At 35.2% G+C, this 72,089-nt stretch overlaps 3 protein-coding genes across 5 annotated transcripts in view; 2 read left to right on the top strand and 1 right to left on the bottom strand.

The window, feature by feature from the left end:
- The window catches only part of tent2 (terminal nucleotidyltransferase 2), a 10,459-nt gene extending 9,347 nt beyond the window's left edge, over window positions 1-1,112 (bottom strand). Inside the window, exons 1-4 of one of the 2 annotated variants that reach the window (XM_051109831.1) lie at window positions 1,020-1,112; window positions 420-576; window positions 236-349; window positions 1-108 (exon numbers count right to left, since the gene is read on the bottom strand). The exon at window positions 1-108 is cut by the window's left edge and continues 151 nt beyond it. In XM_051109831.1, the coding sequence (XP_050965788.1) occupies window positions 1-108; window positions 236-349; window positions 420-541 (344 nt within the window). In that variant the 5' untranslated portion in view covers window positions 542-576; window positions 1,020-1,112. Of the gene's footprint in view, window positions 109-235; window positions 350-419; window positions 613-1,019 lie in introns of both variants that reach the window. The other variant, XM_051109832.1, reaches the window with a different exon arrangement.
- A 3,646-nt stretch (window positions 1,113-4,758) lies between these two features.
- On the top strand, window positions 4,759-42,425 carry homer1b (homer scaffold protein 1b). Of its 2 annotated transcripts, XM_051110632.1 has the most exons (9): window positions 4,759-5,118; window positions 13,793-13,949; window positions 27,679-27,810; window positions 30,511-30,603; window positions 30,912-31,069; window positions 39,896-40,052; window positions 40,393-40,503; window positions 40,587-40,667; window positions 41,468-42,425. In XM_051110632.1, the coding sequence occupies exons 1-9, from the start codon at window positions 5,114-5,116 to the stop codon at window positions 41,654-41,656; spliced, it is 1,083 nt and encodes a 360-aa protein (XP_050966589.1). In that variant the 5' UTR covers window positions 4,759-5,113; the 3' UTR covers window positions 41,657-42,425. The 2 variants fall into 2 exon arrangements, with proteins under 2 accessions (XP_050966589.1, XP_050966588.1); XM_051110631.1 differs by lacking the exon at window positions 4,759-5,118 and having other exon boundaries at window positions 13,547-13,949.
- Window positions 42,426-48,696: 6,271 nt separating this feature from the next.
- lhfpl2b (LHFPL tetraspan subfamily member 2b) lies at window positions 48,697-56,239 on the top strand. The gene is made up of 3 exons (XM_051108683.1): window positions 48,697-48,994; window positions 51,833-52,435; window positions 55,960-56,239. Exons 2-3 carry the CDS (start codon window positions 52,027-52,029, stop codon window positions 56,214-56,216), a joined length of 666 nt encoding a protein of 221 aa, XP_050964640.1. The 5' UTR covers window positions 48,697-48,994; window positions 51,833-52,026; the 3' UTR covers window positions 56,217-56,239.
- The last annotated feature ends 15,850 nt before the right edge of the window (window positions 56,240-72,089 follow it).

The raw sequence follows: 72,089 nt of genomic DNA on the forward strand, positions 1-72,089 counted from the left end.
GCCGGTTGGGAGGTAAAGTTTGCATTTCTATAAGGCTGGTTGTGAGGACCCGGAGAACCGAAACGTTGTCTCTTCAGGTCATTCTGACTGTGATTGTTTCTCCTTCTCCTGGCACAATAAAAGACACGCTGTTTGAGGCAGAGAACTAAACACGTCCCATTAATTAAAATGCAGATTAGCAAAAGAATTCCAGTGGTTTGTGGTCACGTGTTATAGATGCCAGAGCGCTGCTTACTTCCTGTTGCTTTCTTTTACTCCATTTGGAATGAAAGAAACATCTGGCTGTTCCACTGGTTTCCACTGATAAGTTGGAAGCAAATGAGGAACAATCATCGGTGGACCAATGGAGCTACAGAGACAGACACTGAGTTAATCAAATGAATTCACAGAACATATTGCAAAAGTTAATATCCACTCACTTTGTTACATTCAGATGGGCTTCAGTCCTTCGTTGATGAGACAGTGTGTGAGGTAAAATGTGTTGGAATAAATGCTGAGCTTGCCCATCTTTATGGGTAAAGACATAAGTTCCAGGGAACATCCTCCTGAACGAGAGCAAACATCTACCGCCTGCAGCTTTACAAACAGAACAGGCAGTTCGGAGACAACAGTCTGAAAACAGATTACTTTTAAATATTTTATTCTAACCATTTCTGTGATTTTTGTTGTCACTTTTAACTTTAACCATTTTAACAGGCAGAATAAAAACAATAAAGGTTCACTACAAAGTGACAAACCCACTCGAATTCCAAACAAATTATACCGGGAAATCGCATCATGATAAAAAAAAATCGTTTCGTCATAAAATTTAAATTGAAAGTTTCTGATGTCATTCAAATATTATATGAATTAAAAAATCTGAAAACAAAACATGCTGCTGAATAGCCGACGATCGCCAAAACACCACAGCAGTTTACTAATTTACAGCAGAATAATTGTTTATGACCAGATGTTAAAAATATATATACAATAATTGCCTTAGATTGCTCTATGTAACAAGTCAAGAAGGAAGAACTCACCAGTGGAGCTGGCAGGTTTGCTAAGTGAGAGAACACACGCGTGTGTAAAAATATCAAAACACCAAACCCTCTGTTTCCGGGTTATTGCGTACGCTCGCCGCTGATTTCAAAATAAAAGTCCCATACCACAGAACATGGGATGGTAGAAAAATTATCCGCTCTGATATATAATCCATGAAATCATTTATATGGAAAAAAATGAGTGGAGCCACTTGGTAGACGAACACGGAAAGCTGCTCTTTGTTCCTTTGGGAATTTTTTTTTTTTTTTTTAATTCATGAGTAAAAAGGGCCTGTGGTAAACATTACTTCCCTCGTGAAAAAAACAGCATATCCTTGACCAGCAACATGACCAGCAAAGGACCAGCTTAAACCAGCATCAAAACCTACCTAACAAGCATCCCAGCATCAAAACATACCTACCAGCATATGCAGTTTTTTTCACCAGGGAATTGACACTTCGCCGCTCTGTTTTACAGCATAAACTACAAATGGTCATATCTCAAACGTTCACATTTTGAAGCAAACTGTATTTTCTTTTTTTTTCTTTCTTCCGTATTATGTATTCACCTTTTTCTTCCTGTAAGAGTGGGTACGGCCATCTGTAAATTTTATGGGTCTTGCTTCCGGTCTCACCTGGTGTCCAGCTGTTTTTAGCTGTACAAAACAGCTTGTTTTGCTGCATGATATTGCAAATTGGTCTTACCATATTATTAAAATGTTTTATCTTAATTATGAGCACACTGGTTTGTAGTGCAAACCGTTTTACCGTTTACTGCACTTACCGTTATTCTTCTCATTATTTCCATGTAGACCAATTATCGGTTTGTAAACATTCGGGATGCTTGAGCATCATGGTTGCCTTTACGGCTAGAGAAATACATGGATATGGTACAAAATAGTTAAATTTAAAAAGATTATAGATTATATTGATTAGATGCCATTTTTAAAATGTTCTCCGCACATTACAAGAGCTTGTCACTTAGCAGCAAGTACTGTTGTTCAACGAAATTGATGTTAGTGGGATAGTCTTACAGATCTGAAACAGGGATGACGTTTTTTGTGGGTGGAGGCTATCTGGTGACAGAAAAATAACGATGGCAGTCTATGGAGCTATGGAATAAAAGAACTAAAAAAAGGTAAATTGAATTTTTTATTTCAAAATTCTGACCTTATTCTTGCAATTCAACAACTCGTCATTCTCTCTTTTCCCCTTGGCTCAGAATAGTTTATATCCCACACATCTGGCTTTTTCCCCCTTAGAATCGACAAACTCACTATTTTTGAGTTAAATTAGTTATAATGTTTCAGTTAGGACATATAAACTTGCATTAGCAAGAAAAAAAGTCAGAATTGTGAGATAAAATAAATGTTATGGAAAAATGTTAATACTAATAGGTTTAAATAATATGTCATGCTGTAATTGTAGGGCTAATACAATACGTCTCCTATAAATAGCATGTGTGAATATTATGTAGACCTATTGTTTAAATCAAATTTATGCTTTAAAAGTAGATCATAGCAGTTTCATCCATAGTATGTACGTTTAAACGTTTGTGTTTAGTTTTGTATTGCATAAAAATTATTTGCAATTCAATTTTGACATCAAAAGGCACAAAAATGTTTTTTCTTTCTCTCTTATTTCATGGATTTTACCTGTATACCTTCACTTGTTACCAGTGTTTTTCTGCTGCAAGTGACGTAACTGTGACATCTACTCCAAATTGGTCTATAGCAGCCAATGAACCGGAAGTCTCATCCATAGATAGAGTGCAGAGTGGAAGTGCGATGGATTTGCCTGGAGCAAGGAGTGGGTTTCCTGAAAGTTGGAGCATCTGAGTGGGTTTCTCTCACTAGTGGAGAATAAAAAAAGGATATAAGTGAGTACATAATGTGTTGTGCAGGTATGGAAAATCTCTCTTGCTCCACTTCACTTATATATGCTTTCCAGACCAACTTTCAGTCTGTGTGTTTCTTGATGACACGCAAAGCTTGATGCTTTTGCTTCTTTAGAACATTTTTCTGAGAAAATGATAAAAAACAGCCATTTTTTTGGTCTGAAACAATAATGTTTATTGAACTGTTGTTTATAAGCAGTATCACCCCTGCAGTCATGCTGTTGTACTGGATATCAGCATGACTGTGGTTGCCTATGGCTGTGATAATTCACTGTAACAGCTAATTTGCTCCTATTGAAATTGGAAAAAACACACACAAACACAAAAAGGTGAGCACGGCAGAGATAAAAAGTGAAATGTCATGAACCAAGAACACCAATTAAAGGGACAGTTCACACACAAGTGAAAATTCTATCATTAATTACTCACCCTCATGTTGTTCCAAACCCGTAAGACCTTTGTACATCTTCGGAACACAAAAGAAGATAATTTTGATGAAATCTGAGAGCTTTCTGACCTTCCTCATAGACAGCAAAGGTTCTACCACATTCAAGGCCCAGAAAGGTACCAAGAGCGTCGACAAAATAGTCTAGGGTGACCACCTGGTAACAGGGCTGTTGCAGGACATAGATGTGATTTTGCGGGACACGTATGAGACTGATACATTTTTTACTGTTACGCTATGTAAATACTGATTACATCCGTTGTCATATGCGCTAATCTGTGTTTCTAAACCACTCGACTATTTCCGTCGGTGGTTCTAGATCACTTGATGCGCAGAAACTATGCCGCAAAAAGAATAAACAAAAAGCTATTTTAAAAAGGCAAAAGAACGCATGGATGTTTTCTTAATATGATCGTTAAAAGCCAACAGACTGATTAAAATGCGGGACATTTTCTCAATATGCGACGTGCGGGACAAGGGGTGGAAATGCTGTGCGGTACAACGCAAAGCGGGACAGGTGGTCACCGTAGTGACATCAGGGGTTCAACTAATTTCTAGCACTTTCAAATGAGTAATCACAATTAATTGCATCCAAAATAAAAGTTTTTGCTTACATAATGTATATCTGTATACTGTGTATATTTATTATGTATATATAAACACACTCACATACAGTTTTCCCCCCAAATTCATCTTCCGGGAGTTACCATCTTCCACCATTACTGAGAGTAATACTCTCTATAATGGCGGAAGACAGTAACACACAGGAGAAGAACTGTTGAATAAAGTCATTATTTTTGTTTTTTTGCACAAAAAATATTCTCGTAGCTTTATAAATGTAACATTGAGCCACTGATGTCACATGGACTATTTTGTTGATGTCCTTGCTACCTTTCTAGGCCTTGAACATTTTAGTTGCGTTGCTGGGTCAGAAAGCTATTGGATTTCATCAAAAATATCTTAATTTGTGTTCGAAAGATGAACAAAGGTCTTACGGGTTTGGAACGACGTGAGGGTGAGAAATTACTGACAGAATTTTCATTTTTGGGTGAACTATCCCTTTAAGATGTATAAATACACTTGGAGTACACAAGAAATGTTAAAGGTTTAGAGACAAAAGGTTAACTCTTCATTTCTTATAGCTTACACTAAGTTAAACGAATAGGCCTACTGAAAACCAGTAATTAGGATTGAGTTTTTTATTTACATTTTCATAAAACGATGACAATGACTAATTATTGTTACTAACGTGAATTATGATGATGATTGTCGTAAAATCCTACGATGAAAAAGTGGCAGGTGTTTTTAATGGTAGAAGAGCGTGCCAGGGGGCGTTGTTGTGGGATATTGTGTGGTATGTGTTATGACCATCGACTGACAGTAGATTCATCTTCAGAGCCACACGCCCACTGAGAGAGAGGCAGCGGCTCTTTATTCACCCCAGCGCCACCGTTACCTCGCGCTCTTCAAAATTACCATATAGGCGCATTTTCGACTTGCGGAGATGCGAGGTGAGCCCATCGTGTGCCAAACTAGCTGAAATTGGGTAGTATTAGTGGGCAATTCGCCGTGGGATTCATTCAGTGCATCTGACAGCCTACATAGAGAGCGCGTAATGAGAGACGCAGAATGCCGCTGCTCATAATGTGACTGACCGCGCTCACCGCATCCAAAGCCGCTACATTCAGCTGGAAGAAGAAACTCGCTGATCAACAAATCGCATCTCGTCTCAGGAGGAAAAAAAACGGCAACATGGGGTAAGTTGCTTGTAAATAGCGAAACGTACCGTAGGAATTGGCAGCTCACAGCCTGATCGTTTTATCACCGGTCTTATGAGGACAGGGCAGAATGTAAGGGCAGTTATTCATGTTCATGAACGCCTTTAGTGCCCTTTTTAGTATGCATAGGAATGTATGAATTAGAATACTACTATTTTATAACGCTTAGTTATGGCATGAATATATTTATGTGCATTATGTATTAAAATATCAAACTGAAATGTAGGCTATTGCACACGTACACACACAAATGTAGCACTTATATGTAACATATATCTTCATTCCTAATTCACTGTGATAACCATTTTTGACCACTGAGAGTGAAGTCTGTTGGTCAGCTGTGTATGATCTGTGGTATTATTTTGTAGTAAATGATAACAAGCATGTACTCTGAATGAGAATGAACATTAGCTAATTTCATATATTGATGTGCTGCAGTGCCAAAGGCCTTTAATCTCGTCATGCTTATGTAATCTACATTTCAGCAGAGCATCGCTGAATGGCACAGCCTCATCAATACAATTTTGGAGCCAATATTGGCAGTGACATCTGATATCTGTACATGGAATTTCCGATCTCGTAATCTCGGCCCTAGACTGAACTGAAATATAGATTTTAAATAAAGGTGACCCTATACATGGAAATTCAAACTTGGGTGCTTGAAGGATCTAAAATCTTTTCATTGGTAGCTGTATATATTTTCCCAGGAGAGTCTTTGATCAGTGTCTGGAAGTTTGAGTGATCATGTTTTCATTTTAAATGTTTTATTACATTAAGATTGATCTTTTTTGTGGTGGGAAAGCATTTTCTTTTATTAAATAATAATAAAAAAAACTTTAATTGCTTTAAGGCCCCTCTTCATTCTTAATTAAATTATCACCTTTGAAAGATTCAAGCTCTGTTCAGGGAGTGTATTACTCTGGAGGAAATTATTCCCACTTCCTACTCAATTCAGCGGTACACAATTCAATTTGCTACATGCTATAAACTGTTTGATTGTTATGTAGTATGCTTGCTAACATTACTGAACAGCCATTGTTAAGGCAGTAGTGGGGGTAATAGAGTGCAACCGCGGAGTCCTGGAAGTAAAAACTTCATTTATTTTCTCCATAAGGAAACTGTTTTTTAACAATAACTTATAAACCTTTAAAGACAGACCTACTGTGAGCAATGATTTTGTTAATAGATGGTATTTCATGGTGATTTATGATGAAAAACTACATTACCCATAATGCTATACAGAATATTCCACCAATCAGAGAGTCGCAGCCTGTAAATCACACCAAAAGAGAGCTGAGCTCCGCCCACTCCCATGAAACACCGCAAATGAAGCAATCGAGTCTTCCTACGCTCTTAAAACACTTAAAATTTTCTATATATATGCATATTTTGCAATAAACTAAAAATATATTATTAATAGATATAATCAACAACTTAAACTGAATAGGCTATTAGATTGTACACTGTAGTTCTTTCCCTCACTAAAGTCGTTGAGCAATCTTTTTGTCCAATTCTGAAAATTTTACTTCAAATAAAAAATTGTAATTTTGTGATTCAACTCATAGCTGGTTGGCTTGGTTTATTAGCTCCAGAAAAAGTGGACGGCACTAAAGAAAATGGCCCCGATATAGGGGCTATAGGGGCTTTTCACAGATCTGCCCCTCTGCTAAACACAGTGTTAAATTAAAGTGATGGAAAATATAAACAGTGCTTCAGAGATAAATACTGTAAAATTGAAAGTGATCTATTTTGCTTATTTTTTTCTGAAACGGATGGCGCTTTTTCAAAGTCAAAATTGATCATGCTACCAGCAAGGTTATGTAACTGACAAAATAAATTCTTATCCGTCCACTACCTTGTACACACTATTTAAGATCACTCAAGCTTGAAGTGTAGCAGAAGTTTCATTTTCAGAAATACAGATGTTCATTTAGAGATGGATGAAATAGACTGCTAGCTCTGGATGGTGGTGGGTTGTAGAAGGTGGGTGGTGTGCAATCATTTCCCTTGTGTACTGCTGTTAATATAGAGCAGAGTTGGCTACGTTTGATTGCTTATATAATTGACTATATATCACTTACATTTAACATTGTGCAGTCTTAGCTTTGTGATACATTTGACTGTTGAATCCAGTGGATTGCATGATCAGTTTGTTCAAACTAAACAAAGAATTGTTTAATAATTGCATTTTAAGTGATCCATATGTTCTTATGTTGCTCTGAGGGTTTGCGTTTTCAGAAACATTTAAGAGACAACTAGAAAGAAATCTAGTTTTCATTCTCCTTTATACGTTCAGACTGTTCTGCCATCCTGTTTTTCTGTGTGGGTGGTTGACATTTAACCATGAATTGATGAAACATGAAATAGAAAGTCTTAGCAAACAAAATATGAAAATCACATAGTTTGTACTGTTGACTACCAAGTAAAAAATTGTTACTTGGGTAGTTTGTGTTTTAACCTAATTTTGTCATATATTTGTCATTGAAGATGTCATGTGTGACAGATTACATACTAGTTAAATACATATAAATCTAAAAATAAATTTTCGCTTCAGTCAGTAAAGCATTATTTAATGCACATCAATTTTTGTTGTGCTATATAATACTATAACAATTTTAAGCATTTTTTGGTACTTTTATTAATATATTTGGTTATATTTTATGAATGACACCAAGTATGCTTGTCACACCATAAGATATTTATAATAAAATAAAAAATATTTTATAAAAATTGGTATCCAAACACGTTAACAAGCATGTACACTACTAGTCAAAAGTTTTTGAACAGTAAGATTTTTAATGTTTTTTAAAGAAATCTCTTCTGCTCATCAAGCCTGCATTTATTTGATCCAAAGAACAGCAATTTTTGCTATTTAATATTTTTCTAATATTTTTATTTGCTGCTCAAAAAACATTTATTATTATTATTATTATTATTATATATAATTATTATTATTATTAAATCCTACTGTTTAAAAACTTTTGACTGGTAGTGTACATTTATAAACATCCATGCTAATTTTATTTAATTTTCACTAATGTGGCAATAATCTGTTTATTTACAGTCTATCTACTGTTTCATTCTTTCCTCAAGGATGCCTTTATTTTGTGTCCTGTACTTGTTCTCTTGGCATTTGGATATGAGAACATGAGTAAACAGAGTAAAATATGTTTGGGGCATTTGTACATTCACAATATAACCATATATTTTAAGTTACTACATTTTAGGACCCTATGGACAAAAAAAGCATGTGATGTCATGTGAACCACCCATGTGTGGTGACTGCAACTGAATTTTAATCGAATTTAAATGCTAATTATGCAACAAGCCTTTGATGCTCTTCAGAGATCTTCCGCCTCCACGCTGCAGCGTAAGCACTTCTCCATACTCCGCAGCTCTATCTCTCTCTCCTTCACCTTAACTAAGCTATCCCTGCTTCTCTTCCTTCGTCTTCCTTGTCTTTTTCTTTCATTCCTGCACATCAGCCCAGCAGCCGCTGATTAGAAGCACGCTAATGTAATTGAATATGGTGATTAATTATCCTGGGAGTAGAAGCAACAAACCGTCTGTATCTGTGCTTGGGATATTACCCCCTTCCCCCATTCTATACTTCCCACTTCTGATCCTATATTTTAATAAGCAGGAAGGAATATATTGGGATTGATTGTGAATCTTTCTGGGATTTGAAGGGTGTTATCTGTGGAATTGGGTCAGAGGGGTGTAGGGTACAGGAATGGTATGGAAAAGCTTCATCTGCTGATGAGTATACAGTAGTCAAGACAGATGCCCTTTGACATTGATTTGAGGCCAGTTGCTTTAGCTGGGAAAGGGCCAGCGAGTAGGATATACTGTAGTGGGTTTCCCTCAGAGTTTGGATTTGGATTTTAAAAAGAACCTTTAAGTGAACACTTCTTAAAAGAACCCTTTTTTTTCTTACTGTAAAGAGCATTTAGATAAAAATCTATAAAGGTTCTTTGGAGTTTAAAAGAAAAAAATTATTTGCAACGCCCACATCTCAACATCCAATCAACAAACGATGGATAGAACCAAGTCCCTGACCAATATTTTTTATTTTTCATTAATCCATGAAACAAAAATATGTCACAATACATAAGAAAACATCTGTCGCTACTATTGTTATTGCGACTTTATAGCGTAAGAGCGGATATGCCCTTTTTATACTTCTACGAGGCTTCTAGTGTCGTCTGCTTCAAGTTATTTTAGCTGTACAAAAACTGATTGATGTTGCAAACTGGTATTTGTTATATTATTTAAATTTAGTATTGTAATCATAAGCCCCTTTCACATATACAGTCTTTACTGGTGAATTAGCTGTACATTACCGTTAAGAGATCATTTGTAAACAGAACCTTTAAAAAAAAAGGCAGTATATGTGAGAAGTTATAACATTACTGGTAATTAACGGTAATGTGCTCTTTGTTAAAGCAAAATGAGTTTACTGGTATGAGCACGTACGAATTGAGAACACACCAACATAAGACGTCTACTCTGAGCTAATCATAACATTCTGACGCAGATGACTCATTTGCTCTGCGCAGTTTACGGAAGTCAAAGAATTGTCTAAAGTTGTCTAATACGACATCTCTGGGCCAAAAGCAGCTGCATGAATGGGAATGTTTGACAAAAAAAAGAAAAACCAACAAAAACACTGACATCGTATACACCTACATGTTAACAAACACAACACCGAGAGGCGCAGCTGCTTAGAAGTAATTTCTGGTTAATGATGTCACAGAATTTACCGGTATTTTGATAGTGATGTGTGAATGGTGCTTTACCGGTAAAACACGGAATAACGTTACCTGTGTGAGCAGCGCATTTATGTATTTAGTATTTACCGGTAAATTCATTCCGGTAATTTTACAGTAATTAGCTGTGAAAGGGGCTATAAACACTAGTTTGTAGCGCTAATACTTTTAAAGTTTACTGCACGTCTTAAAGTTATTTACCCATAGCAGCACATTTACAAGAAACTTCAGCGTTGAAAAATAAGGTGAATAAATGAACTAAATATATACTACAACTCAGGTGTGGTGCTAGGGATGGGCTAAGGGGGCTGAAGCCCCAAATGGTTCCAGTAAAGCCCTGAATGTTTTTATTACCATGTCTTTTGCGCATCAAGATTTGAGTTTTCATGTGCATTAAAATGATTTCTTTTAAACCAGCACTTAAACAGCAAAATGCAGCTGCTTCAGGTAGGCTTTAATTTACTGTAACATAAATTCATAATACTGTTTTGCAACAAATATAGATTTTTATTCATGGTATTATATGCGTAGACTTTCTAGGACACACATATGCATTTTTGGTTAGCATTTAGCATGGTCTGTGGCAGACTTTACTAAGTGTCAGGGCTACAAAATTCAATAAATAAGAAGTTATTATTAAGTGATTTAAATTGTAGAGAAAATATTGTTTTTTGCCCTTATTCGAGAAAACGGCCATTGTGCATCTCTGCACACTGCTGTTTTGTTACTGTATAAATTAGACTTTTTTGAACGTCTTGAATCAGTGATTCACTGACCAATTCATAAAATCAGTTTTGTTTTTTTACCTCATTTCTGAATGAATCAGCCCTTTTGAACAAATTGATTGAATAAATGATTAACAACGCCACCTACTGGTAACTTTAGTCTCATTTTTAAAAGTATCACTCAATTTTTTTTTCCATTATTTAATTTTTCTGTGTTTTAAATTTTAGATTTAAAATATTAATTTCATAATATTATTTATCCAATTTGTAAGTGCAAATTATTATTAATTATACTTGTCTTTAAAATATAAATTTAAATAAATAAAAAATCAAGCCACTTAGCCAATGTAACCTAAGACAAGATGTTGTTAGGTTTATGTATATCGCAGTCACTGCACTAGCCATTATTTTTAATCAGAGGAGACTTAGACATGTATCTTTAGCGAAGCGGCGTAGAAAGCCGCTTCTGGGGCTGCTTCTGAAACATGTATAACTGGTATAAACACAAGCATTGACTAGAGTGGTCACGATCAGCTCCAGTGGCTGTGTCTGAGCCATAATGCGCTGCCGACTTGTGCAGTGTAAATAAGGGGTTATTCAAGCGTTAATGGCAAGAAAAAGCCTTTACACTTGAGAGCGCCCACGTATGAGGTGTTTCTTAGAGGTTACAGTACATTAAAGAATGATCATGTGACTTTTACATATGCCAGGTGACCTGTAAATGCGATAAAAACTGTTTGCATTGCAGTTTTGCAGTTTTGATATATTCCTTTTTCGAATTGCCTAAAAACCACCTCATGCAAAATTGACATGTTTCCATTAGGTGTATTTTTAATGTGCAATTTCAGTTTGTGCATTTTGAAGGGTAATGGAAACGCGGCTACTGTCAGCTTACCAAAATAAATCAGACTATGGCAAGAACACTTTTGTTCGTGATTTATCATATACTTGCTCAGCCTCAATTTTAAACATTTTTCAGATTTTCTGTAGTGCAGCTTTAACTGATAATACTAAATGCTGTAAAAATGGTTGTTCTTTGTTCATTTATGGTACCTCATGCATTAACCAATATTAATGATTTGAACCTTACTGAAAAAGTGTCTCCATTCAGCGTTGACTGTGTGAATGCTAATTGCTCATGAATTACTGATGACATGTATGTATCACTTGGAAAGAGGATAAATGTGTAATTGTGTTGAGAATGATGAGAAAAGTTCAGAATGAGGCAGCTCATCTGACTGGGACTCTGGTGTTCTTTTGTTCTCTTCCGCGATGATTGCCTATTATTCTAGAGAGTGATTATTCCGTCCTGCTTGTGGTCCACATGCTTTTCTGTTTTTTGTTGCCAAAGGTGATGATAATGTTCACCAAAAAATAATTTTCACTGTGCATTGCCTCCAAGATGACTAATTTCTTAAAGGGATAGTTCACCCAAAAATGAAATTGTATTAAAATTAGGGCTGTTAGTTTAACGCGTTAACTTAATTAATTAGTTATGAAAAAATAGCGTGATTTAAATATTAAACGCTGTTAACGCACTGGCTCCGCCCCCAGACCTGTACATTATCTTATATTTCATACAGTTGACTGTTAAAAAATATGATGCAGGGCAACAACTCCATAAATGCAGTTATGCCCTAAAATTCAAGATATCAGTGCAAAAAATGCCCGTGTATGTGTTTTGTCTCATATTTATATGCATCACATATCACGCGATATCACACGGGCAGCAAGTGCTGATTTTGTCCCGATCTATCACAAGCTTAAATGTGATTTTATACAACAGTTCAGTAAATAAGAAGTTGATATTGTTATATTTTAAACACACTATTATGTGTTTTTGCTCATATATTACCTTTGAAGCCAGAGCAGAATTGTTGCGTGTCTCCGAGCAATACAGCAGTGTTTAGTTTCTGAATGAGACCGTGTTTTAAATGAATCATGTGAATCAATTATGTAAAAGCCCATTCATAAAGAGAGCCATTTACTTCATTCCCGAATAAATAAGCCATTTTAATTAATCGAATCGAATGAGTGAATGACTCATAAAGATATTTACTGTCACCTGCTGGCAGATTTAGTTTCTTATTAGAGTATCATTTCATTAAATAATAATAATAATAATAATAACAAGCTACAATTTGTAATGTTTACTTGATACTTTCTCATTTGACACAAAAATAGCTTTAAATAATCTTTTGTGGATATTTTCACAGTCAAATTTATTTTGCGATTAATTAGGTTACTTAATCCACACATCATGTAATTAATTAGATTACAATTTTTAATCAACTGACAGCCCTAATTAAAATGTACTCACCCTAATGTTGTTCCAAACCTGCATGAATTTATTGCCTATGTTGAAGACAAAAGAAGATATACTGAGAAGTGTCTTGTTTGTTGTTGTTCATACAATGAAAGTAAAAGGTGTCCGATGTTGTTTTGGACCCCATTGACTGCCATTGTGTTTAGAAAAAGAGCTGAAACGTTTTCCAAAATAACTTCTTTTGTGTTACACAAAAGAAATAAAGTCATACAGGGTGAGTAAACAAAACAGAATTTTCATTTTTCCATAAACTATCCTTACGCAGAGTGTATTGTTGACTTCTGCATTGTTAACACAACCTTGAAATGCAGCATTGTAAAACTTGGCTTAGATTGTTTATGAAATCCTCTCATGCTCTTAAGAAGCAATGCGCATTAGTTTATCTAGTATTTATGTTACCTTCATCTATGTGCGATTATCAGAGCTAGGCTGTCTGGGAAATGAGCCCTGATATGCTCTTAGTGTGGTCCAACGTGCGCGAACGTACTTCCAACAGTAAAGAGCAGGTCAATAGGGGTGGGACTGCACAGATTACTGCGTCCCTGACTATATTTAGTGTCCATCCCACTTGGCCCCAGCCAAACAGCTGGCATTTCCATATCGGCAGGGCGTTGAATGGCTGCCTTGCACTAGTAGCAGGACACCAATGTGTCTGACCGGTTAGGACAGACCCAGGTTTCCACCTGGGTTCAAACAGTGGTGATCAGCAGCAAGATGGAGGCTGAGGAAATGGTGATCCGTCTACCGGGACGTTCCAACGCGCCCGGCGGAATTGGAGAGACGACGGTGCTCAGGCACAAAGAGGTTCACCACTTTTTCTTCCTACCTTTCAGGGAGCAGCCCATCTACAGCACCCGGGCACACGTCTTCCAGATAGACCCCAACACTAAGAAGAACTGGATGCCCACCAGCAAGCATGCGGTCACTGTATCGTACTTCTATGACAGCACCAGGAACGTGTACAGGATCATCAGCTTGGACGGATCAAAGGTAATGTGGTGTTTTCCGTTTCCATGTCTATTGGTATTACACTCCTAAAAATAAAGTTCTTTATTAGAATCTATTCTTCTATGAAGAACTCTTAACATTTACGGAAACGTTCCATTTCACAAAAGGTTGAACCCAACATTGTTCTTCATTGGCATCACTGCGAAACCCCTTTTTAAGTGTGTACTAGGACTGCAAAGGTCCGTGTTCGGTAGAGATTAAAGGATCGTCTTTGGTCCAAGAAAAGCATTTGATAATGCTGTCCAAATCTCAAAAATATAATGTGAGTTTGATGCATCAGTTGAATTTGCAGGAGCTGTTTGTGCTTGAGAGATTGGAGTGTGCGCAGGACTGACCTGCTAGAGATTGCGATCAAACATATTCCCTTGGATAGAAGTGGATTAGTTCACTTTCCCTGTGGAGAGCAGCATGCACTTGAATTGGTCACTGCTGTGCAGTCTTATGCAGTGCATGTAACGGTCCAATAATCCAGGAAACATCAATAGACAGTAGAAGGGATTCACATCCGCTAGAGTAAGTCCATCCATCTTGTTTACTCTAAAGCTTTCATAGTTTTACCCTTTTATTTTGATGTAGATTGTGTAATTATCCACACTACTTGGAATCAGACCACTGCAGACCATGTACCTCCACCACCTTCCTGAAAAATGTTTGTTGATATCAGCCAAATGGTTTTGTATGCCAAATCACAAAACCTTGGATGCAATTAGCGTATAATTCGCAAGCATTTCTCCTGCAGGAGTGGACACACTACAAACTATTGCTTTTAACCACTATACTAAAATCTCAGAAACATTTTATGATTTGAAAGCCATTCACGTGGAATGTTTCATGTGCAGTCATAACCATATCCTTACGGTTTCTAAGCTTCAGCACAGGAGGATTTAAAATAGCTCCCGCAGTGTGTCTGAATGTGCTTGTGAGTTGGGATGCTCAACCCTCCCCTTAGCTTTTGGTTTCAGAGACAGAAATAACATGTGAACCAGTGCACTTTGCACTGTGACTGTTGACACCTACACAAGCCAGCGCACACTGTTTATCAGCAGTTGATCCTTAAGCAGACCTTAAACATACCATAGGGTCAACAACATGACGCCCATGTCATTTTTTGTGTAGATCTATCAGTTTATTAAAAAATACATTGAAGGAGTTCACTTCCAAAAAATGTACAGATGTACCCCCTTGTCATCCAAGATGTTCATGTCTTTCTTTCTTCAGTCGTAAAGAAATTATGTGTTTTGAGGAAAACATTTCAGGATTTCTCTCCATGTAATGGACTTCTATGGTGCCCCTGAGTTTGAACTTCCAAAATGCAGTTTAAATGCAACTTCAAAGGGCTCTGTACATTTTTGTTCTGGAAGTGAACTACTCCTTTAAAATGCAGTTTATAGGTACAATGACTTGAATGCACCTCTTCTGTGATGAGCATGTTTTTAATTTCTAAATAAGATTCTTTTTTTTCATTGCACAAATAAAGTAAAAAATGCAGAAAGCTTTAATAAAAGAATGGCATTGACTGGATCCCTGTTGACACTGTGTGTCACAATCAATAAGTCTCTTAAAATATCAGATAATTTGACCTTTTTATGACAATCAGTGTAACCATATCCCTACAATTCCTCTTTTTTATAATGTTATATGGTATTTTTAATAGGGAAAAATGCTTTTTTTTAAATGCTTTTGAAAAATTATGCTTTTATTTTTTGACACCACATGCATTATGATTTTTCATGTTTTTAAAGAAGGCTCTTCTGCTCACCAAGCCTGCATTTATTTGATCCAAAGTACAGCAAAAATGTTGAAATATTGTTTAAATGACTGCTTCCTATTTGAAAACATTTTAAAATGTCATTTATTCCTGTGACTTGCTGATTTTTTAGCATCATTACTTCAGTCACATGATCCTTCAGAAATCATTCTAATATTATGATTTGCTGCTCAATTTATTTTGCTTTCATTACATTGAAAACAGCTGAGTAGAATTTTTTCAGGTTTCTTTGATGAATAGAAAGTTCAGAAGAACAGCATTTATCTGAAATAGAAATCTTTTGTAACATTATAAATGTCTTCATCATCAATTAAAGCATCCTTGCTAAATAAAAGTATTAATTTCTATCATTTCTATCATCCCCCCCAAAAAAGCTGATTTCAAGTTTTTGAATGGTATAGTGTATAATGTTACAAAAACTTTTTATTTCCGATAAATGCTGATTTTTGGATCTTTCTATTCATCAAAGAATCCTGAAAAAAATGTACTCAACTGTTTTAAATATTGATAATAATAATAATAATAAATGTTTTTTGAACAGCAAATCAGCATATTAGAATGATTTCTGAAGGATCATGTGACACTGAAGACTGGAGTAATGATGCTGACAATGTAGCTTTGATCAGAGGAATAAATTACATTTTAAACTATATTCAAATAGAAAACACTTATTTGAAATAGTAAAAATATTTCACATTTTTTCAGTTTTTGCTGTACTTTGAATCAAATAAAAGCAGGCCTGGTGAGCAGAAGAGACCTCCAGGGCATCAGCAGGGGTTCAGTGCTCATGAACCCTCCGAGAGCAGCCTTACCTCAGCCAGATCTTCTGGAATTTGCCGCTGGCTCTGAAGTCTCAATAGGAGTTAGACATGAGATATAATTTGTTTTGGGTAAATCTAAATGGCAGTCTTTGGTCTCATTAATCTATTAATTGTTTCAGAACAGATAGTTTTGGCTGAGCGTAAAATGCCATCGTGTCATCATGTCACACTCCTCTCAGCCAATCAGATTTGAGGACCAGAAAGAACTGTTGTATAAATGTGTAACATGCATGCTAACAAGCAACTGGTTAATAGCAAGAAATGGGTCCTTAAAATAAAGTGTTAACTAGGCAATATCAACCAAAAAGTACCAAAAATACCATGGTCATTTCATGGTGTCATTTAAAATACTTTGGCGTATCATCAAAATACCAGGGTACATAAATATGGTAACCATTTAGTAACATCAAAGTGCTATGTTTAATCTTTTGATTTCTGTCCCATGATACCTCCACCATATTTTTTGCAAAGACATTAGTGGTATTACAAAATATTGAGATCCACAGTTGCATGCAGAATTATAATGCCTTTAAATGTTACTGTTCCTCATAAGACTGGGACAGGGAATGGGGTCAGCGCAGCAGCTGTAATTAGAGTCCGATCTTAAGTCAAGTCTGAGCCCTGCAGGGAATTTCAGTTACGGCTCACAGTGGCTGAAGGTATTAGCAGGATGCTACATTGATTGAAGAGCTCATGCAAAGCCTGACATGATATTTAAGCTCCGTCCATGTCTGTGTTTTCTCCCTGTACCCCTATGCAATTTATTCTGCCCTTACTTTTGTATGGCACAGCCTGATTGTGGTCCTGTCACTCTGAATGACAGGGACTTGTCACTAAAGCCTTGTCCTTATCTGAACCACTATTGACCTATAATAGGCAGTAGCACAGCCAGCAGTAAGGTCTCTATCCGCTGAGAGCTATTCACTTTATCTTGAATATAACTTCACTGGACAGTATTTGATCAAATGCAGTTTCAGTTTAGTTTGAACTTTTCTTTGAGGCCTTTTCTTTCTCATATTTTGGCCGATTTATTAATAGAGACTGAAAGCAGAATCACTACTAGTTTTTCAGAACTAAATTTTTCAGTAGCATGCTATTACATAGCTTGTTCGCTGTGAAAATAGTGAAGCTTTTCCAGTTACATGCTGCATTTTCTAAGCAGTAATGTTGTAGCATTATCACTATTCACATTTCATTACTGTTTCTGAATGCATTTTCCTAGCCCATTTATTAGTGAATCAGTTTGTTTGAATGTTTCATATAAAATAACAGGTTGAAAACGATTTACTGATTCATCCAGCAAATCCCAGCACGACGTTATTGGTTCATCATGACAGCATATGTGTGCCTCTTGTACACCCTAATTTATGTAAATTAGCAAATAAAGTTGATGCAACTTTGGGAGGTTTAACTGCCTGCGCTGAAAATCCTTTACCTGCTGTAATTTGAAGTTTCTGATCAAAAAATGAAACCAGGAAATCTGTCACTATGCTATATTATTACCAAATCTTGAATTTAATTTTTTTGTATTCTTTCAGTTAGTACTTTTTAGTCGTTAGTCATGGAGCTCATTGATTTGAGCTTATGCTCCTCAATTTTTTGAGTGAAAAAAAGCATTATAATTGCATAAGCTAAAATCAGTGAGACCTACGACCAACCAGTGCTAACTGAAAGAAAACAAGATGATAAAAAGATTGAACCCAATAATATATCCCAATGATAATAAGGCAAATATTATAATAGTATTGCAAAATGGCAGATTTAGTAAGCAATTTGTTATAGCCCGGTCATTTTTCACCAGGAACACTGCAAGAGTAACAAGGTTGTGTAAAAAAATTTTTTTAAAAAGTTGTTATACCCTGTGTGAGCAAAGCTAGTACATTCTGTTTCAGAATGACAAACAAACTAGCATTTTTTGGAAGAAGAAAACCTTCTCTGGGTCAAAATGACCACAACACAACATGAGGATATATTTAAAATGACATTTAAGGATCTTAAATTTTGTAGATTTTGTCTACTTTTTTAAAAAAGAAAATACGTGGAAATAGGGATGCCCTGACAGACATTTTCAACCTGAAAACACTACACTACGCAATGTGTAATTCCAAATACAGGTAAAACACCTGTTAAAAATCAATATACAAAATTCCTCTATATTAAAGTGAACGCCCGGTATTAATACTTGTATGGCGTAAAATAACGTAAATGATGACTCTTACTGAAATATGCAGTAGAAAGACTTACAGGTCATTTTATAATTGTGGGTACATCTCATGTTCGTGAAGTATACTTTTATAGATTTTCATCAGTATAAATCCCGATGGTTAATATTCCAGTACACAATTATATTTTTCCCAATCACACTACTACATGCTGAAAAAGCCATATCTTTTGTTCAAAAAAGATGTTTGTGTCATATGAACCCTGGTATTCAGCTGTCCGATTTTGTAAAGTTGCTCATTCTACTCTGCATTGCAGCATGAAAATGACCTCAAATATAATTTAATTTCATAGTTTTGCCTTCAGTAAATTAGGTTATTATTAAGACATTTGGGTGTGCGCTTCAAAAATAATGTGTTTATTTTGTGTTTATTAATGTGTTTATTTAATAAATAAAGTCTTTATTGTGATATAACTTGTTTTATTTGTGTCCGAAAAACCATTGTTAACTAAGGTACCCACTAGAAAACCACCATTCTCGCATAATTTGCACAGTATGATGATATTTCCTCTGGAAGCACGTAGATGAAACACTAGAAGTTATGTTCTCTTTCCACTAATATTGGTTAAACTAGCAAACCTGTGTCAAGAGTGGATTAATTGACTGTCAACAGTGTTACACAAGTATTGTTGCTGCAAATTTTAACAGGACAATTTAACTAAAACTTGTTTTGTTTCTGAAAATATATTTCTAAACATACTATATGCTCAGTAGTTCTAGGCTTCCATGTTGAGTATAGACCCAAAACACTAAAAATGTCAAGTTATCTGTCAACTGTGTTACCCAGTAAAGGTAACATAGTGGACAGTAGCAAACATAGATGGTATTCCTACAGATCACCTGTGTTTATTTATATAGCACTTCATACAATATAGATTGTTTCAAAGCAGCTATGTAAGATCATGTTTGGGTTTTTGGGAAACAGGAAAACTGTTTTCTTCACATTGTCAAATTCTAAATGTACCCCTAATTATAGAATGACTCTTACGTTATTTTTATCCACTTCATTTTATACATATTTTGGACTATATTGGAAGCCATTATTTCAATGACACGTTGCTGTTTTTACCACAACACAACTCAAATGAAATACTGATACGACACCACATTGTGTGCCTTTTGGTTGTAATTTTCATTAAGGGTTACAAAAGAAGTGATGTAAGTCTTCACTGCTTTCCTAGCGATAAGAAGAGGAGAAAAGAATAGGAAGATGCCTGTGGACAAATAAAACTTATAAAAATAAACATAATAAACATAAAAAACCTAAAGACCCACGTTTTTGTTCTCACCACTTTATCCCTGATGCCTTTGAAGCTTTTAGTAGACCACAGCTATTGAAAAAGCTTACAAATGGCAGACAAGAAATGCTAGATGCCATCCTAGCATGATGTATACGTGCCTTTTCCATCCTTGTCATGACGCCACAGCCACAGGAGTTTCTCAGCATAGACTTCACTCGATCTCACGTGTTTAGACTCCTTGTGGGGAAAAATCAATGGTACAGCATTTGATTTAAGCCTATGCTTATATCCGTCGCCACCTGCAAGCTCTTTCTGTAGCTGTGGTCATCGTATCAGTATTTTATTTTCCGAGTTGTGTATTCTGAGTTATGTTGCGGTAAAAATAGCAACAGGTAGCACCAGTAGCTTGCTGAGTGAAACCATTTCACATCATAATGGCGCCCCCCATAGTCCAAAATATGTGTAAAACTTTGTGGATTTTTTAAATAACATAAGTCTTGCATAGGTTTTCTATTACATAAAAATTTCAAAAAAGGTCTACACCAGATTTTATTCAGTGTATGAGTGTCTTGTTTAGGAGGTGACATGAAAAGGTCAGAAAAGTGCAAATGCAATGCTCTGGCCACAAACTGGTGTTGCTAACCGCTAGGCCATGATTACGACACCCTGTCCTATTTTAACCCCTGACAGATTGTGAAAAAAGTGGCATGAAACGGACAGCTTCTTCCACCAACAGAGACGTTAGTCTTAGCACTATTCTTTTCTGCTGTCCACCCACTGCACAGCTTTCAGCTGTTCTCATGCAATTACAAGCCTGAAGTGAGTGATTATACAGCAGGCTGCGTGGACTCTGATTAGAGCTCTCGCCGAGCCGTCTGCATCTGAAAATAAAGACAAATACCAGCTTCAACGTTCATAGCATTCTGCTCACTGGGCAGCACATACTGTACACGAGAGCATGGAAAAGGCTCAGACCGGACTACCACTCATGCACATGCTTATCACTTCATTAGGTTTACCCCACTTAATGTGTACATTAAGCACAATGCAAACGTCAGTCATGCTGATACAGATTAGCAAACACTAATATGGATTTGTTAGAAAACCTTTAGTATCTTAATAATTTGGTTATGATATTTGTACATTTTGCCCATGTAAAATGTGTTGCTATTATACTAGGGTGTTGTGTTTGGTTGCTTTCCCGTTACTAGTGTGTTCTGGTTATTTTTAGTGTGTTGCTCTGATTGCTATGCCTAAATTCTAGGTGCTATAATATTTGAAAGTTCTGTTGATTTATCTCAGTTTCACCACTGATTATGTGCCTTGAGAGATCCACTTGGATGGAGGTGTCTGCATAGAGCGCATTGGTGATTCAGGAGTGTTTGTCCCATTCATTTTCTCCATAGGCAATTAAAAAACATCCTGAATAAAGAGTTCTTGGAGGAAACCCAACCAGCTCCAATGTCAGTCACAACAATACATCAGTTGTTTCTAAGCAAAATAAACTATTTGAAAAGATAAAGGTACTTTTCTGTTAAATAAGGGAATGAACTACTCATCCCTTTGTTAGTATTAATTTAAAAATTGATCATAAATACAGTAAAACAGTAATATTGTAAAATAATGTTACAAACCTATCTTCTATTATAGTACAATTTAAAATGTCAATTATTCCTGTGAAGGAAAAGCTAAATTTTCAGCAGCCTTCACTCTAGTCTTCAGTTTCACGTGATCATTCAGAAATCATTCTAATATGCTTCATTTATTCATGTGATAATTTAATTCCAGTCTTAACTGTCATCTCTACATGGAGTAATTGAGTCTAAAGTAATTTTGAGACTCTTTTCAATCACACAGTTTTACAGGTAATGAGCTAGGGGTGGGCAATATGACCAAAACCTTATATCTTTTGTTTTCTTTCTCGGTGAAAGTATATATTACCATATAGTAGGGCTGGTCATTATGACCTAAAATCAAAATATTGATTAAGTGAATGTTTTACCTCAATTTTGATTAATGAACGATTATTTTATTTATTTATTTATTTATTTTTGCCATCATAGTTATAGATGTGATCTTTCTTTCAATGATCTTGTCCTGTCACTCTATATGTGCAGTTATTTATGCTACATTCTAACTGGTCATTCACTCAAAACACGTCTTTGTGTTGACATGAAGGGCAAAATTAGCTATATAGACCAAAACCACTTTTTGAACCAGGCTGTAAACATATTTTTTTTCTGCTGTAAAGTTGGGCATTTTAACAAGTCTATGGGACTGACTCCCTTTTGCAGCCAGTCTCTAGCGGCCAGTTGATGAATTGCAGTTCTAGTCACTTCCATGTTGGCTTCAAGAGGGAGGCCCATAGAAACAGTCACTAATTGGGCATCTGTTTAACATATCTATGAGCTGCGCTGCGTATGAAAGTTTCAATTCTGTTAACTTGACATGGTGTCACGTGCGAAATGCTGCAAAAGACGTGACCGGCCGCAACGGTCATACATGTCTAATGCTGACTAGACACGCGCAAGTGTGTTTTTAATCTGAAACTATTAACAGGATTAGAAAACAGAAAAAAACTATATGGGAAAATTATGTTGGTTAGAATTTCTGAATTTCAGGTTTCGATTACTTTTTGGTTAATCGTCCAGCCCTCCCATATAGTTATTTTTGGTTTAAATAAGGTCTTTATGACCTATCATAATGTTTGATACCATGGAAAATGTACAATTCTTGTCACCAGTGTCAATATCACCAAAAACCAATTCTAGTCTAAATTATAAAAAAAAAATAACTCAAGTTCACTGAAGACAAGTAAACAGCAATTAAATAAGAATAAGAAACTAATTACAAGCAATAGGACAAAAAACTACAGTAAAACAAATAAATGCTACATACATTGTATAAAGTAATCAAATGTGTAAAACCACTGCATATTCTTCACTGTGTAAACTATTTAGATCTTCTTATTAAAGTTACGAAAGTGATCTAGTCAAGAGCAGTGGCAGATTTTCTGTCTTTTGTTGTTTGGTTAACATGAATGACAGACAGCAGGAATGTTAGACTGCTGTCACTTTAAGAGCTGCCCGGATCCAATATATTTGCAAAGACAGGCATTTTGACACATACAAATGTTTGTACTTAAAGGAAAAGTTCACTTCCAGAACAAAAATTTACAGATAATGTACTCACCCCCTTGTCATCCAAGATATTCATGTCTTTCTTTTTTTCAGTCGTAAACATTCGGAAAACATTTCAGGATTTTTTTCCCATATAGTGGACATCCATGGTGCTCATGAGTTTGAACTTCCAAATTGCAGTTTAAATGCAGCTTCAAGGGCTCTAAACGATCCCAGCCGAGGATGGAGGATCTTCTCTAGCTAAATGTTTGGTTATTTTAAATTTTTTTTTTTAAAAAACTTATATACTTTTTAACCTTAAATGCTCGTGCTCGTGTGCTCTGTGTATTCCGTTTCAAGAGAGTTAGGGTATGAAACTCCCATCTCATTTTCTTCTCCAACTTCAAAATTGTCCTACATCGCTGTTTTATTTTTTTTTTGGTAAAAGGCATTTGATCTTCTTTGCACGTTCACTTTGTAAACACTGGGCCGGTACTTCTGCAGCGATGTAGGACGATCTGGAGGAGAAAATGAGATGGGAGTGTTTTTTCAACATACCCTAACTGTCATGAGTTCACGCAGAACTAGACAAGACGAGCATTTGAGGTTAAAAAGTATATAAATTGTAAATTTTTTTAGAAAATAACTGATCGTTTTCCTAGATAAGACCCTTCTTGCTGGGATCTGGGAACTGGGATCGCTTAGAGCCCTTTGAAGCTGCATTTAAGCTGCATTTTGGAAGTTCAAACTCAGGGGGCACCATAGAGGTCCACTTTATGGAGAACATTCCTGAAAGTTTTTCCTCAAAAAACATGATTTCTTACAACTGAAGAAAGAAAGACATGAACATCTTGGATGACAATGGGGTGAGTAAATTATCTGAAAATTTTTGTTATGGAAGTGAACTTCTCCTTTAACCATTCAAGGTCTATATAACGTCAAAAATAATACTCCCGCGTTCTACGAGCGCCGCCTTCACGTGCACGCCTCTCTGACAGCGCTCAGAAACAATCTCACAGACAGCGTGCACATATATAGCGAAAATGCTGATTGAATTCACTTGTTTTCATTTGAATTCACGTGCAGCTTAAAATCACTTTTTTTTTTTTAAATCACTCGTTTTTTAAACCGCAATGCTTACAAACATGTGCAAACAATACGTTTTTGTGACCACGTAACACAGCAACTTCAAGTGCGTATCGTGTTAATTGTGTATACCGATCAATATATCACCCAGCTCTATAATGAGCATTTGACTATTTGTCTGAAAGGATTCTTGTTTCAGAGTACTGAGAACTAAAATTAACTATGGACATGTGGACTATCACTTTTGAGCTCTGCTGTTGCTGCGATTCCCATTACTATGGTAACAGCAACTTCATGATTGGTGGATCTCTCTTCAGGATTATGTGTAACTCACCAGATATTCATTGCTTAAAAAAATGATATGAAATAGGTTTCCACACAGGCATATACCATCACTTAACAACCTCAGAGCTCATAGTACATTTATTTTGAAATATATACAGTATGTGCAATTGAAAATGAATGGGATTTCATTCCAGAAGCCTGCTCTTGTGCTATGTAGGTTAACCTTTAATTTCTGTGGGAATGCTAAATACTGGAAGTATAGAGAACAGCATTCGTCCTTCCAACCTCTCTGAGGGAATGATTGTATAACATGTGTAACACACACACACACAGGAAGCTGACAGTGGTAGCCCACTGTCGATTTTCTCGCTTGAAATTACACGTTTGTGTGTGGCCAATTGGCCTTGTTCTGGAAGTGTGTGGGAGTATGAGAGCGCTCGAGGCCTTTTATCCACGCAGTCTTTGTGGATCGCTATGCTTTGTGCATCCATCTATTCCATGTTTTACATTTCCCATCTTGAAGAAGTACACTGCAAAAATAGATGAAAATATGAGGCTTATGTTTAAAACAAACACCATTAGTATCCATGTAATTTTGCTGGTTAATGCACATTTATGTACGGATGTTTAGATATTTCTATTGGAAATTTTTTGGATTTTTTTTGCAGTGAAGATGCCTGAATCTCTGGATGCTCAAATGATGTGATTTCCACAGATTATGTGCTGCATTCACAGTGTACTTCTTTCCTCTCCTTCTCCTTTTCCTTCTCGCTCTTTCCTCCCTCCTTATTTGCTCTCGGTTTCACACCCACACAAACACATTCACTGGCAGTGACTGTCGTCATTTCATCAATAACATTTCACAGGCTTATAACGCAGGAAATATCTTGAGATGTACTGAAGGCAGTTAAGTGTTTGTGAGCTACATATCTGACCATGTCCTGACCATCTCCTTTAGACATTTTTGAAACACTTTTCAGATGGGCTTCTCACCGTACAGCAAATAAGCTATTTAATTATTCCATAAATGATCCCTGATCAACTTTAAATGCCTTCCCGGTGCCTTGTCATTAAATCCAGACAGAATGTGCGGCCAAAGATTTCACCACATTCTCTCCCTCTTCACTAAAAAGATAAACAACTGTCACTTGGACGGTACCTTTTCAAAAGGTACTAATATGTGGCATTTAGGGGTAAATAAGGTACAAAAGTACCTTTTAATTGTTGTACCATGGCACCACACCAGTGACCACGTTATACTTTTTTCAGAGAATATTGTGTGAAATTGTTATATTATATTATTATATTATTTATTACCTTTGAATTAACTTTTTTTTCATATTTGCAGTTTTCCTTAGAAATGTAGTTTACAATCATCATTATATTATATTATATTATATTATTACATTAATTATATTATATTATATTATTTGCTAATTTGAGCATATTAATAAAAGCTGTCACTTTCAATGTTTTTGTGACAAAATGTACTACTTTAACAATTAATCTTGCCAAATTCTTGCACAATTCCCTCAAGTCTGTGCAAAAATTGTGAAATGATTTTAGAAAGATCAACAAATGATGATTGTTTATATACTATTATATTATTTGTTTATTTTAAATTAACTTTATTTTTTATATTTTCAGTTTTCCTTTTAATTTTAGTTTACAGTCATCGTGATATTATATTATATTATATATTGCTTAATTTGAGCATAGCTCAATTTCAATGTTTTTGTGAAAAAATGTACTACTTTAATCTCACAAAAATACCTCCAGTCTGTGCAAAAAAGTTCAATGATTTCTTTAGAAAGATCAGTACATTATTATGTTTATATGCTATTATATTATTTATTAATTTTGAATGAACTTTATTTTTATATTTTCAGTTTTCCTTTAAATTTTAGTTTACAATCATCATTATATTTTATTTTATTTTATTTTATTAATTATATTATATTATATTATATTATATTATATTATTGGCTAATTTGAGTATAATAATAAAAACTATTACTTTCACTGTTTTTGTGAAAAAATGTAAAACTTTAATCTCGCAAAATTCTTGTAAAATTCCCTCCGGTCTGTGCAAAAAAGCTAAGTGATTTCATTAGAAAGATCAGTAAATTATGATTGTTTATATACTATTATATTATTTATTAACTTTGAATTAACTCTATTTTTATATTTGCAGTTTTCCTTAGAATTTTAGTTTTCAATCATCATAATATAATATAATATAATATAATATAATATAATATAATATAATATTATTATATTATATTATATTATATTATATTATATTATATTTTATTTTATTTTATTTTATTTTATTTTATTTTATTTTATTTTATTTTATTATGTTATATTATATTATATTTTATTTTATTTTATTTTATTATGTTATATTATATTATATTACATTATATTGCCTAATTTGAGCATATTAATAAAAGCTATCAATTTCAATGTTTTTGTGACAAAATATACTACTTAATAATTAATCTTCGTTATTTAATCTTAATTAGCCTGTGCAAAAATTGTGAAATGATTTCTTTAGAAAGATCAGAAAATGATGTTCATTTACTATTATATTATTTATTAATTTTAAATTAACCTTATTTTTATATTTTATATATTTGTTTAAGTTTTTAAGATTTCTGTTCAGCAGTTTTAGTTTTAGTAATTTTTCGTATATTAACTTTACGTTTTTCGTATTTTATTTTATTTTATTTTATTTTATTTTATTTTATTTTATTTTATTTTATTTTATTTTATTTTATTTTATTTTATTTTATGTTATTTTATTTTATTTTATTTTATTTTATTTTATTTTACAGAAATCATTTTATTTTTAGTTACCAATAACGGCATTTGAAATATCAAAGGCCGTATTTGAAGTTACTGACTTCAAGGCCATATCTCAGATAACAGATATGAATATAATGACACACTAATGGATCACTCTCTTTCACACATACTTCTTACTGGTTTTTGACCCGATATGTCAGTCAGCCCATGTTATGGACCCTATTTTGTCTATTTTTTTGCACTCTCTCGAAAAAGCTTTCACCTTAAACACTTCATGGCCAGATTGTAGAGTCAGATCATAGTGTGCACTTATGTTTTTCACAAGCTTTTCTGAGTTATTTTTTTATTTCATCTCACAGGCAATAATAAACAGCACTATCACCCCGAACATGACCTTCACGAAGACGTCTCACAAGTTTGGGCAGTGGGCAGACAGCCGTGCCAACACAGTGTATGGGCTGGGCTTCTCCTCTGAGCATCATCTGGCCAAGGTGGGTGGATTTATTTCTCTCTCCTTCTTTTCTCTCTTTCTCTCTTTCTCTCTTTCCGGTCTTGCTATCTCTCATTTTCTTCACTGTGTCTCTGGAGGTCTTGTTCTCCCTTTCTTTCGTTTTCTTCCACCCCCTGTGTTTCTGTGCTGGGGAACACCTACACACTGTGCCCTAATGAGGAGCTGTACAGTCATCGGTGCGTGGGAGGCTTCTTCTGTGCAGTGCTTTCCTCTCTTTCGCTCCTCTATCTCTCGCTCCTCTGCATTATGATGATGCACTGTCAGGAGCTGGGGGTAGAAAACCTCACCACCTCTTCTCGTCTTCCTCTTCTCCACTTCTTTTTCCATTCTCTCTCACTCTCCTTCATCTCGCTTTCTTTTGCTTTTACATATGTTGTGTTTACTTTGTAAAAAGTGAATTATCGCCATTATTTATTTATCATTTTGAAAATGGTGTGTTCTTTTACCAACCTTCATGTTGTTTCTGATCCTTGTCACTTTAGTTTATGGAACACAAAATTTGATTTTTCTTCAAGATTATTTTGTCCAAAAATAAATAAATAAATAAAAATAATACATTAAATAAAACACATCATATCAGCATGATAAAATTGCAAAGAACAAGTTATTTCTACTTAGTTTAACTTTTTTAAAAAAATCTAACTTTAAGTCTTAATTCTGTCATATTAAATAAAAGCTCAAAATTTTGTAATTTGTAATTAAAACAACAGTAAATAATAAAAATTGCTTAAATTAAATTAAATTAAATTAAAATAATTAAAGGCACCATAACAGCATCATAAAAAATAGCACTGAAAGTTATTTCTACTTGGTTTAATTTTTTTTTTTTTAAATCTAACAAAATAATAATTATAACAATAATTATAAGTAACTTAATTAAGTCAGGTTAATTCAGTCATATTATTAATCAGTAAATATTCAGTCATATTATTATTATTATTATTATTATTATTAAAAAAGTGCACAAAATTTGATGAAAATTTGATAGGTGCTGTCAAAAAAATGCAAAAAATACAAAAAATACATAAATAAAAATAAAATAATACAATAAATAAAACAGATAACAGCATCATAAAATAACAAGTTATTTGTACTTGGTCAAATTAAAAATAAATTATATATTATTATAAATTATATTAAATAAAATAATAATTATAATAATAATTAAGTTTAATTAATGCTTAACCTTAATTAAGTCAGGTTAATTCAGTTATATTAAATATGTGCACAAAATTTTTTCCCACCAATATTCTGCCCAATCCTTGTGACAGGTACTGTTAAAAAATAAATAAATAAATAAATAAATAAATACGACTACTACTACTAATAATAATAATAACATAAAATAAAAAATAAAAGAAATATGACAATAATTGAAACACATTATAACAGCATCATAAAATAGCACTAAACAAGTTATTTCTACTAACTTAAAATAAAAGTAAGAAATAATAAAAATTGATTACAGAATATTCTGGCCACTCCTGATGGCAGTGCTGTCCAAAAATAAAAAATAAATAATATATATATATATATATATATATATATGAAATAATAAATAGAACACACGGTAACAGCTCTGAACAAGTTATTTCCACTAAAATAATAATAATAATAATAATAATAACAACAATAATAATAATTGCTTAAAAAATAATAAAATAAATGAAAAGCCCCACAGAAGCATCATAAAATAGCACTGAACAAGTTATTTCTACTTGGTTTAACTTATAAATGTATATATATATATATATAAAATAAAACAATAATTATAATAATATATATAACTTCATTAAGTCAATTCAGTCAATTCAGTCATAAACAAGTGACCTGTTTCTATAATAACAAAGGCCTTAATTTTTGAGACACTACTACCTTATTTCGGTTAGCTGCCAAAGAAAAATTGATACTGACTTTTTTTTTAGTTTAGGATTTTCCATATAATTTTGATATTTTATTGAAATTTAGCTTAATTTTAATTAACATAAAGTTTTTAGTTTTAGTTAAAAATAGCACAAATAATCAATGGCCATATCTCAGCTTACAAACTCCAGTCTCCAATAAGAGATCTGTACGAGTATGATGATACAATAAGGGACCACACTCTTTCACACACTATTTATTGCTGGCTGCTGACCCAGTATTTCAATCAGTTCATATTATGGGCCTTATTTTACCTGTTTTCTGTTTTCTCAAAAAATCATTGCTGCAATCCATCTCTCTCTGAGGTGTATTCACTCAAGATCTGATGTTTAAACATTATTAATGAAACACCGTAGCCCTGGCCCAAAAGTGTACAGCAGTTTCTCCGCTGGATATTCAGAGGGAAATGCTGCAGTCCTTCTAGAGCTCTGGAAGCTTTAATGGGAGCAGTTTATATTGGGAACGGTGACCATCGCTCCTGTTTTAGCAGAGATACTGCATATCCACTCTAAAATAGTTCTTCCATTTAAACACATAAACATGATATCCTTATTTCTGTTGCTACATACAATATTAAAAAAAGTCACCAGCATAAATTGCATTTTGTATGCATCAGGCTTTATTTAGCAGCCAGCGGAAAGATCTTGCTGGCTGATGTGATTCATCAGCTGGACCATTGAAACCAACACCAAACTAGCACTCACCAGCCACTAAAAATCCACTTAATGTGATGATTAAAACCTGTTTCTCTTCTCAGTTTGCAGATAAATTTGCAGAGTACAAGGAAGCGGCCAGGATGGCCAAGGAGAAGTCTCTAGAAAAGATGGAGCTGGCAAGTTCGCCCTCTCAGGTATATGGATGGGCCTGTCATTCTAGAAAATATATACAGTAATCCTAATCCATAATTGTTTTTTGCTATCAGTATATTTTCCATTTAAGATTTATTCTTGTCAGTCTAACCAGTATAGAAGAATGACATCTGTAAAGTCTGTGCACAACATTTCAGTCTCTGAGGGAAATGATTCTCTGACAAAAATGTAGTTTTTCTAAATCCCACCATTGTAATTAGCAGCTTAACGGTTGTATATGTAAAAGAAGATTATGTAGTGACTATGTGAGGGTGCAACAAATAACCCACCGATTTATTGTTTTTCACAGGAATCTCCTGCTGACATTCATTCTCCCCTGACTCCACCCGTCACTGCGGACCTCTGCCGAATCAACGGCACGGGTGATGACGTCACTCTGTCTGACGTGTCACCGAATTCTATGCTCCAATCAGATCTTTCCCCGACCACGCCCACTCTTGCACACAGGTAACTGGGGCTTGATGTAGAATCTGTCACAATTATTTCTTTCATTTCTGCTCAAAACTTTCAAGTTTTTAAGATGATATGAGAGATATCGATTCAAGGTATGAGTTGATGTCAGTCAACGTTTGATTTTTAATTGTGATTCTCACCCTCGGGCCATCCAAGATGTAAATGAGTTTGTTTCTTCATCAGACCAGATTTGGAGAAATTTTGCATTACATCAGAGAGTGGGTGCTGTCAGAATGAGAGTCCAAACAGCTAAAAACATCAAAATTATCCACACGACTCCAGTCCATAAATTAATGTCTTAAGAAGTGAAAATCCATAATTAAAGGAGACTTTGCCCCTTTGTACAATGTGGAAAATAAGTCTCAGGTGTCCCCAGAATGTGTCTGTGAAGTTTCAGCTCAAAATATCCCATAGATCATTTATTATATTATCTAAAAAATGGCTATTTCGAGTGAAAGTAGAAATATGCTGTTTTTGTGCATGTCTCTTTAAATGCAAATGAGCTGTTGCTCCTCACCCCCTTTTCCATAACAGCTTTACAGCTCGTATCTCAGATACTCTTCCTAAAACATCTGTTTGGTTTTGATTATCATGTCTATTGCGCTGAAATAATGCGTTTTATACCATATTAGTTTAAACTTCTGATATAGGGTTTTATGAGCGCACACATCTGTAGCACGTGAAAAGAAAGCGGCTGTTACACAACATGTGAGTACTAAACTAAGTTCTCTTTCAGGTCTTATTGTGCTTAAACGGTCAAAAACACACAAGTTTATGTTAAAAACACACAAGAGTTACAAAAGCAGTTCTGTCTATGAAGCTAAACAGCTGAGAAAGAAATCGCATCTGTGTGGCAACAGCGTAATATACAGTAAGTAAATCAATCAATCCACTGCTCTCTTGTCTTCTCTGAGGCTGGGACTCTAAATAGTGTTGTGGGCTCATCTGTGCAGCCAACGACAGAACAGTTAGCATGCTTTGCTTGAAGTTTTGTCGTGGCGTTAGAACTGGTACACCGCTGTCGCTTGTGAAAATACAATGGTGGCACCGTGGCTGGAAACGTGCAGATTAAGGGGCGGTAATATTATAATTAGATCCCCTTTCTAGGTCATGGGGGGAATGAAATCTGAGCTTGTTTTTTCACGTTTGCAGAGAAAGGCGAAGTTACTGAGTTGTCGTTTTTCACATTTTCTGGATTGGTCGATACACTGGGGACCCGATCATAGCACTTAAACATGGAAAAAGTCCAATTTTCTTGATATATACCTGCTTTAAAAGGTTCTTCACAGCAATGCCATTGAAGAACCATTTTTGGTTCCACAAAGAACCATTCAGTCAAAGGTTTTTAAGGAACCATCTCTTTCTTACCTTTTTATAATCTGAAGAACCTTCTTTCACCACAAAGAACCTTTTGTGAAACAGAAAGGTTCTTCAGATGTTAAAGGTTCTTTATGGAACCATTTAAACAAAAAAGGTTCTTCTATGGCATCATGAAGCACCTTTATTTTTTAAAGGTGTTTTTCACTTTAAACCGTCGCTTCTGGACAAAATACGAGTTTATAATCCATAATCACTCTTCCTCAAGCGAGACACTTCCTTCCTTGTTGTCTTCTCACATCAAAATCAACCGAGAGTTTAGAGCTGTTTTGGACTGTTTTTGCTCACAAGCGGTGCTTGATCTGTGCTTATTTCTCTCCTGATTCAGGCAATATGACCTTTTCACCGGAGAAAGCTATATTACGGAGAGAGAACTTCATATAGAGACGTTAAAAACAGACTTTTTAGTTAACAGACATGCAACTTTCACAAGATGTTAATTGATGGACTGGAGTATTGTGATGTTTTTATCAGCTGTTTGGACTCTCAATCTGACGGCACCCATTCACTGCATAAGATCCAAGTGATATAAAACTAAATTTCTCCAAATCTGTTCCGATAAAGATGAACTCATCTACACCTTGGAGGGCCTTTGGGGTGAATACATTTTCTGAAAACTGTCATTTTTCACTATTTCTTTAAATGTTTAGCAAATAGTTGAGCTCAAAATGAACATAAACGTTCACAATTTACATTATAATATTGTGATCCCTAAATTCACTTGGAGCATTTTAAATGATTGGTTTTAGACTTGAATGATTTAAAATATTTGAATTCTATGTTTTCGTTAATACCATCCCTAGTTGCGTCCCTAGTTTAATTAAAGATTTATGTAAAAGTAGTGTTGAAGTTAGCACCAACAGTTGCAAGTTCATTGCGCTTTTCTCAACCACTTTTAAATTATTTACAGTGTGCGCATTCACACACTTGTTAACATGAGTATGTACTCAGCAGCTTTTTTAGCCTGACTGCAAAAGCAACATTTAGAGCCCATTTCATAGTCTCTAGATGCTTGAATTTTAATTAGTTGAGCAATTCTGTGCTGCAGGTTCAGAAATAGCATCCCACCATTTCTTACATAATCTCAGGTTAATGTTTCACTCTCACCTGCCACTTGAAAAATGCTAACCGATTATTGGACGTAAATGCACAGTGGACCAAACCGCATTCAACACCCACACTGCAGCTCTCTTTCACAGCTATGTTTTGTCAGAATTTTAGAAGCATGCATCAATAACTATATGTTTTTTTCACTGCAATAATATGTCCAAACAAGTCAGAATTATATAATACAGTGGCATGTTTTCAGCCCAGAGCAAATGTGACTTACGAAGATGGAGGCGGCGTCATCTGTTTCTGAGCCTTTGCAAAATGAGTCAGAAAACCCACTAAGTCAACACAACCTTTTTGCTTACAATGTGACCTTAAACAGGACTGTGTTTTGTCCACGTGAATTCCTATTTTTGTGAACAAATTCATATGGTGTTTTCTGTGTGTGTGTTTTTTTTTTCCAGACACGTGCTAAAAACTTGCCAAGTCTGCTCCTACTGATAGCACCATTTCACAGCTGTTTGACATGACTACAATGATTCTTATGCAACAATGACTGTAGATGCAACTTAATTCTATCTGGAAATCTGTTATTATTTTTAGACAGATATGCACACTTATGTCAGCAGAACTCTCGTGATGTTGTGTTTTATTAGTTTGTGTTTTGAAATCCTTTGTAGAGAAATAATTTTCTGATCTTTCCTGCAACTTTCTGGGAGAATCTTTGCATCCTTTGTGACTTTGTTTTATGGTCTTTTTGTATCAAGTTGTGTTTCCTAAGGTTGATATTTGTAAATCTGAGAAAACCTTTTAATACCTTTATTAAATGTCATTCCACTTCAATTTCTCAGTTTGCTGAAGTTTTCCAATTTGAATTTTAACAATGAATTTTCTGTAAAACTGGTTGAGTGTAAGTGATCTTAGGCTACGTTCACACTGCAAGCAAATGTGGCCCAAATCCAATTTTTTTGCTCACATGTGACTCAGATCTGTTTTTCTTATGATAGTGTAAACAGCACAAACCACATGAAATCTGATCTTTTCTATTCCAGTTTGTGCCACTTCCATATGTGGTACTAAATCTGACACAGGTCAGATGTCGGACATCGGAATTCACGTGACTTTCACGTCAATCTAGATCAACATTCAAAGATTTTACATACTCAACGTTATCAAGACAGTTGCGAAAAGTATTCAGTGGAAGTGGAACTCTATATACAAGCAAAATGAGGGCTCGTATCATAAAAGTTTCAAAACTCTTCTGTCACATCCATGTCTTTATTTTTCATACTGCCTGAGCATAATTTCGCCGTCTTCCGCGGCGGATCACACGATAAATAAACGCATAATCGCTTACTTTATATCCTTCGTGTTTACTTTCATATGACAGCGCGCTACCAAAGTGTTGCCAAGTCCAGAGTTTTCCCGCACAATTGGGCTACTTTTTTACTGTTGCCGCGGGTTGTTTTTTTAACTCAGTGGGTTGAAGCGACCTCACTAACAGGTCATTTATCTCCAGTACGCGAATGGGCTAGTTTTGGACTGGTTTTGAGAAGCAATTCGGCGAATTTTGTTTTGAAAACCTGGCAACCCTGTTCGTATTGTTTTTTTTTCCAGTTCAGAACCATGATCTGTTCACACTGGAAATCTGATATTGGCCACATTTAATACAACAATGTGAACAGCTATACATTAAGGCTAGCAGTGTGAACTTAGCCTTAGTGAAACAAAGACTCCATTCACACTGCAGGCAAATATGCCCAGATACGATTTTTTGTTCACATGTTTCAACTCAGATCTGTTTTTGTCATGACAGTGTGAACAGCACAAACAACATGGAATCTGATCTTTTCAATTCCGATTTGTGGCACTTCCATATGTGGTACTAAATCTGACACAGGTCAGATGTTTTGCAATGTGACCACAGTCTGAACAGTCATAATTTACGTCACTCTAGATCGACATTCATCATAATTCTGTGATTTTACATACCCAAAGTTATGAAGACAGTTGCGAAAGGTAATCAGTGGACGTGTGATGTGTCAGAACTCATAAGTATTACGGTGACAACTCTATATACAAGCTAAATGAGGGCTTGTATCATAAAAGTTTCAAATCTCTGCTGTCTTCTGTCACATCCGTGTCTTTACTTTTCATATTGCCTGCACATAATTTTGCTGGCTTTTGCAGCAGATCACACTATAAATATCGCATAATCGCTTACTGAATGTCCTCCACGTTTACGTCCGAATGACGGCGCAACACGCAAGTGTTGCCAAGTCCAGAGTTTTCCCATTGCCGTGGGTTGTTTTTCAACTACGTGGGTTGAAGCGACCCCACTAATGGAATATTTTCCCCCGGTATGCAATTGGGCTAGTTTTGGACTAGTTTTGAGAAGCAATTCAGTGGATTTTGTTGTGAAAACCTGGCAACCCTGTTCATATTGGGTTTTTTTTGCACATGCAAGTCAATTCAGAACCATGATCTCTTCACACTGGAAATCTAATATTGGCCACATTTAAAACAACAATGTGAACAGGTATACAAAAAATTGAGCACTCGCAGTGTAAACGTAGCCTTAGTGAAGCAAAATTTCCTTTTAGTTTTGCTACTGATAATTACCACTTTAATATTATGTGAGACTTTCGTTCCCTTAAAGATGACCTGACAAAATTCCCCTTCAAAAATACTGTTCCTGTCAGTTGATGAATGTGTAAAGGTGTTTATGGGTCATAGATTAGCCTGTAGAGTGTATTTGTTCTGCTTTGGCTTTTATTACATGGTGAGTGATTTGAAGGCATTTCTTCAAACAGTAATTCTCTCACCCACAGTCTTGTGCAGTACATTAAAGTGAGTGTTGAGGGCCGCTTGGGCAGTTGCCACAGTGTAGTGAATCACATTTACAGTGGGGCTTAATATGAGACGTACAGCAAAACGTGTGATACGCCAATCAATAGTCTTAAAACTTCATTAAGAGCTGCTCTTTAGGTGGCATATGGAAAAAAATCCAATTTATTGGTGAACTAAAATGTATACATTTGACAGAGAGGTGTGAGTCCGTTGAAATGATATGCATGTTGATTACTGGGCTGCTGGAGCTCTGAATAGAAGAACGATCAGATGGAGATTGTTTATTGATTCACATTCAGCAGGCCTGAAGGACAGCCACACTGACATTAGGCTCTTCTTTGTTGTTATATAATGTGGACAGCCAAATGCTTCTGTGCACCTGCTAATACACAATGGCCCTTTAAAATAAGACGCTCAGATTAATATTTCATATATAATGCAATGACATATGTTTTAAAGTATAGCGTAAAAGTCCAAATACACTTATTATATATGAAATGAGAGGCTTGAAAGACTTGAATTCAAATTAAAATAATTTATTACATGTATAAATCACAAAAATACATCATAAATACGATTTAAATATTGAGAACGAAATAAAACGGAAGGATAAAATAAAAAAAATATATTTAAATCTTCAACCACTTTAGACTAAAATATTATTATATATATATATATAGTGAAGATAAGTCCAGAAAGTTGCACTCAGCAAATTCCCCTCAATATTACAATGAAAACTGTTAGATCCAAGTCTATATTTAATAAAAAAAAAACTGAACAAGCATTTAAACAGTCTATAATATACAACATATTTTGACTTACCAGACTGAAGTCCCTGTTTCTCTTAGCTTGAAGCTGAAACTCTCATCTTCTCTCCTCTCTTTCTCCCGCAGATGAGCATTTCTTCTCCTTGTGTGCGGCATTTTATAGCCATGTGTGTCTCCAGCCCGTTGTGTCACAGCTTCAGTAGGAGTCGGAGTGTGTGGGTTGAGGTGTTGTCTGTCAGAACGGGGGTCGGGGGAGGAGGCGATCACGTCAGCCGCAGCAGAGGTGGTGGCACTGGGGGAGATGAAAGGGAATTGGCGTCGCTCCGTAGCGTAGGCGATAAAGCTGAGGACTCTTGTTGGTTCGCTACACGTGTTTGAGTGCTGGTTGCGTGGTTAAGCTGGGGTGGAGTGCGTGGCGGGAGGCAGTAGGATGTGTGATGAGATGTTAAGCAGGATGACAGCGGATGGGATTCCTCATTATGTGTTGGTTGGTTGGTGTTTGCTGGCCCTGTGACAGCATCGCAGTTTATTTTTTTGTCAGTACATGAGGATCAGAGCACATTGTTAATTTATGCTTGATTTTGTTTGTCACCGCATGAAGAACACAGATGGACTGATGAGAGATGGTCATTGCGCAACCAAAGAATGAGCTTCTTTCTTTTGTCTTTGAGACTTGAGTCTCTTTATAATCATTAGTTGACATTTTGCTTTGGTCTATTTCAGCTTGTCACATTCCATCAGTCTTTTTAGTGTAATAATTATGCAAATGATATAGAACTTGGACTTTGTAATAACCCTTGTTAATTGATCTTGAACTGCGTCCAAGTCTTGGTAAAACACAGAAAGGTCAAATTAAAAACCTCTTGTACCCAAATCCAACTTTAATTACAGTCACGGTTAAACTGCCGTTCCTCCTACGTCCACTTCAACACACAGTCTGCAAAAGAGTTTTTAAACTGGGGTCCTTGGACCACCAGAGGGCCATAATTTAGTGCTTGGGGATTTGTGGATCATTTGAGGGAAAAAAATACAAAACATTTTTAAGGGTGTTTTAAGATACAGTACTGTTCAAACAGTTGGGGTCGATAAGGTTTTAAAATGTTTATGAAAGAAGTTGATCAAAAATGATGGTAAAACTTTTTTCATGTCGTTACTCCAGATTTCAGTGTCACGTGATCCTTCACAAATCATTCTTATGTGCTGATTTGACGCTCAAGAAACATTTCTTATTATTTTTCAATGTTACAAGCCGTTTTTCATCAGTTCTTTGTTTCTTTTAAAAAGAAAGTGAAAAAGAATTGTAACATAAATTCCTTAACTTTATCAAACTTAACTTTGATTAATTTAATGCACCCTTGCTGAATAAAAATATAAAAAACAAAAAAAAATCCTTTTGATTCCAAAACTTTGAATGGTAGTATAAGATATTAATTAAACTTAATATGAAATTACTGTTTAATTCTGGTCTTTGAAAACTGGTCAGAAATAATAATTCTAGTTATATTATGCTATTGACAGTCGTAGTTTGTTTTAAACATTTATACATCTTATATTAGTGTACTTAATACAAAGCAATATTCTCAAGATACTATTTTAATCATTTGTGCTGGCTTCAGTACTGTGACAATATAAAAGTTAATCGTTCAGTTTTAGAAAAAAGTATTTATAATCCCTATTGAAAAAAAAAACAGCATATGCTGGTTAACTGTTTTGAAGCATGGCAGTTGGTTTGAGCTGGTTTAAGCTGGTCCTTAGTTGGTTATGAGCTAGTTATGAGCTGGTCATGTGCTGGTCCTAAACAGCTCCTAAACAGCTCGGAACCAGCTTATAACCAGCTCAGGACTAGCTTAAACCAGCTGAAACCAGCTGCCATGCTTCAAAAAATACCTAACCAGTTTTTTATTTTTCAACAGGAATACCATTCTTTGTATTTTTACACACAGTATTTAAAGCGATAGTTCACCCAAATATGAAAAGTCTGTCATTAATTACTCACCCTCATGTCGTTTTAAACCTATAAGACCTTTGTTCATCTACAGAACACAAATTAAGATACTTTTGATGAAATCCAAGAGCTTTCTGACCCTGCATAGGCAGCAACACAACTGACACATTCAAGGCCAAGAAAGTTAGTAAGGACATAATTAAAATACTCCATGCAATTAAATTTGAGGCTACGAGAATACAAGAAAACAAAAATAACAACTTTATTCAACAATTTCTTCTCCCTTTAAGCCTTTATACGTGAAAATATATAGCTGCCTTTATATTTCACTGTAAAAAACAGTTTGTTGAGTCAACTTAAAATACTTTATATTTTAAGTCCAGTGTACTCAGAAAAATTTGGTCAACTTGATGTTGAATGTTAAGTTGTATTAAGTGGCAACTTATATATTTGGGTTGATTCAACTCAAAAATTTAAGTCAGCTGGGTAACAAGCCCAGCTTTGAAGTTTAACAAAATGCATTTTTAGCTTAAGTTGTGACTTAACAACTAAACTTTTCAAGTTGCCTGAACTTATTTGAGTTGACTGAACTTAAAATTTTAAGGGAGCAGGGTAACAAATTATTTTAAGTTGACTCAACGAATTGTGTTTTTTTTGTTGTTGTTTTTTTACAGTATAGCTTCCTCACAGAGGAATGTTGGGGTACTTTGAGGATAGTAAGTTTGAAAACCCCTGGTCTATAGATTGAATCCTCAGTCTAAAATGGACATGGACAATCAAGGATATAAGTCATTCAAGTTGGTTTTTAATTTTTTTCTTTTTCTTTTACAGCCCGACTACCAACAAACACTGGGAAGCAGAGCTCGCGGCACTAAAGAGCAACAATGCCAAGCTCACAGCTGCTCTGCTGGAGTCCACGGCCAACGTCAAACAATGGAAACAGCAGCTAGCAGCTTATCAGGAGGAGGCTGAAAGGCTACACAAACGGGTGAGGAGGGGGAGGGTTGACCTTTACCATTTGTAACTCCATATCAAGAACATACCATTCTGCAGTTCAATAGATCTAGTCTTGTCTTGAACTAAAACTGTCTGTGACAGTGTTGATGGAGTGTTCACACTGACAGTGAATTAATTTAGTGTCTGCATTTTCATTGGTTGTTACTGTTGCTGCTCATTCACAAGTTCAACTCTGCTCAACTTTTTTCTTTTTTTCCATGGCCTCACAAAAAAAGACTTTACCAAATCACTCTCAATCAATGTGCCTTATGTTTAGATCTTTGTAACTAAATTTGCAAAAAGCAACAACTGTTTTTATCTTTGTTCTGCAGGTTTCAGAATTGGAAAGTCAGAGTAGTCAAACCAATGTGATCAAATCCCAGAAAACGGAGCTGAACCAAACAATAGAGGAGCTGGAGTGCACATTAAAGGCAAAAGAAGAGGTACTAGTTGTACTGTATGTTTTATTAGCTTTGCAGAATTGTTCTATGCTGTTTAAAATGTCTTTCCTGTGTGTTCTTCATAGGAAATGGTGCGATTGAAAGAAGAAGTAGAAAATGCAAAGCAGCTTCAAACTCAGAAAGATGAACTCACCAAAAAGTTAGAGGTACGGACTGTCTTAAAAAATGTACATATATATATAAAAGTCTGGGGTCAGTATGAATTTTGAATTAAATTAAAATTTTGATTCAGTGAGAACCAAATTTTAAATTAATCGAAAGACATTGATAATGTTAAAAAAGATTTCAATTAGCTGTTTTTTTTTTTACTATCTATTCATCAAATAATTCTGAAAAAATGTACCACAGTTTTCACAATGTATATGGAATATTGGCAGCCGAAAAATCAGCTTTACTATCACAGGATAGTAGTGTATATTTTAAAATATACACTACTACTAGTCAAAAGTTTAAAAACAGATTTTTAAATGTTTTTTTTTTTTTAAAAGTCTCTTCTGCTCAGCAAGCCTGCATTTATTTGATTCAAAGTATAGCAAAAACTTTTTTTACTATTTAAAATAATTGTTTTCTTTTTGAATATATTTTAAAATGTAATTTATTTTTTATTATTATTGTGATTTCAAAGCTAATTTTTCAGCATCGAAGAATCATGTGACTGGAGTAATGATTCTAAAAATTCAGCTTTGAAATCACAGTAATACATTTTAAAATATATATTTAAATAGAAAGCAGTTATTTTAAATAGTAAAAATATTTCAAAATGTTACTGTTTTTGCTGTATTTTGGGTAAAATAAATGCAGTTTTGATGAGCAGAAGAGACTTCTTTAAAAACATAAAAAATCTCACTGTTTAAAAACTTTTGACTGTAGTGTATTCCAATAGAAATCAGTTATTGTCACTAAATTAATGCAGATTAATTGAAGAGAAATGGCGTATGTGTTACAGGAGACAGATGTGCGGAATAAGGAGCTTGAGGAGCAGTTGGCTGATCTGGAGCAACGTCTGGAGTCAAGTCAAGTGGATCAGGAGAACCTCCGCAAGAACCTCAAAACCCTGCTGGAGATTCTGGACGGAAAGATCTTCGAGCTGACAGAGCTGAGAGACAACCTAGCTAAGCTCATAGAGGACAGCTAGACTCCTCCGCCTCTCGCCTCAAAACTTGACTGATTTTGATGCCACTTTCCTCCTTTACGAAATACACAGCGTCCGATTCAGGCCGAGAGAGTCTGGTGTACTTTCGAGCACCGTCTCGACCGTCTGACTCTCTTTCACTCACTTACACGGAATGATTAACCTTTGGTTGCACTTGATTTTGTATTTTTGAGGTGGGTTCATTCTTTTCAGTGCCACTGCTACCTACCGAATTTTATTGTCGACAATACACCTGTACTTTTATCGATGTTTCCTTGAATTTCCCCCCTGAATTAGGCAGCCTGCAAAGAACATGGCTGCATGTAGGCTCCTACTTTTTAAAGGTGCTGGTTTCGTGTGCCTGGCTGTTGGCGTTCATGGACGTTTCTTATGCTGCTGAGGACACTACACTGACTGGATCTTCAGTCGTATTTTAAGACTGGATATTCAGAGCCATATGTCGTAGCCAAATGTTATTGGCTTGCCTCTTCCCCTTCATGGAAACTGCCTCAATGTTCAGTCAGTCAAAGTTTCAGGATACTCAACCGCTGACCTAAAAAGCTCTAGATATTTAGAGACGTAGATGTGGCATATATGCTTTAGGCCTGTAATATACACTGAGCAATATTAGTGTGAGCGTCTGTATGCCAGATTAGTGCGAGCCACCTCAATGCATCCGTCAGGTACTCAAACAGTCGATGGACAGGATGAATTTTTGGTCTGTTGTAGGTAAACTCTGGATTTGTCCGATGACCAGTGTAATGCTTTTGGATCGTATTGGCCTTATAATAACCCGTATCTATACATTTTTCAGGATTTTCTTGAAGACGAGGATCTTCCTTTGTTTGTTGACTTACCAAATGCAATTATGTACTCGATTCCTTACGATTTTCAATAACAATATTATTGTAATATTTAAAAAGTCCATCCTGCTGATGGGTATTACGATACATAGATCACTGTCAGTATGATTGTATTTATATGTGGGAAAATTCTGTTTTAAATTTCCCAATGTTAATAAAGACTATTTAAAGATATCTCGCCACATTGTTCTTTAGAAACGAAGAGAGAGAATGACAGCGTGACTCATCGAGGTTTTATAACATTAAGACCCACAATCTGTGAGAGAAAAATCAATTTTCTCCTCACAGAGCCATTTGCATTAAGGACAGGGCTGTTATTTAAATTCATGGAAACCAGAACAAAATTTGGGCTCAGAGAGTAAGCCTTACAATAAAGGATCCGCAGTGGGTCTTCCTTTGTCACAGGACCCTTAAGAACATTCCTTTCTTTTCTCCAACGCCTGCATAAAGTACATTATAGCAACATCAGAGGAAAGGAGAGAAAGAAAAAAAAAAATTCAGTGGCTTCATTTTTGTCCATAACAATATATATATATATATATATATATATCTTTTAACTGTTCATGGTTTATTACATAAAGGTTTTTAGTTTTTTTAAAAATATTTTTTTCATCATAAAAATTCCCTTAGTGATTTTGTTAATTGAAATGGCTGTTTTAAAATTAGGCTTTCCCGATATATCAAGGTTTTTCAAAGCAATGGTCCTTGAAGGTTAGCTTCACAAAAGCAGCTTTTTCATTGGCATTATCTTCTCTACACTGTCCACAAACACGTTCAGCATATCAGTGTGTGTGGTAGAGTAACGCAACCGAGTGGTGCAAGTACCACAAGTCTTCAGTTGGGTTCGAGCGACACCTTGTGGTTAGAAGTAGTACTAGAACAGAATTAATGTCGTTTAGCTCTATGCTGGTGCCCCAAAGGCAGAGATGTTCTAATGATAATGGCTAACGAAAACAAGGAACATCATCCTGATCATGATGCCAGCTGTATCCAGGTGCATCAGGCCCTTGTGGGATAAACAGATCAGAGCGGAAAATTAAAATTAGAGGTCAGTATATACATATTTATTTAACCTTCACATAACATTTCTTCTCCAGCATAAACATAAACATCATCAATCACTCTCATCTGCTTTATGATTTTAAGCGTTCATCAATACGTCAGTTTGTTCAATAAGTCAAAATTATTTGTAATATTTCTAGCAAATATAAAAATGCATTGCAAAATGACATTATTTTGTGTTGGGGCTACACTAAAAATGTTTTATTTCATGTATTTATTTATTTTTATTTCAAACACATTTTTAAATGAAGTAATCAGTGTTGTTAGTTGTATCAGCTTAATTTTATTGAGTATTATTCCTCAATGTTACGCAAATATAATCGCTTTTCACCACACTGGCATTAAAACAGCTATTTCTAATTAAGCAAACCAACATACGGGTCATTCTGTAATTAGGGGTACATTTAGAATTTGACAATGTGAAGAAAAAAAGTTTTCTTTTTTCCCAAAAACCCAAACATGATCTTACATAGCTGCTTTGAAACAATCTGTACTGTATAAAGTGCTATATAAATAAAGGTTATCTGTAGGAATATGTACATAAAATACCATCTATGTTTGCTACTGTCCACCATGTTATCTTTACTGGGTAACACAGCTGACAGGTAACTTAGTTGACATTTTTTATGTTATGGGCCTATACTCAACATGGAAGCCTGGACCTACTGAGCATATGGTATGTTTAGAAATATATTTTCATAAAAAAAACACAAGTTTTAGTTAAATTGTCTTGTTAAAATTTGCAGCAATAATACTTGTGTAACACTGCTGACAGTCAATTAATCCACTCTTGACACAGGTTTGCTAGTTTAACCAATATAAGGGGAAAGAGGGAGAACATAACTTCTAATGTTTCATCCATGTGCTTCTAGAGGAAATATCGTCATACTGTGCAAATTACGTGAGAATGGGGCAGACCATTCCTTTTTTATGGGGGTTTTCTAGTGGGTAACTTAGTTGACAATGGTGTTTCAGACACAAATAAAACAAGTTAAATAAAAAAAACACATTATTTTTGAAGTGCACACCCAAATGCCTTGATAACCTAATCTAACTGAACAAAACTATGAACCTAATTTATATTTGAGGTAATTTTCATGCTTAAATGCAGAGTACAATGAGCAACTTTACAAAATCGGACAGCTGAATACCAGGGTTGTATGTGATATGAACATCATTTTTGAACAAAAGATATGGCTTAGTAATGTGATTGGGAAAAATGTATTTGTGTACTAGAAAAATTAGGCATCGGGGATTTATATTGATGAAAATATATTAAAAATATACTCCACGGACATGAGATTTACCCACAATTATAAAATGACCCATACACTAACCAGTAGTTTAAAATGTGATGTTGCCACCCACAATCTAATCATGAGCTCTACTCTCCAGCATTTTTTATACATGACTCTTTTAAATGTCCAGAATAGCTAAAAATTAAACACTTCCTGGTCTTTCACTTCACTCAGAAACATAATAATACTTAATTTCAACATTTAGTCTCTTCACCAAGCCGCAAAGCATGCTGGGAACTAAAAAATTCTGTTAATGCAACAATGATGATTTATGTAGGCCTAGTCCCAAAACAAATGGATTAAGTAAACTAAAATTTTACACATATTTAAGCATATTAATCTCATGGCAATTCGTACATTTTTGACAAGGTGGCTAATTTGTACAAATTCATACGATTTGTGAAGAGTCGTATGGATTTCACAAAATTCACAAATTTGTAGATATTCATACGAAGGACCGCACCTAACCTTAACCGTCACAGAAATCATACAAAATTGTAGGAGTGAGGTCGCCTTGGACCGAACAAAAAATGTACAGCAGTTCATTTTAATTAAGCTTGTTTTAATTAAGTATATTATTTTTTTCACTTTACTGAGCCAGCAGAAAAAATCTTATTGTTGGGCCCTGCAGAAATTACAATGGCAAGAATTGTTTTGTATTGGATATGGATTCTTTCCTCTTCTAAAGAGACTATTGGGATTGAAATGCATTACCTTCCAGTAGAGCTGTTGTAGGTATTGACTATATGTCTAAGCAGCTCAGTCTGAGGACACTGATGAGCCCTTTGGCCCGTCCTAGACTCTGTTCCCCTGCAGATTAAACTGCTCCAGTCTGCTTCATCTCAATCTAGACGTCTTTTAAAATGTTACAGCCAAGGAAAGTAACAGTCGGTTTTTAAAAAACAAACCAGGACAGATACACAGAAACAGGATTACAGTGAACAGTGGGCTGTCTTTGTCATTTCAAGAACAATACATTTGGTAAAGTAAATATTAGTAGGTTATTTTAGACAAATTGAGCAATAAAATTAATAAAAAGGTTGGTATATGTCATTTGATCATTTAGGATGTACTAAGTATTTCACCATCTTAATATAGATATTTCACTCACTGGCAAATCAGTGCAGCATTTCCTAATTTTTATACACCGAGATTACATCCAAAAGTTTGACTGGAATAAAACAGACCTGAATGCTGCAGGGCAGATTAGTTTAGGATGAAACACAGTCAAGGTATTTGTCAGGTTTTTGCATGGTATTTAACCCTTGTTTAAACTTTATCTAACAATCCAAAATATAGCAGTACACAGTAACGCATCAGTTTGTTTTGACTTTGATTTAGAACATTGTGTTTTTTTTTTTATTACCTTTCAGTACAGACTGTGTACACACAACCCAGGATCCCTCAATCGTCGTCTTCACTCGTTTACAGTAACAGGCACAATATAGCCCTCTAGAGTGGACATATAAGTACTACAACACTTTTGTTAATTCATACTTTAACGTCCTTTTATGGAATCTTTTTACTACTCTGGCCTCGAAATATTCATACTTAAACTATTGCAGACTTGCAATCTTCACGTAATATTTGTAGAATGGCTAATCTGCAGCCAGGCATGGCCTGGGCTGATTTGTAATAACAATAATACATTTTTATTTGTTAAGATCACATTAAAAAGTGTCATATAAATATGAATTATAATGTTATTATTATTATATAAACTATTATTATTATGTCAACAATGACTAACACAAACCATTTCAATATTTCTTTTGTAAAAATGATGTAGGTGGGTCTAAATCATTCATCAAAATAAGTTATGATGTACACTGTTGTTCAAAAGTTTGGGATCAGTAAAACATTTAATGTTTTTTAATGGAGGCTCATCAACGCTGTATTTATTTGATCAAAACTACAGAAAAAAATAGTAATATTCTATAATATTATTGCAATTTCTAATACTGGTTGTCTATTTTAATATACTTTAAAATATAATTTATTCCTGTAAAGCAAAGCTGAATTCTCAGCATCATTACTCTTTGGTGTCACATGATCCTTCAGAAATCATTCTAATGTTGGAAGTTGTGCTGTTTGATATTTTTGTGACCTGTGATACTTTTTCAGGAATTTTTGATAAATAAAAAGTTAAGTACAGTGTTTATTCAAAATAGAAATTTTGTGTTACAGTACAGACTACTATTCAAACGTTTGAGTCAGTATTTTTTTTTTCTTTTTTGTTTTTTAAAGACATTAATACTTTTATTCAGGAAGGATGTGTTAAATTGATAAAAAGTGATAGTAAAGATTTTTATTGTTAGAAAAGATTTCTGTTTTGTAAATAGATAATAAATGCTGTTCTTTTTAACTTTTTATAATTTAGAAATTTTTTATGTTATTTTATTTGCAATAATATTTCACAAAATTATTTTTTTCTGTATTTTTTTATCAAATAGATAAATACATGATGAGCATAAAAAAACTTATTTGAAAAACAAAAAACAAAAAAACATTACAAATCTTACTGATCCCAAACTTTTGAATGGCAATTTAACTGTGAATTAACAATACAGAACAAATACAGAAACAAATGCTAGTTATGAAACATTTAGCAACCCAAAGATGCTAAGCCTTTTAAAAAAGTGATAATAAAGATTTTTATTGTTAATAGTTAGAAAAAATTAGGTTGCTTTAACTACTATTTAAATTAATCATTTGGTACAATGCATTTATTGTGTACATGCATGTCTTTACATTGTACTTGTATTTTTTTAAATACCTGTATGTAAATACATTTGTAATTAATTTCTGTAATTACATTTATAGTTACACTGTTGACCCTTCCCTTACACCTTAACCTACCCTTTAACCTACCCATACCACCAAACCTGTCCCTAACCTTACCCGTATCCCACCTCAATAGCAGTAAAAGTGTTTTGCAATACAATATGACCACAATAAGTACATTGCACTTATTTCTTTATGTAAGTACATAGTAGTTAAGGCCACCTAATATAAAGTGTGACAAAGATTTATATTTTGAATAAATGCTGCTCTTTTTAACTTTTTTATTATTTATTATTTGAAATTAATATTTCACAAAATCAAAAATTTCCTGTATTTTTGATCAAATAGATACAACCATGATGAACATAAGAAACTTAATTAAAACAACAACAACAACAACAACAACAACAAAACATTAAAAATATTGATCCCAAACTTTTGAATGGCAGTCTATGAACAAAAACAAAAAAAAAAAAAAAAAAAAAAAAAAAAAAAACAAAGTAACCTAATATTTTTATTTGGTGTAATTTTCAAGCTGTAATTTTGTGAAATTATACAAAAATGTGAAGGCAATTTAATTGTGAATTAACAATACAGAAACAAATGCTTGTGAAACACTGAGCAACCCAAAGATGCTAAGCCTTTTTATTCCAAAAATGTTTAAAATATCATTTTCTCCTTTGAATGCTATTTAACCCAATAACTGAGATGTGGTGCAAATGACACTGAGGTAGAAATGTTAATGACAGAAAATGACAGAATTCACCGGTGACAAATATACAATGTTGAACGTTATGAACAAATTAAACATGAATGTGAGTGTGACACACAGGGCCAAAACTATATTTGAAGAAACACCCTACCATTCCATAAACTACCTTCCATGGACAGATTAGGTAAAGGAATCAGATTCTCCAGACAAATTTAAACATCTTCAAAAAGAAAAAAAGGGCAAGGCAGAGAAAACATGAGCTCGTAGTGAGCTGTCTACCTAGGCTACATATTAGGCGTATAGGCGTATTCCAAGCCGTTGTAACTTCCCGAGGGGCTGGAGTAAAGGAGGCGGTGAAGAAACAATGGCAAAGTAGCTGAAGTGTGCTAGAACTGATATTGCTTTGAGACTAGCACCGAACTAGGATCCGTAATCTCTAAACGATGCCATATCGTATGCTTTTCCAAGTATTCAAAAGCACTGCTTGTGAAACTGAATGTTTCTGCTCTGGCTCTTCCCTTCTGGCGCCTGTCGTGTAGCGTCAGAACAGAAGAGATTCGCTCAGCACATCAGGAAGTTCAACACTAATCAGCGAACAGCCCGTTAGTTCACCGCCGTTAAGGTAAGAGGATTACAAATACTTTATGTTTGCCTTTTTGCCTGCGTGTAGCTGTTCGTCCCAATTCATTTGTGTCGAAATCTAGCTTTTGACATCGTCGAAAGTCACGCTGAACAAAAGAGATCAGTTTATCTAGATGTGGTGGGATGTAACAACTTACTAGTAGTGCATTCAAAGAAACAGAACAAGAGAAGAGAGCATTGATCCAGAGGACTTTACTGTCTTGCTTCATCTCCGAAATATCAATAAAACTGCTTTTTGAACTTGTTCTTTTAAGGCAAACATCGGTAAACAGATTGTAACTGTGTTTGGAGACACGAGAAAAGAAAGTTCTTGGAAGTAACACGAGTTTAAGCCGGTAGACTCCTTAAGATCAGTTTCAGGGGTTAAGTCAACTAACATGATTTTTTGAACATGACACTTTGGCAATACCATGTTTTTGGATATGTATCCTAGAAACATGTTTTGAGGCTAAATATTTCATAATTTAATAGTAACATGGAAATAGCATTGTTTTGTTTGAACATTATATGCACTATGGTACTAGCAGTTGATACCATCACTGTATGGTACAATTACACAGTAAACATTTACGTGAGAATCTGCCAATGAAAACCGCATATTGACAAAGCAGGAGCTGATTAGATTTATAACATAGGACGTTTTGACTGATTTTGAGGTTTTGTTTGATTGCTGAGCACCTTTGGACCTCTTTAGAAATATTTAATATTGATCTTGGAAGACATTCCACAGTTCCTGAGCATGAATTCAATGAATGCTTCTTGGCAGCTTTCAACCTGCTTTGGATGCAGCGTTACAGTTGAAACCATTAAAACTCCAATTAACCATTGAAAGTCTGTGACCGTTTCTACTAGGGCCTTTCTGGAGCCATCTTCATTCAAAAGTAGAGAACCTCTTTATCCCTTTTCAGAACTGTGTTAATTCACCAGCAGGAGAGGCCTTTGTGTCCTCATCTCACAGCAACAGGCTCTGACATTCTTCAGGCCCCTTAAGAATCCATGGCACTTTCCTTTTTGCTTTGCTACCTCCTTTTTTGGGGAAATCATGTGGTGTAATTAAATTAAGCGTGAGCTCAGTCTTTGTGTTTCTTAGAGATCTGAAACATTCTGGCCATTCAGGTAAACAGCCCTATCTGTCTAGTTGAGAAGCTCACAAATAATCAAACAATCATTCTTGAGGACTGAAAAGAGATGTTTATTGGTAGCAACGAAAAAGCTCTAAACACAAGATGTACTTTGTGTATATGCATATTTGTAGATTCACTGGGACATCAAGCTTTGAAATAGGGCTCTGGTTGCCTGGCTTCTGAGTTTTAAATGATAAAACAGTGCTTGATACCAAGACTAACCCTAACCTGACATAATAATCACCCATCCAATAAATTTATATATCACTTGCCCTCACAGCACTAAATGAAAATTCGGTCGTTAATTGTTCAGCCTCATGTCATTCCAAAATCGTAAGACCTTTGTTCATCTTCAGAACACAAATGAAGATATTTTAGATGTAATCCAAGAGCATATAACATTACGGTTAAACCATTGATGTCACATGGACTATTTTAACAGTGATCTTACTACCTTTCTGGGCATTGACCATGTCAGTTGTGTTGCTCTCAGATTTCATCAGAAATATCTTAATTTGTGTTCCGGAGATGAACGAGGTCTTACGGGTTTGGAACGACATGAGGGTGAGTAATTACTGACAGAAATTTCATTTTTGGACGAAGCATTCCTTTAAGAAAACCTTACCTGTCATCATGTATTCAGCCTCAGTTTACTTAAACTACAAGATTTGTAGTCTGAAATGTCGTGTTTATATTATGACTGCATTAGGAAGTAGAATTTGTTATTTCAAGTTCTTCATTTTATCACCTTACATACTTGTACAAACAGGCATTTGCTACTTACACAATCTTGTGGTATCACAGGAAGGACCTGTTGTAACATAGACCTAGGTGAAAGTATTATATTGCTTGCAGCACTATCCTCTGATGGGTGAAATGACTGAAACTTTCTGTTTTATGAATATCTTTGTCATGCTAATTTTAAATATTCCAGGTATTTCTTGCCTCTTCGATCCTGTACCCCTCAGTCATCATTTTTACTTAACCTAAACTGGCTTCTCTATAAAAAAATAACAATACTAACAGTCTGTGACAAGACAGGTTTCTGCTTGACAGGTTTCTTCCATCCAGTAAAACATAATTTAGGCAAAACTATATTTTAAGGAGTTGACTCAACATTGACCTGTTTTTCTGACCAATAGCAGATGAGTAGAGTGTTCAGGAAAACATCACAGTCTCATGGCAATTATGGTGACATCATTTGTATGTTTTTATACAATATGCACCTTTTTCTTCATCGTAAAAGCGGGCAAGGCCATAGCTTCTGGCCTCATCCGCATCCAGCTATATTTAGCTGTACAAAACAGCTCATTTGGTGCTTGATATTGCAAAATGGTGTGTCTTACCGTATTATTTTAATGTGAGCACACTGGTTTGCAGTGCAAACAGTTTTACTGTTTACTGCATGTTGTTATTCTTCTCGTTATTTCCCTATAGCGCCTAATGAACTGGAAGTCTCCCACATAGGCTTACTTCTGCGTTAAAGAAAAAGGTGGATACTTAACCCAGCATTTTTTAGAGTGTGTCATGTTACTAAGATTTACAGATAGGTTTATGAACTGGAAAAGCTCAGAATTAAATTGGATTGTTCTTGGTACAGACGTCAGTGTGCTGATTCAGAGCTGTTGAGCAATCTAGATTTATGGCTTTGATTTGAACATTCTCAAACAAATGCTTCTCTTTTTTCTTTATAGATTACTTCATTTGGTGTCAGTACATGGATACTCTCAGGACGTTCCAAGAGCTCAGGAGTTCTTCTGTGGTGCTATTTGAGGAGATCTGGTGCTGATTCAGCTGTGATGATGACCCCAATGGAACTTCACTGACGTGCCTTAGCTGCTGCTTGAAGAAACCGTCTCCTCTCAAGTACTGGCATAAAGGTTGCAGAATGTGTCACGTCATAGTCACATGTCGCTCTATGTTGTGGACCTTGATGAGCATTGTGGTGGCCTTTGCTGAGCTGGTGGCATTTATGAGCGCCGAATGGCTAGTGGGATATCCAGATGGTTCTGAGTTCAACATCACCGTCACAGCTTCACACCGCAATGACCAGCGCACCTTGGGTATCTATAGCCGCTGCATCAAGGTGGCACAGCAGAAGGTGGTCCAGTGTGGGCCCTACGCCACAGACTTCATGGAAATAGCCAGTGGCTTCTGGCAAGCCACTGTTATATTTCTAGTCGTCGGAATCTTTCTCCTTTCCGTCGTGGGCATCCTTTCGGTTTTCAGCATGTGCTTCCAGAGTATCTTGAAGAAGAGCATATTCAATGTGTGTGGCCTGCTGCAGGGAATAGCAGGTAAGATGGGAAAGTCTACTCCAGCACTGCTTTCTCAGAATCTTGGTCTTTTGGGGTGGCAGTTGGTGGTCATCTTTAACTTTGAACCACTATCAACTAAACAGAGAAAATTAGGGAGTGTATTTAAGTGAGACACTGAAACTGCCCCCAAAATGCTCTAAGCTCTCAGCTTCAAGGCTTTGACATTCCTCTGGTGACCTCAAAGACCATGCTATCTAATTATGAACTTCAACACTCTCATCATGCCATTACAGAAAAGACAGTCTAAATATTACAGCATTGGAAATGTTACTTCAGCGTCTCTCTGGTGTCTCCAGTGTTTACAAAACCTTGTTAAGTTAGTCCTATTTCAGATCTAAAACAGAGCTTGATCTCAGCATGCAGAGGTAAAAGGTTTAAAAAAGTTCAAGCTATTAAAAATGACATATCATAAAAATCAGACTTTTCCCATTTTTAAGTGCTATAATCGTGTCCCCAGTGCATCTACCAACCTAGAAAATGTGAAAAAGAACAACCCAGTAACTTTGTTTTGCTCAGATTTCGTAGAAAGAGGATTTTGTTATAATATTACTGCCCCTTGATCTGCACGTTTCCACTCATGGTGCGGCCATTTTGCTTTCGCGAGCAACATTGTACCAGTTCTAACCCTAAAGCAAAGCATGCTAACTGTTCTGTCTGTGGCTGCACAGACGAGGACAGAACACTATTTTAGAGTCCCAGCCTCAAAGGAGACGAGAGAGTAGTGGATTTATTGACTTATTAACTGTATATTATGCTGCTGCCACACAGATCTAATATAAACATGCAATTTCTTGCTGTTTACCTTCAAAGATATAACCAACTTGTTTTTGTAACTTGTGTGTTTTTAGCATAAACTTGTGTGAATTTGACAGTTTAAGCGCAATAAGACATGAAAGAGAGCTTAGTTTAGTACTCGCATACTGTTTGACAGCCGCTTTCTGTGTGCGTGCTGTATCACAAGTGTAAACTAATATGGTTTAAAACATATGATGTTTTTGGAAGAGTATCTGAGGTATGAGCTGTAAAGGCACAGCTCCAGTGTTGCCAAGTTTGCGGTTTTCCCGCTACTTTATCACTGTTGCCGTGGGTTGTTTTTGATGTCTGCGGGTTGAAGCGCCCTCAATAACATCATATTTAGCCCCTGAAATACAAATATACCAGGGGAACCCCAACAAAAAAGCGTGTATTTTATCCCCCTGAACGCAATTTTAATGAGGGATCCCCTCGAAAAGCAATTGGGCTAGTTTTAGGCTAGTTTTGAGCAGCAGTTGGGTGGGTTTTGTTGTGAAAACCTGGCAACCCTGCACAGCTCTACTCTGAAAAAAGAGGTGAGGAGCAGCAGCTAATTTGCATTTAAAGAGACATGCACGAAAACAGCGTGGTCTTCTTCCACTCAAAATAGGCATTTTCAAAATGCTAATATAATAAATGATCTGTGGAGTATTTTGAGCTGAAACTTTACAGACATATTCTGGAGAAAACCTGAGACTTAAATTACATATTGCAGAAAGGGGCATAATAGGTCTCCATTAAACATAAGAGTATCTTTCTTTAATTTTCCTGATGGTGGTACAAGGACTGAATTCATGAAAATCTTCTTTAAAAAATAAATCAATATTTCAACACGTGTAAAACATTTTGAATGTAAAGTGCATAAAATGCATTAGTTTTAACAGCATTAACCAGAATGTATTTGCTGATAATTTGGCTATTTTATAATTGGACAAAACAATATAATAATAATCATAATAATTGAAACAACCAAATAAATTCACTAAACATCTTTATATCTTTACATTAAACGTCTTTACTACTTACTGGTAGTTAATTTTATTTAACATGATAAAAATGTTTTCTTCTGTGTCTTGATGTAAATTTGAGTGTAATGGATTATCAAAACAGAAAGAAATGTTTAAGCAGAGTTAAGAGGGGCAGGGTTTAAGCAGTCTAAATAATTGAAGAAGTCCAGCATTTGTCACCAGAGACAAATCTGACATTGTTCCCAGAAGATTGAGTTATGACACTTTGATTAAAAACAATCAAAAAAAAAAAACAAAACAAAAAAAACCCAGCATAAACAAATCATTCACAATCTATAACATGCATTTAGAAAACAGGGTGAATTTTTATTCCATGCTGATCTGAATGCTTTGTGAATCTGGCCCAAGGAATCCACACTTACTTTTGTTATCATTTCTCAAACCAGAGCTGTAATGTTGACTGTGGCAGGGCATTCTTAGTCAAAATACCAGGGACTAACAGATCAGTCATCATAATGCATCATACTTGCAGTCATGTCTGGAAACGCTAGAATAATAAAGTATTGTGGTACAATAAAAATATTGTGGTTCATTTTATAGAAGACCAAGACCAACAACAGGTACAAGTGAACTATGCAGCTCTTGTATAATTTCATTGAAAGATTTACGACATGGTGATTGAGTAATTTGTGAATAGTGAGAGCATAACTTCAGCATGACTTCAGAGACAGGATCTCACTTGCCTATTTAGAGGAAGAACTCAGAATAAAATAGAGGGATCACGGTGACCGGCTCTGTTTGGTATGAAGATTAGATCAGCAAGAGTTTTTGCCTTGCCTTTTAAATAGTACTTACAACAATTAAACCCTAGATTTTAAGATAAATATCTATTTAAAAGCATAATCACATAGCTTCAACAGGCACAAAATGACACTGAATTGAAATCGTGACTCATGGGTTATCCTGGTTACCGGGAAACCTTTCAAGTTGTTTTTTCTGATGATATCACACAGTTCAAAGGGGATACCAGGCCGTTGTCAGGAAAACAAAAAGAAATCTCAACTTCTAGTTCTGAGTGTGTCTTCAAGGAAAGAGGAACTTTAGTTAGCATTTAGTTTCCAATAATAATAAAATTAAAATACCATGTAATGACCCATTCACACCATTTCCAAAGTAAGTTGCAAATTTTAAAGGGATAGTTTACCCAAAAATTAAAATTCTGTCATTAATTATTTTCATCTTCAGAGCACAAATTAAGATATTTTTGTTAAAATCCAAGAGCTTTCTGACCCTGCATAGACAGCAAAGGTAGTAAGGGCATTGTTAAAATAGTCCATGTGACATCAGTGGTTCAACCATAATGTAAATCCATAAACTTTGGTTTTTGATTTCATAAAAAAAAATCTTAATTTTTGTGTTCCAAAGATGAACAAAGGTCTTATAGGTTTGGAAAGACATGAGGCCAGTAATTAATGACAGAACTTTCATTTTTTTGGTGAACTATCACTTTAAGAGTTGGATGAACAACTAAATCTTCTCTAAATCCTCTTTAAAATGTGTTATTTTAGTTATTTTATTGTTAATTTTTCATTATATTGACTAACTTGTAACTTGTCCCACACTCTCCACCTTGCAATCACCCAGAACTTGGCAACTGTATTGCAATGCTCATGTATGTGTTTTTATGTGTTTATTTGGAATGGTTGTCCTTGTAATTACAGCATTCCCATTTTCTCTTTGCAGGTCTATTCCTCATCCTAGGTCTGATGCTCTATCCTGCAGGCTGGGGCTCTAAGAAAGTGGTTGACTACTGTGGTCCGGATGCTTCCCCGTATAAAGTGGGCCTGTGTTCTCTGGGCTGGGCCTTCTACACAGCCATAGGAGGCACTGTTCTCACTTTCATCTGTGCTATGTTTTCGGCCCAGGCTGAGATCGCCACCTCCAGCGACAAGGTGCAGGATGAGATTGAAGAAGGACGGAGTCTCATTTGTGTGCTGTGAGATGTGAACACAAACCACTCAAATCATTTGTGTCCCATGTTTACTGATTGAAATAACTGGTGCATAAATGGGAATGTATTTCAGACCTGTAGGTCTACTGATCAAAGACTTTACAAATGTATTTGCTTTTGCTTACTGACTCTTATCTCATCCTATCGCTGTATCGCCAGTGCAAATATATGCATCAAAATTATTTCTATGAAAATACCTTACTGAAACTAACAAATGCATTAACATTGTGTTTATAAGCAAATGTGTTTTATCAGTATTTTGATTTATTTGTTACTACTTACTAATGGCTGAAACTGTAAGCAGTTTAGTGTATGGAATGGTATGCTGAAAATAAGTGTAGTGTACTCTCTTAAAGATTTCACTGAAATAACTACCCTGTGATAGGCCTAGTCTCTTTAAACTGTAAAATAAGAAGTGATTCTTGAATCAAAAGGTGTTTGAGCCACTTTGTATCTCTCAATCATGTTGCACGTTCACCGCGAGCAGTCCTTATATGGCATGATATGGTGAACATTCACATGTTTTAAGAGTATTTTTGTTGAACGCAGATTTTGTAATCTGTCAACAATGGCTTATACAGCCAAATGGACTAAAGAGGAAAAATAAAGTGCATGTCGTAATACCGACACTATGGTCTTGGCTTCTTGAGAATGTGTACAGGAAGTAATTGCTCAATATGGTCCCAGGTCAAAAAAAAAGCCAAAGCTCAGAGCCCTGAAAGGGTTAGTTCACCCAAAAATGCAAGTTCTGTCTTTAATTACTCACCCTCATGTCGTTCCAAACCCGTAAGAGCCTTGTTTGTCTTTGAAACACAAATACATTTTTTGATGAAATCCAAAAGCTATCTAACCCTCCATAGACAGCAATGCATGCAACTGATACGTTCAAGGTCCAGAAAGGTACCAAAAACACGGATAAAATAGTCCATGAGACATCAGTGGTTCAACCGTAATTTTATGAAGCTACGAGAATACTTTTTACTGCACAAAAAACTAAAATGACTCAACAATTCTCCACGTAACCCTAGCGCCATTTTGCACTAGCGATGTTTTTGATACCTTTCTGGACCTTGAACGTGGCCTTCCTTTGCTGTCTATGGAGGGACAGAGAGCTCTCGGATTTCATCAAAAATATCTTCATTTGTTTTCTGAATACAAACAAAGGACTTACAGGCTTGGAACGTCATGAGGGTGAGTAATTAATGACATAATTTTCATTTTTGGGTAAACTTTCCCTTTAACGTACACTACATCCATACTTTATCTAAAACCACTTTGAAGCAGTATTTGTGGCTAAGTGTATCCCATCGTTCATCATATTCTGAAACTAACACGCAATTGCAAGTTGTTGAGAAAAACATTATGGTATAAGTTAAATTAGATAGTAAATATGTTTTAGTAGTAAAGCGTATTTTACCTTGCACAGATATGAGGTGTATTTTGTAAACAGCTTTTATTTTTTATGCTTTTCATCACATAATTAGGAGAACCACAATTAAATGTTTTCTGTTACAAAGAAACAACTGAGCAGACATTTTGAAAGTTTATAAAGGGCAAAGTATTGAAAACCAACATGCAAACCATGCAAAACCAACTGCTTTGTAAAAACGTGCTTTGGGTAAAAGTAATACAAACACTCGAGGTCTGCCTACTATAACACTTGGGTCAAATACAGGAAATACGTCATGCAAGTAGACAAGTGCTCAAGTGCAAATGTGGGTATTAGACAAGCCAAGAGACCCAACGTCAACACTAATAGCTTTTCATCGCTGGAGGGAGCTGATAACATCAAAAATGCATGGTTTGCTTTACTTCTGCTTCAGCTACTTATGGCTACATAAAGAGGTTGTGTGTTTAATTTGGTGGATATATTTGGCAGAAGCTTTGGAACGGCAGTACTAGAGAATTAATCCTTTCGTGAAATACAGTACAGCGTTAAAAAAAATGTATTGAGGCGGCGCAGCTTTTAGTTTAGCCCATGTTTATATTAAAAAAATAAAGAAATAAAAGCATAGAAACGCAAAAACGTGTTTTTGGTGAACCCTGACATCGTTTGCAACCTTCAACGCTTTTGTATGCATATGAATGGGTGCGTTTTTGTTACTACAGTAGGCCTACAAACACTTTACTTTTACAAACATAGTACTTTTTTTCATGTGTAAGTTAGACATTTTTCTTGTGGTTATCTTGAGATCTTAGAAATGCAGGACTTGATTCCTGAACATCTATTAATATGTTAATTGGATGCATAGAAATAAGTGTTTTATTTTATTAGATTTTATATTTATGTGTACTGTGATTTATTAGTATAGTGTACTGCTACATACGAAAATTCTGCTTGCCTATTCACAGTGAACTGTATTTAAAACCTTATCATTATTAGAGGCTAAGCCGAAAACTCTGGAAACAGGAAGTTGTTGATCTCAGGAAACACATTTCAAAAAGGAACATCCTCTGCTGTCTTATCAACACTCCCAGTGCTCACGCTTGAGAAGAGCACAAGTTGTGTCAAATGCACAATGCACATATGTGGCAAAACTGCATTTTAAGTCTGTGAATGGGAAGTTTACATCAGCAAGTAATGAACAGAAAGACCTAGAAAAGTCATTGATTCTTTTAATATTCATCAAATGAGTTGGTGTGGGAAAGTAGACGCTGCAGTGAGGGCCGGACTCCTGATGTTTATTCTGTAATGACTGCATGTGGCAGCTGTGCTGAGGGGAGGTTTTCTCATCCAGCTCCGTGTTAGTGGATCAAAGCGGATCTCAGAGTCTCTCTGTCACTTACTATCCTTAGGCCCCGCTGGCCCTCCCCTGCTGATCAGAAATGCAAGACAGGCCTCTTCATCTTGCATGAGCATGCGATCAATTTATAATTAGGTCTGTAGTGATTAATGAATTCCCAATAAAGCACCCTCTGCTCTGATGAATGTATGCAGGCCATCCCACCTAAACTGCTGTCCAAACAAGCATGGCTCACTGTTTCATCTCATTAGAGCTGAATGTCCTGGTAAACGGGGGCTGAGGTCTGATTATTTAGGGTCAAGAGTTACTTTTGCTATCTATGGATGAAGCAGTGATTGTGTTTTCTGCATATAAAAGGAATGAAATGTAAATGTTTCGCTGGACTCTTGCTGATTGCATTAAATAGGTTTAGTTCATTGTTTTACCTCAGAAATCTTTAATTAATTATCAACCTGAACACGTCAGGTGTTATATTTCGAACTGTCCATTTTAAAAGAAACTTGCTCTAGTAACCATTTATACATAATTTCACGTTCATTACATGTAGCAATGCAGGAATTCAGTTGCTTACATGTCATTGTAGTAGCGTTTCTTTACCATTTGGAGGAGCCCTTGTCAAACTGTTCTTGCTGTTCCTTAATCCATCACAGTTTGTAGTACAACATAAACAAACATATTAAATACTAAGCAGAGGTTTCACATATGAACATTGTAATTATGGGAAACCTATTTTGAGCTTAGTTTTATACAGCAAAACTGAATTTAGATTTTTTTTTATAGGTATTTGTTTTAACTGTTGACAAATAGATTGGTTAAAAATAATACAGTAGAACAATTACACAGAATAAGCACATATTTACATTTACATGTATATATGATAATGTAGCAAGGTAATAAAACTTGAGATTTTATTGGAGAAAACTGGACCTTTATGAGTAATTTATGAGTTAAAATGACAATAAAGGATAACAGATAAAATGTAGTGAAATAAAATGGATATCAGTAATAAAATGCAATTTTATTACTTTTTTTTATTTATTTTTATTTAAAAATAGCAACAAGCTATACTAAAACATAAATATAATGTAAATACACTTTAAAGAAAATATTTGTATTTTAGATTTATATATAAAAAACAAACAAACAAAAAAAAAACTGCACAACGCTGTTCACTTCATAACGTTTTTTACACTGTGCCAGCTTTTTTGGGCTATAGTTATTAATTAAATTAGGCACTTTTAGATTAATAAGAGTTAACTTAAACATATTATAGCATTTCTATATATTTATTTATTTTACAGGAAATAAATTCATACATTTAGGGAAAAAATATGTAGTAGTGAAAACATACTTTTTTTTTTTTTTTTTTTTTTTCATGCTATAATTAGGAGTGCTTAGCAAACTAGCTAGACAAAAACCCACCCTCCATTTGTGATGCAGCGGTGTAAATACACTGATATTAAGGCCCCCCATTCTGTCCCATTCCATCTCTCTGGTGTTCAATAGGACCACCATCATTCTGCTGCCTGCGCTCGCCGAATCTGCCTCCCACTTTATCTTCCATTAATGGGCTCCAATCAGATTGTGTATGAATAATCAATGGATAGTCAACAGCCGGAATGAACTCTCCTGAAGCTGAGCATGAATCTTGCTAATGGCACACATCCCCGGGATTTAATTAGGAATAATGCTCCGCTTGGGTGTACAGACCATCACATGGTTTGTTTGCTGCCGAATGTGAAAGGTAAACACGGAGGGGACAAAAAAACAGAGTAGTGTCATTTCCCTGAGGTGAGTGCTGGCCAATCTGCGGGAAACAACTGCTCGTGCTTAATGCCTAGTACATTAGTCTTCTTAAACACCTGGTCATGGCCATTTGGAAATGTTCATTAACCACTGGTGCAGAGTGAATAGGTGCAATAGTTCACTCCTGCTTAATTGAATGAATGAGCTTGACTGTTGACTCTAAGAGCACTTCAGTGTTAAACATTAGGCCAAGTGCTAAAAGCCAAACCCACAATTATCTGTTTGGATTGGACATGAGAAAAGTGTATGAATATTGTGTCAGCAGACAAGATGGAGATTTGATTATATTAAAACCAATATAATGGGATATTATGGGAATCAGAGTCATTATTAAGATTTATTCGTATAATGTGGAATAATTACTATCATGTGGAAAATAAACATTAATAATAATGACTGTGTATGATTTGCAAAGTAAACAAATGAATTTGTTGATCAGTCTTGAGGAAAAGTACACTGTAAAAGCATCTGGGGGAATTTCAAAGAAACTTATTGCAAAAAATTAAACACTTCCACTTATATGAGCAATAATAATCACAGAACCAAATAGTCTAATATATTAGCTTGCATCGCAACATTAATTTATATTCTCTCAGCGGCAGGTTGAACTGTAATGGTCCAGTATGTTTTCTGCTGGGTATTTTAAATGCTTGGCAGGCAGAGGAAAGAAGACCACCATTGTTTTTGTGCTAATTCAGCAGGCTGATGGGGAAAGCTAGGCCAGTCTGACAGGTTGAGGAAACCTGTAATGCTTTTCCTTCTCGCAGACAGGCCTGCTGACAGCACCATTTACTTTACACCAGACCCATTCTAGCTTTCATCACCCAAACGTAACCAACTGAACATCTATGATCATAATGCAAGCTTATTTTACCTACTGTGACACACATAATGCTTTTGTTTAGTAAATTTACATTGTAAATTAAACTACCAAATGAAAACAAACAAAAAAAAAATCTAAATGTAATTTTTTTTGTTTTTATATCAGAAGACTCATTTTAATTGTCTAAGAGCCCCTATTATGCCATTTCTAATATTGCCTTTCATCTTTCAATGATCTGCAAAGTTATAAAGCTAAAACTGCACGACAAATAAAGGTTCTTCTGACACATAATTGACTACATTTAATAGAAATGTCTAAGTGCCACTATTATGCCATTTTCAAGGTTTCTAATATTGTTTTGGGAGTCTCCTAAAATAGGTTTACATGCATGCAAGGTCAAAAAGCTTTCTTTTTTCAAATATGCATTTAATATCACACAATTTTCCAGCGATTCTCAAACGATTCGTTCGAAGCAGTTCAAAGATTCAGTCTCTCTAAACTCCTCCTTTCCGTGAGCCTACTCTGCTCTAATTGGTCAGATTGCCCAGTCCGTTGTGATTAGTCTACCATATTTTGAACGCTGGATAGAAAATATAAACATCTATTATTTATCATACTTGCAGGTTGTGATTCAGTGGAGCAAGCTTTTTGTGAATCTGAACTCCCTGAAAGATTTTATGCTTTATTAATCCAATGCCACAAGAACAAGTATTACATATTCATGTCAAATTAACATTAGCTGCCAGAGAAAAAAGAAGAAAAGAGGGAAAAAAGAAAGGAAGAAAATTACATACATTTCAGAGCATTACATGTTTTCAGTGCTTTTTTGTTTGTTCCAAGATAGTTACATATAATTTAAAGTCATTTATAAAATGGGAAAAATTTGGTCTACATTGAGCCCACTTTTTCTTATGTATATGGTATTTTCCTAATAAAATAAACAAATGTATAATATGTTGTTCTTTACAATTCAAATTTTCATTTTATGTATGATAAAGCACATCAAATAAACAAATTTCTATCATACATTTCATTTTTCTGTTAATATACAATTCCATGCTTCCAAAATAATCTTGAGTAAATACAATGAAAAAAAAAAGTTTCTTTTTCTTGATCACAAAATTCACAGATTAACTAAGGATTAACCATTAGTGTTGTGTTCGAGTCCACCTAAGTCGAGTCCGAGTCGAGTCCGAGTCTTTAACCAATCGAGTCTGAGACAAGACCGAGTCCCAAAGGGCTGAGTCTGAGTCGAGTCCGAGTCCAAGGAAACACTACTGTTTGTCAGAATCTTAACATTGTTTTAACCCAGGGGTGCCAAAACTCGGTCCTGGAGGGAGGTGTCCTACAGATTTTAGCTCCAGCCCCAATTAGACACACCTGAACCAGCTAATCAAGCTCTTACTAGGCATACTAGAACCCCACTGGCAGGTGTGTTGAGGGAAGTTGGAGCTAAACCAAGGACCAGGACTGAGTTTGGGGACCCCTGTTTTTAAACTTTGCAACTAGAAAAACGCAATGTCAATTGAAATGTAAGAAAAGCAAACCTCGAGTGGATCTTGCCATTTTGATTTTTGATTTCACAACATCTCATAAGTGTCCATGCTCTGCTTAGCAAACTTAAAGTCATGTAACAGAAGTTATGGCTGACTTATGTCTTGTGACATATTTCAGAGTGAAACAAGTTTTTGGCTGTGTGTTTTGGGTTTTATGACTTTTTTTCTTGGATGACAATGAGACTGTGAGGGATAAACCTAGTCTTTACAGTGACACACACTGTGTATAAAGCCCTACATATACTTTCCATAAATCACAGCAAACTCACACCTGTTTTATTTTTGAATGCATTTACAGTTACATTAATTACAATAAATTACATTAAAGAAAATTGATGATGTGCTATTGAATTATTAGAAAATCATGCACACCCAAGGTGGTTTTGGACCCATTAAAACTTTTGATGCAAAGATGTTAGAAAAAAATATTTTTCTTTGAAGCTAGAAACTGCCAACATATTTAAAAAATAATAATAATTTTAATACAGCGAAAACTAATCAACTAATGTAAGTAAAACATTCTCAAGCTAAGGCAAGTAAACACTCCAAGTAGGCCTATTACTTACAAACAAAAGGATAAATAAATATATTAATCAAAAAAACAAATGAAATAATATTTACAGACTACAGACATTTCTTGAAGTAATAAATGTTAAAATAAAACAATGCAAAATCTTCACTGTATACATTAAACATGATTCTTATTAAAGTTAATAAGTGATTCAGCCAGGAAAAGTGAGTGATTTTCTCTTTTTCTTTTGTTGTTTGATTAATATTTATGACGTGGTCGGCGGCTGCAGGTTTACGCTGCTGTCGCTTTAAGATCTGACGCACAGATCAAATATTTTGCCGCATCAGTATGTCTCCCAGCTGTTCAGGTTTACTTAAGACAAAACCGACTTCATTTATATGTCTCTAAGACGAGCATGTGTGTAGCAATAACAGAATATATAGAAGCGAAAGAGAACTCGGCATTCGCACACTGACTGAGAGGCGCGTTCTGTGAGCGCGCTTTGAGTGTGTGCGCACATAAACCCGTCGGCTTTCAAGTAGCCTACTGGACAAGACTTAAAACACATGCAAATACTGAATATCACTTTCGTGATAATGTATCGAGTCAATTGTTTGTAATTGTAATGCATCGAGAAACTGTACATTTCCGTCAGCTGTCTCTGGACTCGGATGGACTCGGCATATTTTCCGAGTCCGAAAGGCTCGAGTCCGAGTCAAGTCCGAGTAAAAATGCAAGTCCGAGTCGCCTAAAAATTGTACTAAAATAATACTATCGACTTCTTCAGGCCGTTTAGAGTCGATTCTTTATTTTGGGAATTGAATTTTACTGAATTTTATTTGTTTTAAAGGAGTCCTACATCAATTTACTGCTGGATTATCTGACCAATCAGAGAGTAGGCTCACGGAAAGGAGAGACCGAATCTTTGAACTGCTTCGAACGAATCGTTTGAGAATCGCTGGAAAGTGAGGTGATATTAAATGCTTATTTTGAAAAAAAACAAAAAAAAAACAAAAGCATTTTTTGACCTTGCATACACATAAACCTATTGTAGCAGACTCAAAAAACAACATTAGAAACCTTAAAAATCACATAATAGGGGCACTTACTCATTTTTAGGTGTCATAAAACTGAATTTTATTTGTTTTAAATGACCCCTACATAAATTTAGTGCATCAGTGTTATTAGTGAATCACTGTAGAGAGTATAACTTATTTTATGTCTCACATTCATATACTGACTCTATACAGCTATATGTCAACAGCGGTGTGTGTGCTGCAAATGTGAAACTCAGGTGGGCTTCATTCTTCTCAAGATATTGATTTAACAGGCAGCAGTTGTGAGAGGAAGAGGAAGAGGGAGGCTGTGTTAACGTGTAGTGTCAGTACTCGTGCTGCGTGTGTGTGTGTGTAAGTGTATGAAGCTTGTGGCAGTGTGTGTGTGTGCGATGTGCAGATGTTCCATTGTGATGGATCTATTATCCAGCTATTACAAGATAAATGAATGATCTCTCCTATTTTCCATGCCTCTAGAAAATTGAAATTGGGGGGAGGTGGTAAAGTTGGGGGTGGTGGGGGGTGATATCATCCGGGCTGCATTATTAGGGTTGTTGGGATGGCCATTAATTTAAGAAAGAGTAGAAACTCTGGCAGCTTGGGCTCACCGTTTCCACGTTATCAATCAAGCCTCAGTCACTTTGCTGGGACGACCACACACTCAGGTTTATGCCACCTTAATTAGGATTCATGGCAAAATAGATGCAAGGAAACATCCAATACCCCTCATTGTTCCACTGTAAATTTATTGTTATTTGGCCAAGTATTTTGCCAGGAGTGATATTATATTACCAGTCTGTCAACAAATATTTGTAGCTCACCAACTTATTAGATGGACAAGTATTGGGGGTTTAAAGAGACTGAACACTGAATAAAGGCAAGAGTTTAGGTCCTCTTAAAGTTGTAAAACTGCTATATCAAAGTACACCCAGCTCAATGACATGACAATCATATTTGTTGTCTATACAAAAAAAACATTAAAAATGCTATTTATACCTTTCGTAATACTCTTCTATGAGGAATATTTTTTACATTTTTTAAAAATTCAAATTCATACTAATATTTTTGAGGTGTATAAAATAAAAAAAGAAAATGTAAAAACATCCTGATGTAATGAAGAAAAATCCTTAGAAGGAAAACTTTAGTAGTTTGCCATAATAGATATCTTTTTAAAATGCTTTTCTGCATATTACAAACAGGTTGTAAAATGTGATGTGGAGCAGCTATGGAAAAACTTTTTACATGATATTTATGAATTAATAATTTGTGATATTTGTACTAACTAACTGACTGACTGACTAACTAATTTACTAAATAAATATGTTTAAAATAAAGATTAAGATATGTACACTCTCATATATTCAGGATTCATGAAAATATGTCATTAATTTTTACTTAATGGTTACGCCACATGACATTTTAGGATCATTAAATTTTCCCATAAATTAGTTTTTCTTGAAAAAACATCTAAAAATGAAAACCATGTGAAATACAACATAAATACAAAGAGTTCATATCTATATGGCACATGTGTTTCAAACTAGTTTTTTAAAAGATCGTATGTCTTACATACATTTACTAGATGTTATATACTATTATATTAGCCATCTGCCAAAAGTGTTGACATTGTCAAATGATTAAATTCATGAGAAATTTCCTCTGAATCAGACAGAACCTTGATTCTAGTCACAGAAAAGTCTCTTTAATGTTTTTTAAAGCACAATCTATTGTAATATTTACCTTTAAATGCAAATGATGATCTGTAATTAAATGGATATCACCCTGTTAACAGGGCTATCAGAGTGTACTGTCTTTCTCATTATTTATTATTTGGCATTTTATGATAAATGGTGGATAGCAGTCAAAGCTGATTACACACTGCACTGGAAGTGCAGTTTACTGTCAAGAAGAAGACCGATTGACTTTATATTTACATACTAATGAGAAGGAGCACAAACTTACCAAAAAGAACACTGAGCATTCATAGGGCGCGACATTTACAAAATAAAGCTGATGCCATGCAAATTTTAAATGAAACCTATTTAGAGTAATAAATGGAAGGGCCCCTTGGTAGACCACACTATTTGCATTTCCATTTTCAAATTAGGCTGTGTGACTCCTTGCAATGCTGGTGATGAGACAGTCACTGTTGGTGAAATTGCTGCATTTTCCAGGAAGTTTGTGCTAAGTATGACTCTTATGACCTTCTCTGTAATTTACCATTTGTCTGTTCAGGAAAGCAGCACTCAAGATCTATTATCTACGGCAACCTTCATAAAGAAAGTAGGACGGAAATAAAGTATAAACCAAATTCCAGGAATAAGGGGCTTAATGTAATCTTGACTATATTTTATATAATTTTCATATACAGCTTCTCATCACGTTCCCAAAAATTTCTTCATATTTTTTCTATACGTCTGCATGGTCTAGTAAAATCACATATGCAGTTTTCAAATCATTTGGATCATTTATTACAAATGCTTTGGGAAGCTCAGTAACACCTGGATGCGATCCAGTGTGATCTATAAGAATTGCTCGCTAGTTTAAGCGATGAGTTCATAAAAATCAGTCATTGGAGGATAATGTCGCGCACAGAAGAGATTCATCCAGCCTCTATTTTTTAAAATGAGTTTGATGGACGCCAAACCATTGTGAAAGTGCTGTAGACGGGGCCAGCGTTCTGCAACATATTCTGACTCATCAAGCATAGCATTAATGCGCTGCAACTCATTGCGTGCTCTATGTTCAAGTGTATGAGGGGAAATAAAAGGAAAATTCTGAGTTGGAAACAGTGAGCTTATGTCTATTCAAAGCATGCATGCTTTCTAAACACTGCAGATATTTAGGATATATTTAAAACAGTGGCGTGTGGTGGTGTTCTGTAATGAGGAAGCAAAGTTCTCCAGGTTTTTTTTTTTTTTAATAAAATGTAAATTCTTTTCCCTGTCACATTTTCTAGGTTAGCCTAAATAAGCATTACTTACACCATCAGAAATAGAAAAAACAGTTCTATTATATATTTTTACATTAACAATGTAATCAAAGGCCCTATTCTATTTATTAAAGCAGTGTGTAATTCTCATCAGTTTTAGTGTTTTTAGCATTTTGCATTTATTAAAACAATAACTCAAGGTGGTAACAATTTAAACAGTATATTTTATTTGGGAATTTATATTCAGCTATTCTTTTTAATAGTTAACTTTTAACTATTTTTGAATTTTTCCCACCTGGTCTCATGACGAAAACATACCTGTGGGAACCTTTTCGCAAGAAGCTGAATGCATACCAATAAGTAGTTATCACTGCAGTTTCTAACAGAAATGAACACTAGAAGCAGTAAAACAGCAATCACTTGTAATCGTTTTCGTACACAGTTGCGATTACAGCTTCATATGTTCCACTTTTTGGACGTAACAAGCTTGCTCGGTAGCTCAGGTGGCACGGAATTGGACTTAGAATGTGGAATCCTTGGGTACAAATCCTGTGAAAACATGACTCACGATGAAAGAGCTGAAAGATGAGAGATTGAAAAACAAGCTAAACTGGCATGATTGCGTTTTTACGTGAGATTCACTTTTGTTCTTACTATCGAGTAGGTTTAAAGGGTTAGTTAATCCACAATTTAAAACTATCCCATAACTTACTCACCCTCCAGACATCCTAGGTGTATATGACTTCCTTCTTTCAGACGAATACAATTGGAGTTATATTAAAAATTATCCTGGCTTTTCCAAGCTTTATCATTGTATGGGCGAGTGTTTCTCTTCATCAGTCTAAAACAAGTCCAATAAAGTGCGTCCATCCATAAAAAAAAGTGCCTCACACAGCTCCAGGGGGTGAATAAAGGCCTCCTGAAGTGAATCGATGTGTTTTTGTAAGAGAAATATCCATATCTAAAATTTAATATTCACTTTAATCTAGCGCCGCCTGGTTGCATCCGGAAGCAGCTCTGGGCGGATGACGTAGAACGTCGCCGTTGCGCATGCGTTGGCGAGTCTTGTGAAAACCAACATTTGTTTACAGGAGCAAAAGAAGCAGTTTCATTATTTTAGCAAAGGAAAACCAGTCTCCTCTTGGTTTATATCGAAATCCTCCAACATTTTCCTTTACAATTCCTCGGTTTGAACTTCTAATTCGTGACCGTTGTTTTGTTTTGATCTCTCCACGGCGCAAGCTGGATTAAAGTGATTCTTACATTTTAAATATGGATATATTTCTTACAAATACGCATCAGTTCGCTACAGAAGGCCTTTATTCACCTACCAGAGCCATGTGAGGCACTTTTTATTATGGATGGATGCACTTTATTGGACTTGTTTTGGACTGATGAGGAGAAACACCTGTCCATGCAGCGATAAAGCTTGGAAATGCCAGGATGATTTTTAATATAACTCCGATTGGAGTCATCTGAAAGAAGTTAGTCATATACATCTAGGATGCCTGGAGGATGAGTATATTATGGGCTAAATTCATTTTTGGGTGAACTAACCCTTAAAGTCTAGTGCAGATGGTACGGTTTTTGTAAAATGTCACAGAGCATTAGCTTTATAGTGCCATTCAATAGACATTTGAAGTCAAATCTGTGGTGACACGTACAAAACCAATGTCACACAATACGTACCATATGTACGTTTATCTGTTCCGGGGGAAAAAAACGAACACTCTTTTAGCGCCACCCAGTGGACATTTCACATTGAATATGTCACAAAGTACACATGGCAGTACGTATTTCGCATCTTACGAAAAAGTTCCCACAGGTATGTTTTTGTCATGAGAACAGGTTGAATTTTTCAGGTCATCAGTCATCAAAGTCCAGGAAAAATTGTTCACAGACAGAGATTTACTTTAAATTTCACCAAGCTACTCACTTAAAACTCCCACAGATCATGTTTTCGTGCCATATTTTGATGTAACAAACTGGTTAGTCTTTTCATTAACACCATTATATTGTTCATTCAGACTTGTGTACGCAGAACATGCAAAAATACAAGAAGCGGGATTTATGGCATGAACCAATCACAGCTGAACATTACCAGTCATATCCAGTCATATCGTGATTGAGGCATTACCTCCTCTCACGTGACTTTCCCCCATTTATTCTTAACTACCCCCCACCAAACTCACCATTTTTGACACCGCCTCCCTTGGCTCCTCAAAGGATACGCCCCTAATTTAAAATGGGAAAATGGCTTACTATTTACTGAATATTGCACAATATACAATGCATATTGCCTGTTATGATATATATTCAGTAAAAGTACATCTAATTACATCCACTCATTTGCCCCATGGTGTGGCGTCATGGAATGCTATTGATGTATATTTAAAACAACAACTACAACAACAACAAAAATCTATATGTATTTTATTATGTTTAAAATTTCCCAAACTTTTTCTCAGAGAGAGGTTATCTTTTGCAGTCTAAACATAACCATTATGCCTCTGCTAACTCAAGCTGTTGAGATCATGTGATCAGCCTTTGGAAAATGAGGATCAATGGGATTTTTCTGTCAGACTGATACCATGCCAACAAGCATGGTAGAAATATAACAGCGTCTGATTAAATAAAACCATTTAATTAAACCATTTTCTGTCATTAACAAAAGCGAGACAAACAAACATACACACGACATCGCAAACAGACTAAAACTGGCCTCTGTGACCAGCGTCCTGCTCAACCATGTCCTTGACGCCTATCTCTCGCACCCTGAACTCCCTATTACAGATGCTAATTGCGCTAGCTCACCCTGCTGCTTCCATAACAAACCAGCATAATGCCCAAATTATGACTTTATTAATGTAAGTCAGCATCTAATGGTTTTAAAAATGATTTATATTGTTTTTCCTGTTCTGAACAAATTAAATCTGTAGCTCGAATTAGCTCAGGCTTTTCATCACCGGAGAGTTTATCATTGCGTTTCATCCTTAATTTCACATCTGAAACACCGCAGAAGCAAAGTAAACATTGTTACATTATGCTGAATGTAAAAAGGAACTATAATGCAAAACTAAACTAAAAAACCTTCAAGCCCCAGTACAAATTATGAACTGAATTTTTTTTTTAAAGATCTGGGATACCTAAAAAGACTCTTCTACACAATGAAATTTAATACAGTCCACCTCTTACTACAACCCCATTACTCTTAGCATGCTGTGAAATTCTCATCTTACACACTTTGCTGGCCAGCGCCATGAATTATGCATTGTGCCAGAGAAATCCTCAATCTCACGCTTCAAGACCACCACACATTACCCTGCTTCTGTCTCTATTACCAAGATGAATTGCTGAATGGGGAATATTTGAGTGGTTATGGTTCTAACTTCATTGTTTGTTTGCTGTGTAAAATCTCTCTTTTGTGCGATTCTCTTCCGTCTATTGAAACAGCAGTGAATTTTATGGCTTTTTAGAGGGTGAAAATGATGTTCATGGCTATGATACTGAAATTTCCGTTGTGGCGATGTGGATTACGCCTCTTATGTTGTTCTAGAGGAAAATCATGATTTTATGTTGCTCAACGTGTATGAACATAGATTTCAAGTAAGTGTGAAGGTTGCACAGGAGTGAGTTTTGTTATCTGCAAAAAAACAGTATAATCTGATCTGAAATGAATCGCTGCGTTTTTTGGATCTGGGAACAAGTTGAGGTCTCCACAGACGCAGTGAGTCGGTGACCTCCAATTCTAAACGATCATTAGTGTCTCTTCCTCTAAAATGTTGGACACACTTACAACATTCTAATAGTCCTCCTCTAGTATGCACGATCATTCACTGAGCCCCTAATACCATCATGAAATGTAGTCACGCTAATGATAAAATATTAGCTATGCTCCCGGTGTCATAATTTAATCTCAGCCTGGCATTTGAGGTCAGACTCTGCCTTAAACTATTGAACCTCTTTCCACAATATTTTGGTGTTCACTTGTAAATACAGAGACAGGTTATAATGCTGTCTGACAAAAAGAGGAATAAAAATGTACCAGTTTACAGTAAGGTTCAGTTTATTAACATTCGTTAATTACACTCAGGGATTATTATTGTTAACTTAAGCTTTTAAATGATTATTTTGTAAACTGAAATAAAGGTGAAATAAAATAAAATGGATGAAATTATTTTTATTTTTAAAATTATTTGTATTTTTATTTTATTAGAATTTTGAAAATAAATTAATAAATAAAACTAAAGCTGAACTAAAACTAAAACTGATATAAAAATAAATATAAATAAACCTAAATGGTAATATAAGACAAAATTATTAAAAATGACAAAAGCACATAACAAAATTACTAAAAATTGTACTAAAATTAAAAAATGAAAACTAAAAGTACACAAAGTGATGAGAAATAATGACTACAATGAATTAATTAACA

Source organism: Labeo rohita, chromosome 5 (genome assembly GCF_022985175.1).
Source record: "Labeo rohita strain BAU-BD-2019 chromosome 5, IGBB_LRoh.1.0, whole genome shotgun sequence".
Taxonomy (NCBI): Eukaryota; Metazoa; Chordata; class Actinopteri; order Cypriniformes; family Cyprinidae; genus Labeo; species Labeo rohita.

Bases quoted from the DNA above. Each gene is read 5' to 3' on its own strand.
- homer1b (XM_051110631.1), top strand. From the start codon at position 13,674: ATGGAGGCTGAGGAAATGGTGATCCGTCTACCGGGACGTTCCAACGCG. The intron at 31,070-39,895 runs GTAACTGGGGCT...TTTCTTTTACAG, and splicing joins ACGCCCACTCTTGCACACAG to CCCGACTACCAACAAACACT. The intron at 40,668-41,467 runs GTACGGACTGTC...TATGTGTTACAG, and splicing joins AACTCACCAAAAAGTTAGAG to GAGACAGATGTGCGGAATAA.
- lhfpl2b (XM_051108683.1), top strand. From the start codon at position 52,027: ATGTGTCACGTCATAGTCACATGTCGCTCTATGTTGTGGACCTTGATG. The intron at 52,436-55,959 runs GTAAGATGGGAA...TTCTCTTTGCAG, and splicing joins CCTGCTGCAGGGAATAGCAG to GTCTATTCCTCATCCTAGGT.